This window comes from Lates calcarifer, linkage group LG13, assembly GCF_001640805.2.
Source record: "Lates calcarifer isolate ASB-BC8 linkage group LG13, TLL_Latcal_v3, whole genome shotgun sequence".
Classification (NCBI taxonomy): Eukaryota; Metazoa; Chordata; class Actinopteri; family Centropomidae; genus Lates; species Lates calcarifer.
The window spans coordinates 14,754,678-14,825,761 of record NC_066845.1 but is presented as its reverse complement, the minus strand read 5'-3'; the positions used below and the strand labels follow the sequence as shown (position 1 = coordinate 14,825,761).

The window sequence follows — 71,084 nt, the reverse complement described above, 5'->3', positions numbered from 1 at the left end:
GTATTCAGTACAGCCATGAGTAGTGTCATCACTTGAGGTGATGTTTTTTGCATGCTTGTTAAAAGTTGGTGCTGGTCAGATGGTGTGTTGAAAATTAGTTTTCACTTCAGTAACTTTAGTTTTGCATTATTTACTGTATTTTTACAGTATTACACAGTTTGACTCACAGCTAAATTGACTTATACCTACAATCTAACACTATATATGCACTCACCTACATATGTTCACATGCATATATTTACAATACAAAAACTAACACCAGTGTAAATGCCCATGAGAATCAAGATAATTAATTTTCACCCTGTGTCCAAAGCTACTAAGTTGCTATAGGATGAAAGATGATATGCTATTAAATATTTGTAAGCACATACACAAAGAGAAACAAAATGTATCTGTGTACACACATGAAAGCAAGAATGATGATAACCATGGGCTGATCCTGCATGTGTGTATGTGCACATTACAGTATAAAAATACTTCATGGACACAATAAACAGTAACCACATTGCTCACATATATTTATAATTTAAATACATGCATCTCTCCATATTCAACATATGAAGTGATACATGACCGCATTGTTTGATAAAATATTCTTTTAATCTGTGTATAATATGGATGATTCCAGTTAAATTAGATCTACAAGTCTAAAAGTTGACTTAAGCACCAAAAGAAGAAGAATGCATGGAATAGAAAATTATATATCTGGTAGTACTGCATCAACTTTGTTCCTTTTTTTGAACAATTCATTGTGAGTCAGACAATGTTACAAGGGTCCAAAGCTAAACTGTGGAGTTTACCACTGATGACTAAGAATATCCACATTTCAAAAGCTAAATCCAAGCATGAACATGTGACGGCACAAGCTGGCTGACAAGATCTTAATACCTTCAGTATGTCCACTAACTGAAGCAGCATGTACAGAACACATAACCTGCTCTAAAAGAGCATTTATGTTAGACTGAGTCATATTTTGTGAACCATAAACCATAATCTGCCCATCATTTAAGATATATTAAAATATTAGCGGATGAATCTTAGTCCTGAGCATAGTGAACTTAGTGTTGAGAGTTAAAGGTTAAATGTTTTTATAGGTAGTTGTCTGCAGTTTCTTTATAGCAGTTTAATTTCTGTTAGGACTGTACAGTATGGGGGCCATGCTTTTCTTTAGACAGCAGAGCAGAATGGGAGGCTACGGTACAGAGGCCTCACTCTAGGGGTCTAGGGTTTTGGCAGCAGAATGTGTTTACATTGTAATTAGGACTTAATTGTCCTAATTAGAATCCCCAAACCCTGATTACTCAAAGCCTTGCAACCTGCTGAGCCAAACGACTTGACTCCGCTTCAGTCGTCAACCTAGACACCCTGCATAATGCTTGCTCCAAGAGCATGGTGTAATATTCATATAATTTTCCAAAAGACTCTGATGACTATGAAGGGACTACTCAAAACTGCCCAGGGAGCATTGAGAAAAATGGATTTCCTGGAAATGTGTTCCTTGCCTTAGGCTGGGAATATGTTAGCAGAGGAAATTGTATGCACAAGCCTGTATACAGAGGGGAGGCCTTTATCACAAACCGCATCCTAGAGGGCGCTTCTATTGATTTTTATTGAACAGATTTTATGAGATCAATTTTCATACCATCACATCACATTTTCCTTTCTTTCCATCCAACCATGTTCCCACTTTTTTCCTTTGTCTGATTCTCTACTTCTCTACCTTCTCCAAAATCAATGTTATGGGCATCTGTCCTGGCCTCTGTGAGGAGGGGGGTGTGAGGTGGGGGGCAACAAGTGGAACATAAACACACCTGTCTCCCTCACCCTCTCTACTTGCCCTCATGGGGCTGCTAGGCAGAAGGCCCCATCAACGGCCCATCTGAGCCCTGTAACCAGCACTGCCAAGCTCTGGTCCCAGTAGAGCACACTGGGCTGACACTCCAAACGGTGTGTGGGGAGACTGGGCAGGCTGGCCGGCCGTCTGGCTGCTCCTGCCGCTGCTGTGCTGGAGGGAAGCATGGAGCATGTCAAACCACAGCCAGTCTCTCCTGGGGCTCCGCATGGCTGGACGGGCCCGACGTTCTCAGGCACTGAGGGATGAATCGATCCACAGCCATGTCACAAGAAGCCACCACACATCAGTGATAGCATGGGAGGAGCATAGCTGAATGTGCTTAGTGTCTTTAAACTGTGATTTTTGACACATTAACATGTCAGACTTTCCACATTTTCTACATTTTTGTTTTTATCTTAAAATTGTTGTATTGTTGGTATCTAAGGAAGAAGATCTTTGCTTGTCCAGGCTGCAAGTCTAGCAAATGTGTATAGGTATCATTTGGAAATATCTCCAGAGACACTACTTCTAGCTGAATTGAAATTAAAATATGTTTTATCAGCGTTTAAATCAGCATCCTATGCTTGTTTTGACTCATGTGTGTGTTTGGTCAAAACTGTATTGTACTTACTTCAGTGCCAACAGCCATACAGGCACTTAACCAGCTAACCAATGTTAGCTAATGCTTAGTCCTAGCTGTGATTTCAGCAATCTATACTTAACTCATCATGATTCAAATCACAGAGTAACATTAAGTGCAGAGGTTATAGTACTACCCCCATGGGACAAACTCAATGCAGGAGCTGCCAACAGCAGATGTAACATGATGAAAATGTACTGTCTACTGGGAATCATTGCTAGCATTAATGGGTCAGGTTTCCACTTTCAAAGTAGAAGCTAGTTAAGCTAGCTTGCTAGCTTCCAATTTCTGAGTGTAACACAAACTTACCTGTACAATGGGCCCTAAAGACACAGACTGCTAAAATACAACAAGGGTTAATAACCAACACTATGCAGGCTTGTTGAAATAAACAAAGAACTTATCTTGTACTGTAGGCATAGGTACTTGTGCTGTAAGATATTCTACAGTTGCACACCATGGTGATTATAATTATATTTCCACCCACAGGTAGTGAGGAGAACTCAAATTTCATTTCACATGGGTAACACCTAAAGTGACCTTTTTCCCTCCATCTTGAACTCACCTTCCAACAGGAAGTTGGATCAACCAATGGGCTTGTTTGATCTCAAAGGGCCACACAACACATTGTTAAAATGTATCAATAACACCCTTCTCAGAGACATTTACATACATTATACTGTATCTTTGTCTGAGGTGTGTCTGAGGAAGAGAGATTAACGCAGCATCTGTGAGTCCACTCTGAGCAGGTGTGTGAGAATGAAAACACTCTTCATTGTTTAAATCACTTTTCATTTCATCTGCTGCAAAAAACTAAATTATACCAAGTAAAACATGGGGACAGCCTCTCAGTGTGTGATCTGTGCTTAGCCCACACCACTCGCTCACATCATTTAATGAACCAAGTCCTCTCACTAATGAGGCTAGCAAAGGACTCAAGGGTCAAGTTCTCTCTTTCTCTTGCTCTCTCACACACACTTTGTCTCCACTTACTCTCATTTTTGAAGCTGTCTAGTTAAAAAAAAAAAAGAAAAAAAAAGCAGAGGCAAAATTTAGAGGCTCTTAGTTAATTAGTAGGGACAGGTCAGAGTCTCTTCATTAACTTCTTAAGTTTATTAACCTTCGACTACACCGGGTGGAGAAGTGCCTCTTTCATATCACATATCACAGTAGGAAACCAGACCTTTATGACCTCAGGGGATGCCACCTGTCATTCTAGTGTTATCAAGGCTAAAATTGTCTGTTACATGTTATGATAAATAATAGTTCAGAGTGATTAGCTGAGTCATGTTTGAAGCCATTGTAAAGTAAATGACCTGACAGCACAATTCAAATATTATCAGCTTTACCAGATATCATTACTCATATACTATTATGTTGCTTAGCAACCTGTTCAACAGCTATGTTGCTGGGGAGAATATTATGATTATTATTATTATGAATTATAAATTAACTCATGCTTCATGGCTTGCCTAATAACAGATGTAAACCTTGGCCTCTCTTGGCTTTTTGTCTAAATATGTGGTGCTGTGCAGCCTCAGTGAAGCGGAGTGTGGAAGTGGATTTAGACAACCAATCAGCATTAAAGGAATTCTGACAGGAGATGTTGACAGGAGAATATCTTTGTAATTTGCAAGAAGATTATTTTTACATAAGGCAAATAAACATAGCTGTTACTCTATAGAGTGAGGTAGAAATACTGGTGATGATTCTTCTATATGTACATCTGAAGGCATCCTTCACTGAAAGGCTTATCCTACACAATAAAAATAATGGCTACATGCCTGCACACACACACACACACACACACACACACAATCACATTCTCCATCTCTGCAGGTGCTGTCATGGGCCCACTCTTCAGCCTCCCATCTTTTCCCCAGCTCTCCTCTTCTTCCTTTGTTCCCAGACTGCACACCGTCATGTCCAGGTCTCGCCTCTAGGGAGTTCAGCCTGGCAGGAGGCTTGTTTTCAGAGCTTTGCTCTTTTTTCCTTTCCTCTTCTTCTCCTTTCTCCTTCCTGGGTTTTTTCGTCTGTACCGGTGCTGGCTAATTACCGGCGCATTCTCCTCCTGCCAACAGTGTGCTGCTGCTGTCGAGCGCCTACCCGCCTCCCACCCTCATCCACCAACACCTCCTCCTCCTCCTCCCCCACTTCTCTGTTTCTCTCTTCCTCCTCACTAGGAGTGAGCAGAGGAAGGAGGTGGATGCGAGGGCCGGGGTACAGATGTGTATTAATGAAGCAGTGAAGGGCAGGGGGTGACTCATAGAGAGGGAGTGAGAGAGGGAGGGAAAGAGAAGCAAGAGGCTATTTGCATGCAGAGACAACGAGATTCACCACTTCTACAATGCCTGTCTCTCTATCTATCCCTTTTTCTCTCTCTCTGTCTGTTTCTCTCTCCTTCCATATCCTCCTCGTATCATCCTGCATTCTCTCACTTTCGAGCTGTCTCTCTCTCTCGCTCTCTCCCTCTCTCCTCTACCTCCTTGCCTCTCTCCTTTGCTCTCCGGCTTGCTGCCACTGCTGATTTGAATAATTCAGCACAAGCCGGTATTCTCCAGGGCCCCATTGTCTGTGCACGGCAGGAGAATGAGAAGGAGAGAGATAGGGAAAGAGAGGGAAAGAGGAGAGGGGGGGTGTGCAGGGCAGTGTGCGTGTATGAATGTGTGTGTGTGTGTATGTAAACGACAGGGGGAGGTGGGAGGTCCATCCTGCCTGCCTTCACCTAGCTGTGGCGTAAATCAGCACTAATGAGGTAGAGGAGGAATACCTAGGCCTCGTAACAGACTACAGAAGCCTTTGCCATGCAAGCGCGCTAATGCACACAGGTAGACACACATTTAGCAGTCTACATGCATACAACACCTCTATGACCTTCACTACTCTGCTGTGTTTCAGTTATTGACTTGTTGCTAACCCTCACTCCCATGTGTGCTCAACCCGTCGCACGTTCAATGTCATTCTGCAGGAGGGGGAATATTGGCAAAGAGAGCAATGGTCTCAACAAACACAAGAAAAACAATCGGTGTAACTGATCAATAGCACCATTGTTGAGGTCATATGTTTGTAAGTGGTCAGCAAACACTTAAAATTACCGGCTTATTTTCATAAATCACTGTGAATTTATCATGCAAACTGAAATTTAACAATTTGGTACAGACTAATTGCTGGCATAAAAAGGAGATGAATTCTGCCTTTTTGCAACTTGTCTGTCTAAACATTGTTAATTTCATGGAGCAAAATGAATACTGTATCAAATGTATCTGTAATGCTGAAGTAATCTAAAAGATTAATCTAAAAGATCTTTTTTTAAGAAGGTTTTCTCAGAGAATGTGTGTCTCCTCTCTGGAGGTTTTCTGATGTAATACTTTTGTGGTAATGTTGTGACAGTTTGTAGTTCTTACAGCTGCAAGAAGAAGAGTTTAGAATTGCACGTTTAATTTCGCACTAAAGAAGAGATTTGTCTGCGGATCACAGGCCATAATTTGACATTTCCTCCCTTCCCAGAAATAGATCAACAGCTTCAGATTGAACCCTGAAACACTGGAGGCCAAAACCAAACTGCTGAGCACAGAGGACACAACAGATGCTCTCTCATTCTGTCCCTGTGGTTCTCTTTGACTTCTGCACTTTATTTTGCTTTTAAACCTCATTGATCTTCACCTCACATCTTACCTCCCGTCAGTCTAACCCCCACTCACTCAGCCTTCCTTCTTACCATCCACCCAGTGACTCTTTTCAGGGAAGGGTGGGGGAACCGAAAACTGTCCCTTCCATGGGAACTTCCCTAGACGACAGGCACAACACAAAGACTGGACTCAGATCAGTTGAATGTGACAAAGCTCCAGAGACTCTAGTCTACACTGCAGCTTCTTCACGCCCTAGTGGTGATTTGTTCCCATAAGAAAATATGTCAGTAATAGCTACACCTTCATGAATATGGACCAATGTGGAAGCTTTGTACTGTCTGCACAGTAACTTCAGTCAAGTACCTCTCTCTTAGGAGATGACATACTAGCCCGTCAGATGTAGGGTTTTTAGTTTCTCATGAAAAAAGAAAAAAAGAAAAACATATAATGTCTAGACATCAAAGGAATGACGCAAATGTTGTGAAAGGGCTTTCTTTTGTAAGTCTTGTGAACTTGCTGTCAGGCATGGGCAAAATGTGCATTTTAAAACGTTTGGGAGTGTAGATTCAAAACTAAGTATTGCATATTATTTCTATCAGCACAGCTTTAGTTCTATATTTGGCTCCTGTGGGTGAAGAACTCAATAAAAAACAATGAGTATGAGGGAGGCATTATCACGAGTTTTTTTATATAGAGGAACTGATTCCCTCGGTACATTTTATAACTGTAATAATGTAATCTAGGGAACATTTATTGGGTTGTTTATCTGAAATAACAAGCTAACAACGTGTTAGATAGGCTCAATTAACCAGCAAATCACAAAACCAGTGAAATGTCTGTGCCTTCCCTTAATTTTCTCTTTTCTCAATTTCTGCTTGTTTTCTATTCTCCACCCACATCTAGTTAAGAAGTCTAAACCATGAGGTGTTTTTTAGCCATCAGGAAACGGGAGACTCTACTTCACATTAATAAGCTTCACATGATGAATGAACCCACATGAGTATAATGGTCAAATAATCAGCTTCAGGAATTTGCTCAATGAATCAAACCCTGTCCCTGGAATAATTTTACTCAATGAGAGGAAAGACCAGAGACTAACTTTTCACTGTTTGCACTCTGGGCCCTTTCATTTTGTCTGCGCTCCCCCATCACTCGTCTTGCCAAAAGCATTGACTGGAGGAGGGAGGAATTCCTCCAGGCGAACTGCAAATTTGAGAGAAAGAGCGAACAAAATAAAGGGGAAAGAAAGGCCAGAAAAGAGAAAGACAGGACTGTAATGAATGTAAATGATGTTACAGCCTGTATGGCAATCACAGTTTAGCCAGTATCTCATGTGGGCTGAGTGGTCAGAATTAGGAATTCAGTCATCGTCTTGGTCATCAGGGAGTTATATAGATAAAGGAAAGAAAGAAAGAAAGAAAGAAAGAAAGAAAGAAAGAAAGAGATATTCAACATCTGTTATGCAGCTGGGAGTATTTCTAAGGGTCGCCAGGAGAAAAAGGAATTAAACACGAAGAGGAGGAGGGGACGCTCAGAGAAGGCTGGGAGAGAAGAGAAATACAGGATCCAAAATGGCTGGAATGGATTAAAATGGCAGGAGTAAAGGAGCACCTTTCTATTTACACAGTCATATTAGTCTGATTGAACTTTCATGTCACACAGGACTGATCTTTCTGCCATGATTAACTTCTAGTTGTGAACTTGACTTTGCATGCTGACCTTTATAGTAAAATCTCTTCTTTCTTATAAAGGTGAGGTAAATTGCACCCTGAGTTAAGTTTCACCTAATAAGTAGTAGATTTACAGCATATAATGGCATGGGTTCATGTAACAGCAATCTGTAGTTGCTGGATGCAAATTCAAAGTCCTCATCCCCTCCCCAGTAACAGCTTCTCAACAGCTGTAAAGTGGCAGTAAAAAGAAAAAATTGGGCCACACAGACACGCACACACACACACTGAGTGGCAGAGCAGGGACCCAGCCCAGAGCTTGGCCAAGCTATGTCACTCCTACAGGCCCCGACAGTAATCAGGAGGAGAAGTGAGTGCTGAGGAAGTGTCAACAGAAACAAACCCTGTGCTTCGTTTAGGCCAGATTGAACTGATAGCTCATTGCCAGTGACATAATTTAGATGAATGGTGGGTGCAATCCATCAGAAGGGTATCGCTGGTGTGGGTGTGAGTGTGGAGGAGAGGAGGGGTGCGACCCTCTCTGTGCCTGGCTGCCAGTAGGGATCCCATTACCTTACACCTGTTAACAACCCCAATCCCCTTGTATAAACAGTAAAGTGATCCTTTTATCGAAGGCAGAGGGACAGAAAGAGACAGACAGAGAGAACGAGACAGAAAGAGAATGTGGGGAATGTGAGAGGAAAGAGCTGAGAGGACAGATGAAGCAGAGGAATAAAGAAATGTTTTCTTGTTTGGTTTTAGAGAGACTAGCACCTCTGGACATGATGGATGAACCCTAGGTCTGGAGAGACAAGTCATGGACAGATGGCTCAGATACACACTCCAAATCCAATACAGCTGCCTCCAGACTAAAGCAAGAGGGACATCTAGTGGTGGAGAATGTAACTCCACCATAACTACATAGCCCCCCATTCTCAACTGGTGGAAACTTCACCCAAAAATCTTGAGCAACTGTTTTAAATGTCAAACTTTGTAAAAATTTTGAGAGGATCTTATTAATTTAGCTGATTTGCATGCAATGAAAACATTATTCACAAATACACATTAAAGTCCTCAAATAGGAAAATATGTCTGGTGTTTTTAAAGATTTCATACAAAAACATCTGGCATAATTACAAATGTTGAGTAAATTCAGACAAGTCATAATCATTTAAACTCACATAATTAAAACATAGCATTCTGTGAGACAGCTATCTGGAAATTTGAATCTGGACTATATAACTGAGCACTTTGCCAATATCTTAAGCTGACTGAAGAGGTGCAGATGTTATTCAAAGAGTAGTGTGTATGTAATTTCCATTGGCTGAGGCACTTGACTGATCAGTCAAACTAATATGTTAACACTTAATAATTATAGTTAGCCAAATATGATCTAAGTAGGCTTTCATTGTTAAAATCAGTCTTCAATTTTATCCCACAATGAAAGGATGTATATCAAAGACAAAGAGTTGTGCTCAACCTTTGTGAAGACACAGTTAAAATGTTAATTTCAATAAAGGACATGATGTTGAGATAGTTACTATTATGAACAATCGATACTGATTTTAATTCATTAATTTTCAACATCTTCAGTAATTATCTTCCTTTTTTCTTCCGGATTCAAAATCCACGGCAGAAAAGGAGGTTTATTATGTTGTAATGTGGTACAAGCCAATCACAGTCTTCAAGACAGCATATAAGATGTGATGTGATTTTATGCTACAAAGATGACCACTCAGCCATGTAACATATTGTTATTCACCGGGATATAGAGGAGAATTGTTATAGCAAGCAAGTGGCAATTATCTGCCCCTGAAACGCAATTTTGATTTTTTAATTTCTTCTTCCTTTTTGGGGTGGGGGGTTTGGAGGGGCACCATTATCCCTCAATGAATGACTTTTGCAGAAAAATGAAAAGAACAACTATTGGGTAAAAGCAATTGCGTCAAGCAGTAGGCTAATTGCCCTTTTTCAGACAGTGAAAATAATAGGCCAAAAATCAAAAGCTGTCCAAAATTTGACTAAATTACCCTCCTATAGCTGGGGAGAGGGTTTATATTCATCACTGAACAATAATAAGAGACAGAAAAACACAGAGCAGTGACCTGGCATGTTTTAAGGTAACCATTAACTGTTTGATAGCTTTAGGGGCCTCAACTATCTGCATGCTTTTGTCATTATTGTTCAGTTTTCACTGTCAACTTGATTTATTTTGGAGGAAGCAAATAAGGCTGTTTTCGTGGCAGATGGCTGTTTTTCAGCGAGCTCTCTTTCAGCTATAGTTTTACATTGCTCTCTGCTGACTTAACACAGGTGAGGACAGTTGCAACAGCACATCAAAGCTTTGAGATGAAGGTGTGGACAGACTCCCTTCCTCTGTTTTTGAGAAAATGGCAGCATCTATGACTTTCCATCTGTTGAACTCATTCTATTGTGAAAGACCTATTCCTTATTTTGGCTAATTTGTTTATGTTTTGGAATAGATTTTTGAACACAAAGCTTCAGATTGTGTTACACAAGCTTTACACAAGCTTTAGTTTCCAAAAAGGAATCTGTTTGAAACACTTTTTGGCAAGTAGTGATGCCACACTCAACAGTCATCGTTCAACATGAGGCGGCCAGGAGATGGTTAACTTAGCTTAGCAGTAAACCAAAAGTTTAAAAGGAATCCAACTACCACCACCTATAAGCTAACACATATATGACAACATATTACATTTCTTTGATTTAATCGTTGCAAAAATTGAAGTGTAAAAATGGTATATAGTGGTTTTACGCAAGAATACAATGTGTCGGGCTAATATCTTAATGGCCTCTAGCAACGACCAGTTGTGTTAATTAACAGTGAGTTATTCCTATGTTTCCAGGGTCCTGTGTAGTGTAACCTGAAAAAGATGTTCCCCAGCTCTATATTCATGTAATATGACATGGTTTACTATGGAAACTCATCAAGGGAGTTTTCTGTTCCCCAGCACCACTATATGGCTCTCTGTATAATAGGCTTACACTTAGGGGAACTTAACAGTGTAACGCTTAACGCTGTTTTGAAACTTTGTTCCACAAATAAACAAAGTGAACTTGAAACGGGTCAAATTTGACCACACTAGGAGGTTTAACATGTGTTAACAGCACATTAAACTGGAAAACATTGGACCCTGGCAACATAGATACGCACTCAAGTGGCAGTAGTGAACCTCATATATGCTGTTACCTTTAGTTAGATCCAAGGTAGCTGTTTGGCCTTAGCTTTGAGCTAAGCTAGGCTAACCTGCCGCTGGATGTAGTTTGAGAATGGTATCAATCTTCTTGTCTACAACACAACAAAAACCAAATCTGTATATTTCTCAAAATGTCAAACTCCTCCTTCAATATAGCAAAGTATTATTTATATATAAAGGCCTTAATGGAGACATAGAATAACAGCATTTTCCACAGACCTGGGAGAATGAGTAGTTATTAAACTAAACTAAATATCACATTCATTAGTAAAGCCATCAGAAATGTTGAATGTTATTATGTGTATGTGTGTAATAGCCTATTAGTGGGGGGTACAAACCTGTGGGAACTATAAAAGTGTTAAACTGTATGAACCTGTAACCTGTGTGGAAACTAATTCAGGAATGTTTTAGGCTCTAAATGAAATATTTCATATTTCCCCAGTGCTAATGACAGTGCAACTAATTCCCTCCATTTTCATCTCTTCATTCCACAGTATAACTTATCAATGAGTTTGTGTAAATTGCAGTGTGTGGGAGCACAAGTGGTGCAGCCCAGCCAACAGCATTCATCCTCGAAGAGTTTCTCCCGTCCTCCTCCTCCCTCCTGCCTTCCTTCCCTCTCCCTCTCTTTTCACTCTCATATTGTGTCTCTAACGAGTCACGTCCATCTAGCAATTATTATGAAATTAAAGCTATTTTCCATGGCCGATGTTTGCCCCGGTAATAACCATGCCGAGATAGGCTTCATTCATTTAGCATTTTAGTTCAGCTCAATTCCTGTCGCATTAGCAAGAGGAGCAAAATCAGAGTGTCACTCAGATATTCTGCTTAATGGTTTGGTGATGGCCTGGCCTTTTTTTTTCTCCTTTTCCTTTCGCGATCCTCCTAACCCTATCTCCCTGCCAATTACGCTGTTTAATCTATATGTAGATAATGGTGTCCAGGACCTCCCTGTTGAAATGTCAGGTGTGAAGAGGTTATTAGCTAACTTTTAATTACTGTCCATCATTCACCAGCCAGCAGGACAGATTGGCCCTTTCCGACTGTCCGCTTATCTAGTCTCTGAATGTTGGCTGCAGGCAGGGAAAAGAAAGACATTCAGGAAGCACCAGGTCTCTGACTTAATATCACCATTTTCACACTATTAACAGGACTTAGTGTTTGGAAGAATGACACGGGAGGGAGAAAAAAAATGGTGTGACCAAGTAGATCATGTGTCAAATTGTTTAATGGAAGCAGATCACGTGTCAAATATTTTAGTGGAAGATGATTTAGAAGTTTAGAAGCAGAGAAGGAGGACATTGAGCAAGAATCAGTGCACCAAACTCTGCTAGAAGTATGCAAGTAATTTTGCATCAACATAAGGCAGAACAAGAATCTGTGCTGTCAGATTTTCCAAAATACTTGAACCACATTATGTTTTGTGGTTACACAGACACTGAGTCATGTCAGTCCTTGGATCTTTTGTTGGTCTGAAGAACCTGCAGCTTGGTTAAAACAGAGATTGCCCTGTTCATAGGGATTAGCAACACTTTCCCCTTCTTCAAATGTTTTAAAAGTCTGCAAACCATTTTCATGAACTCCCCCTGCCCTTGCGTTAAAGCCCCTATTGTACATTTAAAGACCTGCAACCCCTGACCCAAATTCTGCTGCTCTCCACTTTCATTCCTGCTCTCCAATACTTGTGCTGGGGCCCAGAATAATATGAGCGCCGGCCACAAGCTCTAAACTCTGTCTGTATTTGCTATGTTGTAGATTGCAAGGGCTAACTTTATGATACATGAGGAAACATACAACATATCAAATAAAATTGAAAACCAGTTGCATTTTTAAAATGGAAAAAGACATTTCTAAGAAAGCACAGTCTGTGTTAGCATGGTTTTACTAACAACTTGGACTTAGCATTGTCACATTTCACATTATGCAACAAATTCACACATTTCTTTATAACCTAGCACCTGCTGGTGTCTACTAGAGGTGTTTTACAACTTTTAGTATAATGCATGTTTTGTGAAATGCAACTCTGGCAATGAGACAGACCTGTTTCAGCACTTTTTAGGGGGATTGTTTCAGTGGAGTTTGTGGTGAATGCGTTTGTCTGATTTGTCTTGTGCACTCCATCTCCTCATCACTACATTACACTGGTTTGTATGCATTTGCCAAAATATTTGTATCATATGGACAATATACACTCTTTAAGCTTGTGAAATTATTTTACACTGAACATACAGCAGGCCAAAACAAGACTTTTACCCTAAAAACAGTGAACCTCAACACTATCATAGCCAGTCTCTTGTCTTCTTCTACAAGCAGAGACATGCACACAAACACACATACCTGCAGGGAGAGCAATCTCTATTCAGCCCTTGAACTGTCTTTGAGCGGATTTACTATTTTAAACTCTGCAGGGCAGAGCGCCGCTGATTACAGCGCCGCAGAGAGAAATACTTCCCGAGCTCACTTTTTCTTCTTCTCCCTCGCCATCTTTTACAGCTTACAGACAAATTCCGTTGGAGGCAGTGAGCTGTTATTCCAGCAGACATCCTCCCTGTGATGGAGGCTCTGGTTACAGAGAGCTGCTTCTGGATCACACATATAAACACACACACACACACACACACACACACATATGCACCATGCTCGGACATTCCTTATTTTATTCAAGGGAAGAGTAAAGCGGAAATAGATAACTGGTAAAATCTCCAGAAATTCTGAAACCATGAGATAGTTGTGGAATTATTTCTTGCCAGTCTGCACATTTTTTTCTCTTTTATCTCTACAACTCTCTCTCTCTCTCTGGGCCACAAATGCCTCTGTGGCATCCAAGTCCCTGTAAACCAGAGAATTAGTGTGTTTTCAAAACTAACCATTCACTAGAGAACATCATTAAGCCGATTAATGTTTTTCATCCCAACATACTTGCCTTTGAACTGCAGTTTTGTGTGATATTTAAGACTTTAAGTGGAGCCTCACTGTTCTGTGAGGGGTTTTGTGTGTGTTAAGACTCTGCTCTCTGAGCTCTGTGGTGAATTACAGCTGACCCATGAAGACCCCGGGCCCCGCTGCTCCTACCTTTGGAAACCCCCGTCATCTGGATCACATCGGGCTCAAATGGGGGGCAGTGCAGAGCCCCCTCTGCCTGACACAAGCGAATGAGGAGGACGCTGGAATGAAGGTTCGCTGAGGTGTGTGTGTGTGTGTTTGTGGGTCTCAGTGTGCAACGGAGCCCCTGGGTCTCTTTCCGTTTCTGTCACACACACATAAACCTGCATGACATTTAGTTGGAGTGTAACACAGCCAGAATACTGAGAGTCACTTATTATAATCAAATAAAAATAAATAAATAAATTGGTTAGATTGGTCATGGCTGTCCAAATTGGGAGACACTTTGGTGAATGTAATGTCACTGGACACTGCTGCAGTCTGCACACCTAGTGATCTCTCAAAATATAGAGATGACCTTTGACCCTTGCGTCTGGACCTAAAAGGGATGGCCATTAACAACCAAATGTGTCTCACTTTTACACTGAACGACCACTATTTTAATTCCTGAAAAGCACAATCGTTGCTAAACGTGGTTTAAAGTGAGAGCAGAGTTTTAACCACAACACAGCAAATATATAGAACGTAACATCAAAATAAATAGTGTGAAATCTTTGCACCATCATGATCACAAACAGTTTTCCAGTGGCTGTAAATGTGGGCAGAACATACAATAAACTGATAGAAGAGCTTACACTGCACCAAAAAAACATCCAGTTCTCTAACCTGATGAGTTGCTGCCCCCTGCTGTAAAAATGCATCCATGAAAATCGAAAAATCCTCCCGTTGCTGTGTAGCAACATGTGTTTGAAGGAGCCTCTGACATGGCTAGTGACATAGCCATGTTACAGGGGACCCACTTGAATATGGAAGAATCATTGAAATTAAAGCAAAGATGAACGGGCCAAGAGTTTTCCTCCCCAGGCTGTAGAGGCACTACAGTGTGTGTTAGTATATTGACCATATAAGAAAATATCCCTCAATCTAATCAATTTCAATATTTGACATTATTTGGCACACTGTAGAATGAAAAATGCACCCCAGTTAATATTTGTTTATTTATATTTATGCTGCACAATCTGTCCAAGCATCTTTTCTATGGTGTCTTGGCACAATATGCTGACAGACAGTTATAACTCTTATACTATAACTGACTACCTTTTGACATCCAACTCTCTTATTATTAAATGTAATTAATGCTGAAATATACAGGATAGTTATATTTGATCATACCCCCAAGTAAGTTACTTTTTGTTTAATTGCTAATGAAAACAAATCTAAACAATAGAGATTCACTTTTAAATTCACGTTTAAAAGATGATACTCTCATCTCCCTCATAAAAAGAACATAAATGAAATTGCTATAACTGTAGACACTGTTAGCTCTACTCAGACAGCATGGGAAAACCAGAGAAAACACTGAGTGTGGTGACAAAGCAGGAAAGATGCCTGCTCTTCAGCTCAAGCAGTTGTAGAGCAAACAGTTAACTCCAGCTACAAGAGAATCTAAAGGTATCATTATAAATGATGAAAAGTTAATTAATCACAAGTTCAAACATTTTTACCCCTCACTTTTTGTATTAAATGTAACTCAGAAAGATGAGTTGGAGACTCCCATTATACCTAAAGATCTAGAAGCTGCTATAAAATCACTGTCATCTGGTAACATCTGGTGACATGGTTACATCTGGTTACATTTTATGAACGCTTTCTAGATGTCTTGTCCACAATACTGGTTGAGGTTGTACAGTGACACAAAAGCGTACTGCCACAATATGGCTTCTGTCAAGCATGTTCGATGTTACTGTTAGATAAATTGTTCATTCATAAATAAATAAAAAGTATATTTATGTATTGGAGCAAAGCATGCATTGATGTGAAATCATGTACGTGGACGTACGTTCCTATGGACAGGCTATGTGTTAAATAGTAACACATGCATGAAATAATTTAACGCTGTATTTAACATTTGTAATCCTCCCCCTCCTTCCCTCCTCTGGTGTGTCTTGTCTGTATAGCTCCATCCTTGTAGTGTCACATTGTCTTTCTTTTTGTTTGTCTGTCATGGAAATAGGGGACAAGAAGTGTTAGGCTCCTCTCACTGGTGCAATGAGTAAAACCTGTAAGACATTTATTTCTGTCATTTTGAATGGAAAATCCTGCTGCAATTTACAGAAAAGTGAAATTTACCATTACAGTCTGTGAGTTTGGGTACTTGTGTTTGGGTCGTAGGCAATTATAATGTTTGTAATATGTTTGAAGCCCAGTGGTGTAAAAGACTTACTTTGCCTGAAGCCAACAGAGAGGCTGAGGAAGCCACTGAGAGAGAAACATATTTCAAAAAAAAAAAAAAAAAAAGAACCTCTCACCTGGAAAAATCATCAGGTCTAGACCCAAGTGGTTTTGAGCTCAAATTCAGACACAAAACCTTTTCTCTGTAAGTGTGTGTTGGGGTGTTGGTTGTAGCTGGCCACAGGTGTTGTAAACAGATACTGCAGGACTCTGCGTGTGTTGAACATGCTGTGGCAGTAATCATGCCTCAGTATAATAACAGCAATCAAGAGAGTGAGGATGTTATTTAGGATAATGGCACTCCTGGAGTTGGCACTCCATATCACTATAGAAATAAAATGCCTTGTAATTTCCTGGCTGGGTGCAGGACTTTACCTTTTTGTTGTCATTGCGGATTTGTCGAATGCTTGGCTGCATGGACTCTTTTGTATTACACTCCTTTAGTAGCATTTTTTCACTTAAATAGAGACGATACAATAAAAACATGTTTTATGTATATGTGAAAATTGTTTATTACAAAAGCACATAGTAAAGACAACTGATAAATTAGGAATAAGGTACAAAAATACTGTGTACATTTAATTCATTTTTCTTTACACGCATGAAAATTCCACACAGTTTACTGTTTAAGAGGTTCAAGGTTGATAGCTATGTTTAAAAGGTATCCTTGTGTTCACCTAGGCTGAAAGATTAATCGTGAATACATTTGGCTAAAAATAACCTGACGAATATGAGAGAACAAAATCAGGTGGTTGCTCATCACACGTCACATTCTGGGCAAACACACACTTGCATGCTCTTTCTTTGTGCTCTCTCCCTGTCACACACACACACACACACACACACACACACACACACACACACACACACAGACAGGCACATTCAATCGTGTCGTTAATCCATAAAAACTCTGTTAGTGCATTCAAGAAGTGATGCAACTCCTCAAAATCAGGGTGCTTCACTAATTCCGCCACTCAGCACAAAGTTAGTGGTTTTAGTTTTTGTTAGGTTATTAGTTTATTAGTGGGTTAGTTTGTTAGTTTGCAGAGAGCTATTAAAAGCTCCTCAGGTTAGTAAATGTTAATTTAACTTTAGGAGATGTTAGTAGCTTGTCAAGAGAACAAAACTGTCAAGCTTAATTATAAGGACTTCTGTTGTGTTTCTTTAAAGGACTGCTCTTTGATAAAAAGAAAAGCATATACCCTTGACACTGGAGGATGTTTTGGATAAAAGCTTGGATGTAATGTGATTTAATGAACATCACCAGTACTGCAAGGCATGCTTTGATCAAATTAAAGATTAGCAAAGAAACATCAGGAGTGAAATAGTGTTTCAGTCAGAGAGAACAGAGATGTTAGTAAGAGCAACAGGTGGACCTTTGCAGCCGCACCGCTGTTAGTATCATCACCATAAGAAGTTAGTAGCGGAGCTGGGGTTTGCTTGGCTCGCTGTCTCACTGCGTTACCCGTGGTGACGACAAGCCAGGCACTCACCTGCAAAGGGTTGACCACACAGTGCACGGGTGGAGACCACAAAACTGATCAGTGAATATGTGAATTTAGCCTGTGAAGTGTGGCACACTGTGTGTAATATCATTTGAAATCAGACCTTAATCGGTTTTGTAAGGATTCTTTGAAAGTATGTGGTCAACCCAGTTTAATATCAGCAGCTGTGTCTGCTCCTCTTTTCATCTTGTGGTTAATAACTTTCCCCTTCCCAAGTCCTGAAACCCTTCTTGACATGCTCAATATAGCTTTTTTTTTTCCCATTCTATTTTTTTCTTAAATGATTAATCTAAGGTCATTTCTAGAAGAAGGATTGCAGGATCATGAGAGAAGAGTGTGTGCATCAGACTGCGGGCATAAAGCAGAGGGTTAGTCAATGGGTTAGAGAGAATCAGGCCAGCCATCAGCATTACAGGTTAGTAATCATCCGACTGTTAGCAGACATTAGTACTGTTAGATATTAGTGAGATACTGTTAGTACAATCCAGACCTGGGTAAAAAGCTATTTGCACATAATTATTAGCATTTGCTGTAATTTACTTAAGTATCAGATGATGGGGCTGTAAGCATCGGGACAGTTTAATTAAGGCCAGCAGGCATCATTTAGAAAACTACACACCATTAATTTCCAGCGCCATTCTTGTGATTATCTAAATCACAAGGAATTCCCACCCAACTGGTACTTCAATGAGGTTGTAATGAATGCTAAGAATCATTTGTAAATATTTTTTTATCCCTTGTCTGGTACATCCAGTGGCTAAAAGAAGAGCTTCAGGCATTTTTAAAAGTTTGCAGCTAGGAGAAGATCACTGTAAAGCAGCTTACAGCTTCAGGCCCATTACAAATACGTTTCTATCAGACAGACGGAATACACATGCACATTTACAGGAAGGAACACACACACACACACACACGCACACAAATAGAGCACATGCATACAAACACATGCACTCACGCAGACACACAAACACACCCACGCATAACACCAGAAAGAGAATGTACCGTCTATAGTAGATTAAAATAGTCTGTATCAAATCCAAATTAAGAGACAAACAAAAACATACTGTGTGAATTACACATCGTCAAATGTGCGAAAACTATCCTCACACACTTAAGCGGCGACATGACAGGATTAAAATATTCAAGCTTTCCAGTTCTGGATGTGGCATAGATACATGTTAGCTGCGGTGAGAAGTTAACACACAAGAGTGCAACAGCACTGTTAAAACACAGCTTCTGATGAACTGAAAGTGTCTTCTACAGGGGAGAAGTGACTAAAGTGTTGGACAGGGTAACCAAGGCAACAGAGCGGAGAGGTCACTGCACACAGCAGCTGAAGAAAGCAAGTGTGAGAGGTGTTCGACGGCTGCAGTGTCAGTGTTTTTGATCAGCCATAAAAAAATAAATAAATAAATGAGAGTGGGAGTGGATGAAGCTATATTAAGTGTTACTCACAGCCTGGGAGAAATACACGCATTTGAGACCGAAAAGAACACTGCAGCAAATTATTTTGGATGCAAAACACTGCCTGTGAAAATACCTTCCTGCTAAATCTGATCACGCTGACACTGACTACGGAGGAGTGGTGGCATTTTTAACTCTTCAAAGCTCTTTTTCGCTGATACACAGAGGCAGCAGAAGTCATCTCTTGGTGGAAACGCTTGAACATGGATCCTCTCCCTCTGAAGGTAGGGGACAGCAGTAATGGCACCATGCGTCAGTCACTGCAGGAGAAGTGACATGACAGCTGTTAAAGACACACAAGGAAATAAAAAATGAGGAATTTCATATTCCTCTTGACCTCTTTTACAAGACATACTTTTAAAGACATATTTTTGTCCTGGTCCAACAAATATCCAAACATTTTTTCCATGATAATCCTGCATAATGTTGAATAAATGAATGTGAAAAGTAGATTATGCTAATCTGATTTGGTCATGGTCTCTCACTTTTAGGTTGGTTTATCTCACCTCTTGAACATAATCCTGGAAAGGAGAGTAGCATATAGCGGAAAATATGGCAGCGATTAAACACATAACTAATCTCTCATGTTCTATCCAGCCACCGTTTATATGCACTCTCAGCCAGCACAGAGGCTTAACACACACACACACACACACACACACAAACACAGAGAGAGAGACATACTGTACTGCACATGGGTAAAAGCAAGATAGGATTCCATTAAAATGGGCTCTGCAGTTTAAATTCATCCCAAACGTATATAACAAGTCACGTGGTGGAGAATGTAAAGCAAATATGAGGGAAATAAAAGTCACAGTGGTGTAAATCTGTTGAGAGATCCTTTACCAGTCTTTGAAGGCAGCACGACAGAGGGCGATGATGCGACGCCGACCAGGTGTAGAAAGAGGTCCAGTGCGAGCCCCGATCTGCCTTTTCATCAGTGTAACTGGAGAGGAACACACAACACAAAGCAGCAGAAAAGTGGGACGCAACCCAACTGTCCTTCCAAGATACCCCAGGGAATGACTGTTCTTTCAATTTATTGTTCCTTCTTACTGCTTTTTACTTAGAGACAAATGAAACTGAAATACACCCACTGATAAGTCACTTGAGATAAGCTTCATTGATGTCAGGTATCTAACCAACTGAGTAATGCTGTTAAATTCTCCCTCTGATATTGCATGCCAGTGAAAATGAACCTCCCTCATGATTTTACAAAAGGTAATCCAGCCTGTACACATAACCTGTCCTGCTGTTGGATCCTCCCAGCGTCCTGACTGGTGACATGTCAGCAGCTCTGTAGATGATGTCCATGCAACACCAACCCCAAGGTTACCTACAAAATAAAAGCATACTGCATGCAATCAGAACTTTAGACCATGGCTAAGGCTTGAGTTAAATTTGTTTGACGTTTCTGTTGGCCAAGCAGTGCAAAAACAGGGTATAGTAGCTGCAGCCCATGCTGCACATACTAAGAATGACAGCCCATGTAGACTGCACTGTACTGTAGCACTGCCTACAGCAACATCTTGTCCGAGATTAAACAACTTCGTTCATTGTTTTTCTCCAAATAAACATATTATAATATTCATTAACCCTTTAAGGATGTCAGACTGAGGCAGGGCATTCTCCTCAGACTAGGCCCTATGCTGCAGGAAATCAAATGAATCAATGTTTATCTAACCAAAGAACAGAAAAACCTAATATAAACTAGTTCGATAAGCGTAATAAAAACGCCGAATGTAAAAGAAAAGCAGAAATATTGGAACTATAATGTCATTTCTCCTACCAGTGATCTCCAGGTCTCCATCCCGCACCTGTCCCGCAGCATCAAACGTTGCGAAAAGATCACATCTTCTTCTCCCCCCTCTTCTTTTTCAATGTTGAGGGCAAATACGCCCGTAGTAAAAGGCATGGTCGCTTCCTGGACCTTCCCCGCTACGCATTAAAAGACAAGCCACGGCTGCTGAACGTCGTCTATATGGCTGCCGAGCTGAGACAAGCAGATGTGGGAGTGCCGACAACAGCTGCGCACTGACGGGAGTCCAGTCCGGGGAAAGCAGGGTAAAGTGGAGACGGAAGCCCCGGGACAAAGGAAATGGATGGAGGGGTATTAAAGAGAACAGCGACGTCTTTAACTAAGCGAGACTGCACAGACTTGAATTAATCAGTGGTCTCGGTCTCCAGCTGCTGCCACAGGTTTACGGTCTTTTGTATGCGCCCTTCATCCACCATCTGTGTTTCCTGGGCAACCGAGGACTGCCTGCAGGCACCAACACCACCAGCTAATACACAGCATCCACCTCACACCTAAAAACACTACAGTCCTCTGCTATAATTTTACTTAAAGGGACATACTGTAGCATAACTAATGTTTTAACTTCATTTTTGATTTCTCCACACACACCCACACATATTTGTTCATACTGTGATGTATAGGCCTAATTTCAGGGTTTCATTGTGACTTTTGTTTTTTGGAGCTCCTGTGATCTCTCTATAATTGTGGTTTCATGTCTGTTGTTTAATAGATTGAAAAAAAAAGGAATAATTATGATGATGAATGTTTCACTCATTAACAGAAAAACAATTTGTGATATAAACACTGAATGTGTATCACACTCTATTTAATGAAGGCATAATACAAGACAGTGTTTGATGGGTGAATATTATCTTTCTGATTTTTACCACTGATTGAACAAATAAGTCAGGCCTAAGGCTGGTGCTGGAGAAAAAGCTATGTTCACTCACAGGGAGTTTATTTTCTGATGAGTAGAAACGCTTCTCAGCTTTGTATTGTGCTCTTTTGGGCCTCAGGATGGTGCTAGAGGAAAGGACATTATAACAAGATCTTCACTGAATTTTTGGGATATCTTGTGTATCTTGTATGGATGAGTGAATCATACAATACTATATGCTGAACAAAACAGTCCCCATCAAATCTGTGTGAAGCAAACTGACCTCTGACATGGCAAATGTTTTTAGATACAAGAAATCCATATATACTGAATTGTTATACCAGTCATTATACAACTGAACTGAATGAGTCTGTGATACCTGGTAACACACACAGCACTGTGTACTGTAGGCTGCATAATATCTAACTGTAAATCAGCAATAAACTGTGAAAGGCTGAACTACTTTCTAAATTCACACAGCTTTCATTTGGGACTTGGCCTCTTCAGACATGGAAGTGGCTGCAAGAGTCTTTATCATATTCACTATACTTCATTACAATATGTGTACTGCCATGGGAAAATTATTTTTGATACACTGATGCATTTAGTTTTTCACTGTAAGGCCAACTGACCCTTACACAGAAAACAAGCTGCACCTTGATGAATGTAGAATGAGCAGTGGCAGATCTATGTAATTTTACATTTTATGAGTCCCAAAAGGGTGATAAGAAGTTCTAGCAAGGTGGCATAAGATTGTAATAAGTGGTGTCCTAAAATCTCACTTTCAATATCTCTTTCTCCTAATATCTGCACTGTTACCCTTCCTTGTCATTTCCTTCCTGCAGCTGGATTGTCCTGCAGCTGTAGTAAAACATTAGATTGTAGATAAAATATTCAGTCTGACAGTGAAGGCTGCAGCCTGTTTTGACTAAAATTTTGATAATGAACATGCTCTAATCACTGGGGCCAGTTTAATATCATCCATGAAGGTCTGCTTTAATGTCATATCTATCAGATATATGTCGAGATATTTCAGTCTAGACCAAAGCAGTCGATACCTCTACTCATGTATCATTTGTTAGTCAAAAATCTAAGAACAACAGACACATATTATATTATTATTTAAGTATTTAACTTAATATGTTCCTCCCATATGTAAGGGGCACAATTACAATATCACACAATACTAAGAAGAGTGATTGTCTATTACTGACATGGGAACTGTACATATGTATCTGTGTGTGTTTGTGTATGAATAAAAATATTAAACATGAAAATACTTAAGAATACTCGTACTTAAAACAAATATTAGATAGAAAGTGGTCAACTGCAGAAATCACAAATTAACAAACTGTAAATCAAGTGATAAAAAAGGTTTCATAGAATCTTCCAACAGTCATTAGAACAGAAGTGTTTTTAGAATGGAACAGTCACCATGATGAAACAGTCCTCGGAATAGAACTGATGCTCTCTTATAGTATCAAGAGTCCTTAAATATTGAAAAACTGGTCATTTGGTCATTTTACCTTCAGCCAAAAACATTTCACTACGAACGAGTTAGTTGAAGAAACCACAATGAAGAACCGGAACATTTGGAGAAACATTTTTAATGGCAAAATGCCACCACCTGCATCGACATCAGGTGAAGCTACAAGTCACTTTGCAGGTAAAGAGCTGGAAAAAATGCTTTGACTTTTGAGTTTCAATGCAAGATTTTGACCTGTAAATGAGTATTTTTACACTATGACATTACTTCTTTTTACTTAAGTATGTGGAAACTGAAGACCAATGTGATATTTGATCATATGTTTTCCATATAATTTTTCTTCATGTGGCCGTAGAACAATAATCAGATGTTCGTTTACATGAGTATGATGAATTATTCAGCTACATTTGTGCATGCTGTGTTGACTGAATGACCCCTGCTGACTTCATGTTGTAACCCCCACATGTTCTCCTTTTCTCTTCATGAACTGCTTCTCTGTCCTGGATCACAGATGACAAGACCAAACCTGAGAGCTCTGAGGTGCGAAACAACAACATACTGTGCAGCAGCACAAGTCGCTACCTCATTCAGGAGGTCATTGGAGAGGGCACCTTTGGCAAAGTTACCAAAGCTGTGAATTTAATCACATCAAAGGATGTTGCCCTCAAGATTCTCAAAACTGAGGATACCACCAAAAGAGAGGTAGATCATTGAATTTGTTAATTATGTATTATTTATGTAATTATGTTTTCTTTCATATTGATTTGCTTATTAAGTGAACTGCTGATATCATGCTACGTCACTAACGGTACCTATGTCATTTTTCCTATTTCCTTCACAGATCAAAATGCTCAATGTGGTGAGCATTCTTGACCCAGTCAAGAAAAGTGTGGTGCAGTTCCTTGAAACGTTTGACCACGAAGGACAAACCTGTCTCGTTTTTGAAAAACTGGACAAGAGTCTTTTCGCCCTTCTTTCAGAACGACAGGGGATGCCACTTTCTCTCAGTGAGATCCGTCCAATAACACACCAGGTAAAGACTATGTGGCTTTGATCAATCTATCAACAACTAATGGTAATATACTCAGCCAGCTGAGAGACAAGTTTCATACTGAAGTAACAAAACTATATTTATCTTTCATCTGTTTGACCCTGTACCCTGGTCAGTGGTATCTTTAACCGTCTATGTTGCATCCTTTGTCTCTGCAGTTGTTGACAGCCTTCGACGCCCTGAAGGGGATTGGTGTTATCCATTCAGACCTGAAGCCAGATAACATCATGTTGGCAAATCATCTGTGTGAGCCCTTCAGGGTAAAATTAATCGATTTTGGGGTGTCCTTCCAAACCTCAGAAGACACACGGGGGATAACAATTCAGCCTCTGGGTTACAGGTAAGTCCAAACTGCAAAACATCATCTTCTAACATGTTTGCAGTTGTGTGTTTATGCTGTAAATGATCCAGCAAAGGTTGTTCCAATCTTCAGTATACCTGCTGAACTTAACAATGTACTCAATAGCTCTTGTGATTCTTATACGCTACACACAGAGCACCAGAAGTCATCCTGGGTCTCCCCATCTCCGAGGCCATTGACATGTGGGGTCTTGGCTGTGTGCTTGCGTTTTTGTACCTCGGGAGACACCTTTTTGCAGACTCTGAGTACCAGTCAGTAAGTAAATAAGTATATCTAGATTTAAAGCAAAGACTGTTACATTCTACCCCAGACACATGTCCAAATCCAACAGGGGATTTGATGTAGGATGTGGGATGATATGATTCTTTATTTTCTCTCTCCAGATGAAAGGAATTGTCGACATGCTCGGCCAACCCGCTGACCACCTCCTCAGTGCTGGGTACTACACCCAGAAATTCTTTAAGAAGAATCAGCACTGGGACAAGCCAATATGGTGGATGAAGGTATTTTGACTTTGTTCAGCTGTTCACATTCTTTAATTTGCCAATTAGACAACCCTTTTAAAATGTTCAACACATTGAGGAAGAAGTATCTGACCCCATGTTTTGTTCCTGTAGACTCCAATTGAATACCTGCTTGGCACCGGCATTGAGCCCAAAAGATGGCTGAGCCCTTTGAGATACCTGGATGACTTGATAATGGTAAGTGGTCCATTTCGTGACTAAAGAATAAATTAATACAAATTTGTGTTGCTGAAAAAGAGGAAGCACTTAAGCTGAACTGTCACCTACTTACTTAAACCCAGCACTACCCAGATATGGAGGAAGCTGAACTGGAGGATCAACGAGCTTTCGTCAGCCTCCTGAATTGCCTCCTCCACACAGACTCTGAGGAGAGGATCACTCCAGGGAAGGCTCTCACCCACCCCTTTGTGACTATGGTCCATCTGGGAGATGAAACAGACACCAGCTCATAGTAAGTGACTGTGTTTTGGTTTCAGTAGTGTTGGATAGATACATGTTTACTGACTGATTGATCCATTAATTTATTGTCATGTTTCCTTCAGTATCGAGGAGTCATTTGAGAATATGACCATGTTACCAGTGGACCACCTGGATGAGGAGCTCTGTCCTGACGGCGAGGCTAAGGAACAGCTGAAAGTTGGAGAGCCTTCAGTGAAACCTCCATCAGTGGCTCCATCCTGTGTCAGTCTCGTCTCTGTGAAGATAGTGCTTCACTCGGCTGATGGACAAGAGGCTGCTGCCGTGATAGACACTACTGTCTCAGATGTAGATGCAGCCAGTCCAGCTGAGGAGTCACCAGATGAGGATCCACCTGCCAAAGTTAAGAAGAGCAGGATGAGGAGAATCTTTAATTTCTTTGGCAGGAAAATCAGGACCTTGTTTGGACTCAAGAAAGGAGAATAACGAAATCCCCACCTATTCTCCATCCTACCTCCACCCCCACCCCTTTCTCTTTCTCTCTTACCCCACACCCCCGCATTGTAAACTCCATCCAGCTGGGGGCGACAGCGTTCTCGTTCACACAAGTTTGGCCTTCCTCGGTTGCCTTACTAATGGCAGTAGCAGGCAGTTACGCACTACCTCAGCCGGGATATTTGCGACATTTTGCAGCGGTAGATTTTGAAATTAGTCGCTGTTTATGCATCAGTCGGGTCTCGCAGGTCTCTCCGGCCTGTGCCAAGTCACAGATCATCTTTATCTCAGTAATGGCAGAGCGGCTAATGATGCCGCTCAGGTGACTCGGTGTGAGATCACCTGCATCGTCAACGTTACCGAGACCAGGAGCAGCTGCTCTCCACATCTTCCTCCCGGGGTGGAGTCCTACATCCACATCCCGGTCTCGGACTCCACGGCGTATCCTCTCAGCGATCACTTTGACGAGGTGGCAGATAAAATACAGCACATTGCAGAGCTCGGAGGTCGGACGTTGGTGCACTGCAACGCCGGCGTGAGTCGATCCGCCGCCCTGTGTATCGCCTACCTGATGAAGTACCGCGGTGTGACCCTGCTGGAGGCCCACAGGTGGGTGAAGACCTGCCGACCCATTGTCAGGCCGAATAATGGCTTCTGGAAGCAGCTCGTCCGATATGAGATGGAGCTTCGTGGGTGCAACTCTGTCAAAATGGTCTCGTCTGCCATTGGAGAGATACCAGACATATATGAAGAGGAGGCCAGAAATATGATGCCACTATGACAACCTACTGTGCGCACTGAGGAGTGGGACATTGTTTCACAGTGATGGCATGTAACGTGTCGCCTATGCAGTAGCAATAAGAATAAAGCTACTTTTCATGCGAAGGCACATAAAGACTTCACTCTTGACTTATTATGGACAGTGGTGGAATTTAACTGAGTACGTTTACTCAAGAACTGTAATGTACTTTCTAGGCTACTCAATAAATTTCAGAGGAAAATATATATTTTTAATCCACTACATTTATTTGACAGCTATAGTCACATAATTAGAATTCAAATTAATATGTTATGTTAAAAAACACACACTAAACTTATAAAAGTACAATAAAATAAACCAGTGGTTCCCATCCACTTTGCTTTTAGACCCTTCTCAGAATATGCAGATGGGAACCCTTGTAGTTTCAGTGAGTTTTAGCAGTTACACCAGAGATTTGTCAGATGGTTTCAATTAAACCACTGTTTGAGGCTCAAAGAGCAAATTATAATATGTAAGAGAAAAGAATATGATGGTCCTCGAATCATGAAGTAGCTGTGACAGCGAAGGCAGCTCAGGAATCCAACTCATTTGAGGCTACAAAGTACAAAAAGCATTTATTTTAGAATCAATAGCCAATTTGTTCAGCAATGAAACATCTGATGGACAGCAGGATGTTTGTGTGGACCGCCATTCCTGGCAAAGTGAAACAAATATACTATATACTTATACTAACCCTAACCCTACTGCAAAGTCATTTAACATGCTGATTTTAGCTAGCTTGTATGAAAGAATTATTCTATATTCCAACTAATTCTAGTGTGTTTTCACTCACAAAAGAGCCATGTATTGTTAGAAAAATGAGATTATTTTCTTTGCAGATTTCAAATATATATATTTTTGGGACATAATATGGTCTCTAATTCTGCCAAGAAACAACTGGGTCATACATAGCTCTTTTCCTTTCTACAGAAAGGGCTTTCCACAGATTATGACAACTGCCCCCGTAAAAATATATTAATTTATGAAAGAGGCACAATACAAGAGTCACACATTGAATCACAGTAAAATCATTTACAATTTGGCACAACACACACATCTCCAAGAGGAAAGTTTAAATCTAATATATTAGTGGTCAACCTGTCCCCAGAGACATACCCCCCCACCCCACCAAATAGTGCACTTCCAAAGGTCAAAACAATGCAGCTGTTGGCCAGTTTCTGCTTTACAAAATACTTTTTGGTTAGAATAATCAACATTTCAGACTAGAGATTCAATGCAAAGCAACAAGTGCTACGAGTTAGAGGAATAACCGGTAACAAAGGTGCTGGGCAGCAAAACAGTAAATAGACCAACAAGTTTCCAGATAAGAAACATTTGAACAACACCAGCCACACCACACAGACTGTTTTTCATGACATTCAGGATATAACAAGCAACACTGACATATGTATCCAACACCCTGACAGCAGTTACAACGTCAGTTGGTTACTTCTTTGTACGTTAAAGGACTAACTCAACATTTGTGGAAATATGCTATGCTGACCTTACTGCAGTGTTGATCTTTTCATCCAAATCTCAGCAAAAGAGCTTTTTTTTTTTTTAAATTATAGACAATTTCTTTAAGCAGACTTGATCTGTTTATCTATCAGCATTAAGAAGCTGAAGTGGGTGACCACTGTGTGAGCATCTCTCAGGAAAAAAAGCTACATTCATTTGGCCAACACCATGCATTTCTGAGCAGAAATCCCATTGCAATACTTCTGCACATCTAAGAGGAACCTGGAGACATTTTATACTATACTATAATACACATTTAAAACATCTGCACATAAGAAATTCTACACAGCCAGAATTTTACAAAGATTCAGATGGCTTATTTAGGGTACACAGTGCAATCACTAATGTACTGTACAAACAAGGCTAGAATCCAAACAGCTAATATTTCATCTGCTACCGAAATATCCTGAGTCAGGACCTTAGTCAGGTCAAATTACAAGATTGCCTAAAAAGTGGAATAAGGACAAGTGCAAAAACAACATGCTTATTTTACCTTCACACATTTCACTAAGTCCCTCGATAAGGCAACAATGTCATCTGCATAGTCATGCAATAAGCATCTAAAAGGTACAAAATAGAACACGAGGTGAAATCAATGTGGAGCACATCAAGAAAACATCTACTGCCAATATTCACTCGCCATCTTCTCACACAATCCGCAGTTTATTCAGCTGCTTGAGGCAATGGTTTCATGGGAACGATTTGAGATCACATCTGAAAGAAAACACAGAGAATTAAAAACTCACAAAATAATTATCGACAGTAGATTAAAATGACGGTGAAGTATTTCTTTATAACAGCAGCCTACATGCTGTTCCAGCTTCTGGTATTCTGTGGATTTAGGTCGACGTGTGGATCTGGATCTCTTTCCCTCCAAAACAAAGGCAATTATCTGGGGAGAATAAAGACGAGAGAAAGACATTGGCAAGTTTTCAACTGGCTAGCCTGGTTTCCAAAACAAATGTGGATTTAAGTGACAAACAAGGGGCAGCATGGTGGATTAATCTTTCTATGTGTGCACCATTAGGCAATACACAGTACTTGGCAACGGAGTTCAAATGCTTCAAATAAGCATCTTACAGAAATAGTTGGGACATTTTGGGAAATTTGCATACCAGTATTCACATTCTTCCCAAATCTTAGGTGAAAAGATTTATACCACTCATATCAGTACAGTAAATATGAAATTGCCGCCAGCATACATACAGTGGAGACGTAACGTGAACATAAAATGAAGGTCTGCGATGGAACTAGTGCTGTAATTTTTGGGTTTCTTAAAATTCCTTTTTCATCTTCATGTGTTGCAACAAGAATGCACAGACCACAATGGTTGAAACACACAGTATTTATACAATATTTGCAACTCAAATCTGGGTCAGTAGAAAAAGGAAGTCTGCGTGAGAAAGACGCAGAAAGTTTTAGAGGCAGAGTTACCTTGCGCTTGTTGTGGTAAGTGATGTAAAGCACCGCAACCAGCACAGCTGCACAGACAAGGTAGGCAAAGAAATGGCTGCTTTCTGCCTCGTCCCTTATTCCAGAATTATATATATTTTTCTCTCCGTTTTTGCTGCCTTCTTCTTCTGGCACCCCATTTTCCTTCTTGGTGTCCTTGTCTTCTGATTTGTTCACACTAGCGTCTTCCGTCTTCCCGTCACCACTGTTTTCAGTCTTTTTGTCACTGCCATCTTGTGTCTTGTCGTCGGCCGTGTTTTGTACATTTTGGTCACTGCCATCCTTGTCGTCAACGGCAGTTTGTACGTTTTGGTCGCTGTCACCTTGTGTCTTTCCGTCACCTGCGTTTTGTGGTTTTTGCTCAGTGCCATCTTGTGTCTTTCCGTCACCTGCGTTTTGTGGTTTTTGCTCAGTGCCATCTTGTGTCTTTCCGTCACCTGCGTTTTGTGGTTTTTGCTCAGTGCCATCTTGTGTCTTTCCGTCACCTGCGTTTTGTGGTTTTTGCTCAGTGCCATCTTGTGTCTTTCCGTCACCTGCGTTTTGTGGTTTTTGGTCAGTGCCATCTTGTGTCTTCTTGTCACCTGCGTTTTGTGGTTTTTGCTCAGTGCCATCTTGTGTCTTTCCGTCACCTGCGTTTTGTGGTTTTTGCTCAGTGCCATCTTGTGTCTTTCCGTCACCTGCGTTTTGTGGTTTTTGCTCAGTGCCATCTTGTGTCTTTCCGTCACCTGCGTTTTGTGGTTTTTGCTCAGTGCCATCTTGTGTCTTCGTGTCACCTGCGTTTTGTGGTTTTTGCTCAGTGCCATCTTGTGTCTTTCCGTCACCTGCGTTTTGTGGTTTTTGCTCAGTGCCATCTTGTGTCTTCCCGTCACCTACATTTTGTGGTTTTTTGTCAGTGCCATCTTGTGTTTTCCCGTCACTGCTTTTTTGTGTTTTTTTGTCACTGGCGGTTTGTGCGTTTTGGTCACTGCCATCTTGTGTCTTTCCGTCATCTATGTTTGGTAGGTCTACTTTCTTTTTCTTCTCTGTTATTTTGTTAACTTGCAGCTTCTCCTTGGTAACAGTAGCAGGCTGTTCCTGATTTCCGGATTTCATCGTGGATTCATCAGCTGTTTTGATTTGTGGCTGGTTGTCACTATTACCTGCCTCTCCATCATCACCAGCTACATTGGAGTTTGATGGTAGGCTGTGATCCTGATTTGGCTTATCTGGTTGGCTTTGTCCCACCTTAGAGGCTGAGTTCACTTCATTTTGTGAAGGAGCCCCTGTAAATAAGATACATTTTTAAGCAACAGAACTCAAGACATGGCGTCAAAAATGGAAACAATGGAGACTATAATGCCATCTAATGATAAAAGCAATGATTACTGCCATTGTACATTTTTGAATTCTGCATTGGTGATCCAGACACATCAGCTCACTTGTCTTCATTACTTTTCCTTCTTTGTTTCCACAGCAAACTTTTGAATGTGTGTCCCACCCTGTTAGTAATGTCTTCTGTAGTCTGATTAAATTAGCGGAGATTAGCTGATTAGATTATCTGCAGTAAAAAGCATGACATAAATGCTGTACCATTAAAGCAGAGGAGGCAGCCTCTGCACACTGGCAATCAATTTAGAAATATGGCAGCCAGTTTGGTGTACAGGCTGAACTATATCAAACGATAATAAAATGAATTGTGAATTTATTACTATTCTTTCAGGTAGGTTTTATGCCTTCATTGGACAACAACAGAAAGATGACAATTATAATAATGATAATGATATGATAATTAGAGGAGAAAGATGTTGGGAATGAAATGCAACAAAGGTTCATGACAGGATGCAAACTGATAAAATTTGTTGTTTGTTATGTTTCTAATATTTTGTCAAAGCTTATTTACATGCATGATGAGGCCAGAGCAGGCTTTTTTTGCACAGCAGACATTTTTGACATGCTGCAGGAAAAGAGAAGTGGAACTGATATTTATTGCACTTTAGCTCTGTTACATTTAAGTGTCCCAGTAAGGCAGTGAGTGAGCATGCACAATACCTGTTCCCTGGCTCTCCTTGCTAAACAAACACCATTAATGTTATTAATCACACTTGTGCTCCTCCTGCTATTGTATGTCAAAATGTCTGCTGTGGAAAAAAGTTGTCACAAGTGAACTGACAAAGATATAAAACTGGGGCTAGGAAGATTTCAGAATAAGAGTACTAGTTGTCTGGGCATATAATTAAAGTGCTATATAGTCTGTGGCATAATTAGTAGGAACCTGGTGGTGGCAAGGTTCATAAATACCTTACTTTAAAGATCTCATAGTTCCCTACAATCCCAGTAGGACTCTGTGCTCCCGGAATGCTGGTTTACTGGTGGTTCTCAGAGTTTCCAGGAGTAGAATGGGAGGCAGAGCCTTCAGTTATCAGGCTCCTCTACTGTGGAACCTTCTCCCAATTTCGGTCTGGGAGGCAGACACTCTCTGTATCTTTAAGAGCAGGCTTAAAACTTTCCTTTTGTTAAAGCTTACAGTTAGGGTTGGCTCAGGCTTGAACCATCCCTTAGTTATGCTGCAATAGACCTAGACTGCCGGGAGATTCCCCATGACACATCGAGCCTTTCTCTTTCTTTCTCTCTCTCTCTCTCTCTCTCTCTCTCTAGTAGTTGTGTGCTCTTCCATTTCTCTCTTCTCCTCTGTCACTTTCTGCAGGTACTTCTGCCTCTGGAGCTGTAGAGTCTGACCTGCGATGACAAGCCTCCTGCTGCTCCTACCACTCCACTCAACACCTACCGCTAGAATTAGAAATTACTTATACTGCTTCTAATTTTATTGTTACGTTTGCAATTAATACTTTAATTATTACTATCATTACTACTACTGTATTACTGGTATCACTTTATATTTTTTACATGGAACCCGTGTTATGCTATGTTCTCTCGCTATTCTCTAGGTGTTAGGTGTTATGATGAGTTGAAGATGACAGTAAACGCGGAAACTTCGAGCTCCGAATAACAAAATATATGGATGGCCGCAGTAGTCGGCCTATTGTTGCCTTTACAAGAAACATTAACTGTCATTAACTGTCCCAGGCTCTCTAGCTAACGGATAAATCAAGCTGACTTTTATCGGACAGAACAAGTAGCAGAGTTTGTGTTTTGTTCTGATTTCCGTGTTTTTGGTTTTGTGTACCGTCATATTTAGTTTTGTGTTTTTTTTTTTTTTTTTGTTGTTGTTGTTTTGTTGTTGTTGTTTTTTTTTTTAATCAGAAAATGAAGGTAAACCAATAGTTGATGTTTCCTTGCATGAAAGGTATTCGGTAAAGCCTCGTTGGTTTTTCTAGTGCTGTTTACATAGAAGGTAGCAGTATATTCCCAGTGTCTCCATTTAGGGAAACGTAAAAAAAAATGCCAAATGTGCTGCTGAGATTTTCATTCAACACAATACCGATGATGATCTATGATCAGTTCACTTCCCTCAGTCAAAGAGTAGTGTTGTATTACAACATAACTATCGAGCACAATAGCTGCAGTAGCTGAAATGGATTATGGGGAAATCCAACACTTCAACAACAGCAAATCTGAAGGAAGCATAGATAGTAAAAAAAAAAAAAAAAGAAAGAAAGAAAGAAAGAAAAACGATACAAAACTCTACCCACCCGTGACCAAGTAGCAACACAGATATACTGAGAGTAGCAGGAAAATGGTCCTCATTGTGTCTACACAACAGTGAAAACACAAACCATCAAATCTTCTCAGTCCGTCTCCCCGATGTACTCACGGCCAAATCTGCGTTGACAAATCCAGGTCGACAGGATGAGGGCTTTGACAAGTATCTAATTCCTGCTTCCGTGTACCACGTGCTGTACAAACGAACCAGCTCTTCTTCTAGCCTACAGATGAAAACAGAGATGGGGTTTACTGCCATCTAAAGCTGGACTTCTGACATAACAGGGCTGCTATGTCAAAACACTGGAAAACACAGCCCTGTGTTTTCCAGTGTTTTCCAGCTGGGTTACATTTGCCAATAAAGGAAGCTCTTACCCTACTTCCTCTTCACCTTAACACCTTAACCTTGTTCCAACTGATTTCAACTGAAGGTGACATTTAATATCAAAATGAGCACATCTAAAACTAACAAATTAAAGTTGCATGTTCCAATCAAATTCAAATGACAACATTTGCCGCTATTTATTATAATAGATTTCATCTCAGTTGTTTGGCAGTGCAGCTCTCCCACAACAGTCTGGAAAATACCACTTCCATCCACCTTTCCAGACAATTTTACCTCCAGCCGGTTGTAATAAGACAACTACCTGATCCTGAAACCCTGGATCCACCAGTTTAGCAACAAGAAACCATGATCATTCAGAACCTGTCAGATGACCTTATATCAGACCTCATCTCCTACAACTAGGTGTTTTCTGTGGATGCACTGCCATACACATGTCATCAAAATGCTGTTTATGACAACTGTTAAAACAGAGAAAATATAAATCCCCTCTTACCCTTATCAGTATTTGACAATGCACATTTCCTTGACTAATGCCTGCACACATCTGTGTATACAGTGAAACAATGTTTGTTTGCATATTTGAGCCAGGCGACTTCTTGTACTTCTTTATGTCAGTGAACCTTGGTATAGACTGGACCTGACTCTCATCGCCACATTATTTACTTTTATTTGAGTGGCACATGTTGACACAAAGAGAGAGTAAATATTTAGATTCAGATATAGATGCTTCTGTATGTTAGTCTGACATCCTTCTATTGTACTGAACCCCCCATTGTACTCAACTGACCTGAACTTGTAAAGGTAAAGAGAGCACCGATGGAGAATTCAGTTTTATGTTTGTTTATACAAGGTCTTCTTTGTTTTTCCTAACAACCCATTAGAGGAGGAGTGAAGTTTGCTGCCATCTATAGGTTAGGTGCTGAAATGATGCCCATATGTACTTTAAAATAGGTGGATGTGCCAGTATTTGACCTCACCAGCAGATGGCAGTAGTGATATACATTGTTTATTAAAAAAAAAAAAAAAACCTTTACAAAAGCTCATCGTGAAAACAAATTACTTTACCTGCATGAGATTTTCAAAGACCATCAACCCATTATGTTATCTTATAACATCTTTAAAAATATGAAACAGTACTTATTCCAGAAAGTAAAACACCATTAAGTAAAAAAAAATATATAATAATAATAATAATAATAATAACATAAAGTCACAAAACTTTGCATCTGAGCACCATGGTTACTATGATAATATTATAGGGATTACAATTGAATGTGTGCAATACCTTTAGAGATTAGATAATGATCCAAATGTTAATTGGAGGGTGTTTTACATCTCAGCTGGGTGTGGGGGGACCTGTGGTTGCTTGTAATGAATATGTCTTAATTGTGGCAGGCTCTTTGACATTTGAAAAGTCCGATGATCCCTCTCATTCTTGACACCCATTTGCATTTCCATCTTTAAGGTCAAATGGGTATGAATAATACATTAAGGAGGTTCTTAAGCTCACAGCCAGCCATACCTATCTTCACAAAGGCACCAGCTGAGTCTTGCTAAGCTCAGTGAGTGTTACAGAAACAATCAATTAATATCACTTTGGGAAACCACATGTGAAGCAAATACTGCATCCTGTTATTAGAAGGAATATAAGGTCATGGAGTCTGCAGAAGATATAGGATCAGCCTTTGCTGATTATGCACAATGACAGAAACCTATCAATGTCAAAGTGTGCTATTGTGTGGATTTAGACTTAATAATGCTGATGTGTGGGTGTTTCTTGGTTGCAGTTTTTTTCTCTATAATTTTAGCGACTTCTGAAATGACAGTTCTAGGTGCAATATTACGCATGGGAACTATCAAAGGGTTAACCTGGAATAAATTCAAGATCAAAGGAAGGCCCAAAAAAGAACCTTGGCAAGAGATTGGAAGAATTTAATGAGCAAAAATTAACATGTATTAAATCTGACCTCGTGCTTACATGGCAGATGTTGAGTGGATGCGAACCAGATCTGTTATTAGAGATAAACAGCGGCATGTTACATTTTGAGAGGAGCATGGGAACTTTAAGATAACATACATTTTATTCACGTTCAAATAGATATTTTGTTTAAAACTGAACAAAATGCTTGTGCTTTAATATCCTACTTGTTAATCTGCTATGTATTAAAATTCAGTCTTGCAATAATCATGTCTTAAGAGATTTCACAGGATTCTTTTCAATTAAAAAAAAAAAACAATTGATAATGATAAAAAATAAGCAGGCACAAGTACAGAGATATACTTACCTGAAGAATACCTGCAATAACCATCATATTTGAAGTCATTCACTTGGGGACCGAGTTTCATAATAAGGGTACTGTCTTAGGAGAACAGAACATTGTACTAGATGTATGGCCTTGAGGAGACAGATTTGCTGGCTGTTTTGACAACTCATTACCTGTAATTTCACTGACGGATTGGTGAAGTGGCTCAGAGTAGGCAGCCGTGGCACCAGAGACCGTGTGGTTTTGCTTGAAATGATGTAAGAGAGAACGGCAAACAAGCAAAGACTTATTATGGCTAATGATTGCTTAAAACAGAGCGGGGGAGACTTGACAGTTTGGTGCCTCTATCAGTGGAGGGGTTGGTTGGGAACACATCCTCACACATCCTCATCCTCAGTCCACCTGTCTGCAGATTTAGGAGACTGTCTGAAAGAGAAGTAATTTTTGTCTTATGACACTGACATTTGATTCTGGTGCAGACAATTAACAGTAAATGGATGAAATAATAGCTCAGTAACTGAGCATTAATACATGGCTTTGATTCCTGTAGATCTCCAACAATGTCAAGATCATTTACGTATCATCTGTCTGCCTAAAATCAATTAACACACACCACTCTGTCTGCCTTTAAAATCTAGAAAGTCATCTTTATTGGTAAAGTGTATATATGCGTCAGTGGGCTCGTCCATGCCAGCCCCCCCCCAAACTAATTGGTCCATCCCTGGCACTACTCCTCATCTCCAAAGCCACCAAAAACTGTAACCTACCTTGTGTATTTTTCACTAATTGAAATGCCTAATGAGGTCCCAGGGGCTCCATCCCATTACCTCTGAGTTAATTAAAGCCTAAGCAGTGTGCCAAACGGTGAATAAAGATGCAGCAAAAAGTGCAAAAGGAACAGGGAACCCGAGCAGGGTTCGGTGCGCTGGGATAGGGCTGACCTGCTTTTTTGTCATAGTTGTGGGACACTGTATTCCAAGAAGGAGCAGATGTCTATTATTTTTTTATTTGTATTTATTTTGGGCTTGAATTTTTTTTTTTTTTTGTTACCCTGGTTCAGGCGCTCATTTTCCAGTGTGGTTAGCCTAATTCTGCTTTATTAAACATTAAACTCCTTGCCACCATCAGCAAGTGTTTTTTTTATGAAGGTGTTAAGAACTGAAGCATAACATGAGCCTGAAAAAATGACAGGTGTGTTACAGACGTTTATTCAATTTCACTGTGGCTGTAATAACATTATACTGCTCATTAAATCTACATTCTCAACACCTACAAAAGGCAGTTATCAACTTGTTATGCACCTTGGTTACTATTTTGAGAATATTAATCCAAACCACATTACCTTGTTAAAGAAACTTCTCCTTATTAAATGACAAAAACACACTTTGAATGCATGTGAAAAGACAGACGGACGCATTTTGGTTAAGAAACAATTTCAAATGTTTATTTAACATGTCAAAGAAGGGGCACACACTCGTGAATTGAAAAGGGGGCTGCAATTATTGGCCAGTACTATGACTTAAACTTAATACTAACATTAATCAGGTTTTGGCTAAAAAGAAAACATGTTTTTGTTCCTTTTTGTTTTTATAAAGAAACTTGTATGTACATTGGTTCATTTATACAAGAGGTTCATTGGATAAATGCATCAAAAAGAAACCAGTTCTGCAGTAAACTTTACAAAAAATACAGTTTGTTTCATTGAGAGATGTAGAAAAGGAGACAGTCAAATATTGACCAATAATATTTCATCCTTTTCATCATTTAGAAAAAAAGTTGTTGTTCTAATACCTATTTCAAAGAGAAGCAATATACAGCACAATAAATGGGAGAAAATTTGCCTTTGCCGATTCATTCAGTCGGTTTGGTAACCAAGGACAGGGGCTGCGACTGGAACAGGGCATGATGGGAGTGAAGGGCTGCCTGATGGAAAGGGGAGGGAGGGGAGAGCATGGGGGGGTGCAGAGAGGTGAAGGGGATTGGCCGGGTGAGGATGGGTGTGGTTGAATGGCTACCTGAAGTACCAATTGGGATTGAGATGGTAGGTTGGGATGAGGAGGAAGAAGAAGAAGAGGAGGAGGAAGAGGAGGATGTGGATCCGGAAGCCTTCCCAGGTAGGGAGAAGTGGTGGTGCATGCGTCCCTCCGGTTTGGTGGTGAGTGATAGCGGCTGGGCCTGCTCGGAGTGAGTGGCGGCAGGGGCGGCCGGGGAGGCCAGGGCTGCGGAGGGAGTGGCGGGCGAGTCCAACATGCTGCCGTGGGACGACGCGGGGCTGTCGCACATCTTCTCCGAGGGCAGGTACTGCACGCACTGCTTCTTGCTTCTTATCGAGAAGTCTGGGGAGAACAAAGGAGAAGTGAGGAAGCTGAATTATGGATCTCCCGCTGGCTTCAAATCTGGTTCAAGTCCCTCAGTGCTGCCGGTGACAGAAGTGAAGGAGTGATGGTTGTGAACAGTGAAGATAATAGAAGTGAAAGTTCTGAAACATGACTTGTTCAAATGAACTTGAAAACACATTACATCAGGGACAGTGAAACAGGATGTTAAACACATTCAGATGAGATGTATTCATGATGCAAAAAAAGACCATGACACACTACATCAAAATGTGCACTGAAGTGTGAAAAGCTCTCTTATTTTAGGCGAATTACAGTGGTCATTTGATTGCACAACAGCAGACATACCTGCCACTATTAGCACTGAACCTCATAAGCTGCTTGTCAAAAGTACAGAAGCAAGGAAAGAGGTTAGTATGTGTTAGTGAAGGAAAGGAATCCATGCAAAAAGAAGGGTAGACATAAATAATAGAATAAAGGTGCAGTGTCCCAGGTTGTACTTGAGATTTGAAAGAAAAATAAAGCTCACGCTGTTAGTTTCTACAGTTTTTTTTTCATTCCCCAGTATGTGAAGAAAAAAAAACAAATAAAGACTGTCAGGAAAGAAAAGGCCCCTTACCTTCTGGTTTTGAGTCTGGTTTATTCTCTCTCTTCCTCTTTTTCCTCTTTCCCTGCACAGATGAAACAAATGTCGTTTTTCATAGTGAAACTAAACCACCTCAGTGACTTCAGTTTATGAGAAGAAAAGTGAAGTGTGGTTACTATAATTAACTGACACAGTCATATTTGACTAAAACTAGTGGGGAAAGAAAGTCTTTCTCTAACACCCTCTACTGAGCTGATGATGGAAATGTCCTACTCACGTAGTTATCTCGTGCTGACCATCCTGGATAGAGCTGGGAGTGAAGTTGCCTCTCTTTTCTGGCCAGCTCATAGTATTTGGCTTGTTCCTCTCTTGACAGGGAATGCCACTGCGGACAAGGACAGAATATATCAAAGGACTGCGAAGCACACACACGCACACACACATATGTGGTAATAAACTCACATGCACATCTTTGTCTGTACCACTTACCCGTCTTCCAAGGATCTGGTTGATGGCTGCGCTCTCTTTCAGAGTGCACTCTGCCACTACTTTGGCTCTCATCTCCTTCATATACAGCATGAAAGCATTCAGCGGCTTCTTGATATGAGGCTTCTTGTCCTCTTCTTTCTTGGGAGGAACAGGGGATTTCCTGCTAATCCAAAACATTAAAAAGATGCTGTTAATAAGGAGTAAGTGGTGGAGAGGTATTGGTAAAAACAGCAAACAAGGGTGAATGCTGTGCGGCAAGTAAAGCAGATGATTATTTGAGTTGTCCTTACGCATGCATTGAGGGGCTGATGTTGTCACCGCTGGGCTCCTGCTTGATGGCTGGGGAGACGATGGCGGGGTGGGGAATGCCAGTCTGGTGGAGGCTGTGCGGAGGTGGAGTCACCATGTGAGGAGAGAAACGGCTGGACACCAAGCTGAGAAGGGCAAAAAGAGGCAACATTTTAACAGTCAGGTTTAACAGCAAATGTCTGTTAATCTGTCAAAAGAGGCCCCAGCTAACTTGGCACTTAACTCCCCTGCCTTACCCTGCAGGTGAAATTCACTGTGCCTACCGCATCTGTCTAGACTAAATTTATACACACAATGAGTTACATGCTTGCTTTTTGTTCAAATAAAGACTTTTTCAAAAGCCCCTTTATTCAGCGATGGCTGGAGAAAAGTGGAGTGTGTTGTTACCATGGTGACAGCATGGCCATGACACCTGAAACCACTTTCCTTACCACGTTCCAGACCATGGAGAGTGTTCTGACAGCCGTCCACACAGAACACCTTTTTACAAAGTGGCTCTCTCAATTTCCAATTGTTAATACAATGAAGCATTGTAATGGACAAAGGGGAAAATTAAGTTCCATACCCCTCTATCACACACTCAAGTTAGTGTTATATAAGAAAATTCCTCTATCAAAGTCTTTTAATACGTTATTCAGAGTGTCATGGGAGACAATGCACAATTTAGCCTTGCACTGCATTAGAGTTAGCTTTACCTTACGATTCACTCAGTGTGGGCCAACCCAGTGTTAACTTATATAATGTGGGGATTTTCTAACTGTTTCTCTGTTTCTAACCATCAAACACAACTGAACAGGAGTCCAGGTTACAAATGAAAGACAGTTAAAAGCTTGTTTTGACTCCTCAGTCAATGTTCACTATCTAAAAGAATTAAAAGAAATCTTACCTACAAAAGATAAATACATTAAGTCTTATAAAACATCCGCAATTAAGAGATGATATTTGCATTTTTTCTGTGATCTATTTAATAATTTATACTGTATAAACAAGGACGTGTGCCATATCATTCCCTTTGGTAATACACCTATACCATATCTGTAAACATCCTGCTTAGTCCCCAGTGAACCACTCTGCTGCTGCTCCAAATGATGGCATGAAAACAAGTTGCACATCTTTTTAAATAATGCAATTATATGTAAACGCCTATGTTGTTGCCATAAGTCTTACTTGCTTAATTGTCACTTCTTAATCAGAATTAACAAATAATGTCAAAAATATTTCATTATAAGCTTTGAAACTTTTTTTTTGCACAAGACAACTGGTGCACACAAATCTGATCCAATGCATTGTATAGCACAAAAACACGCATGAGGTATGTTCAGATTGTTGCAAGTTCACCTCAGGATGGGGGCTGCACATGCTATTGATCACAGAGACCCTTCTGAATATTTCATCTCATACTAACACCGGAAGGCCTGCTACAAATCTTTCCAATTTTGACAGAGGGTCAGAGAGTTTAGTCTGATGGGACGTGTAGGTTCAGATGAGCTTTGATTTGTCCTAATCGATTCGCAGCCCTTTCATCTCAGCGCTACGCGTGTGTGTGTTGTGGAGTGGCTCAGAACACTGGCCTGACCACAGAAGTTTAGCTCTGAGAGAAAAGACAGGAGAGGAGCGCTGAATGCCAATAATGCGTTCACTCTATTTAAGAAGCTGAACTTGTCTGTGATAGACTTAGACCTCACATCCCTGTGCAGTCCTGACACCGCTGCCTGTCCGTGATCTGGCCATGTTTTGTCAAAAGTGAAAGTAACTTATTAAATTCTGCTTTATACCCCAAATTCATGTGGTTGAGAGATTCATAAATCTTGTTTTCTTGTTCACATTCAAAACAAGATTTATGCTATGTCCCAAAATGTTGCCTTAACAGCTTAACAAAGCTTACAATGGAACATGAACTGCACACCAGCCAATTATTTTACCCACAGTCTAAAAAAAGCTGGCAAAGAAAGCAAGAGAAATGTGATTACAGCGTGTCATAGAAGCAGCAGATATTAAATGTCTCCCTTTGGGAAGGTGGGGGTGTTGCTGAACATGATCTGCTCACCTGGACATAGATGCATTCATTGCTAGCGCTGGATAGGGGTGACGGAATCCCCCTGGAGGGATGGAGTACATGTGCTGGCCCTGCCTAAGAGACAGAGGGAGACAGAGGGAGACAGAGTGAGCGAACGCTCCAGTGTGAGGTGGATCAAACACAGCTGACAGCTAACCCACCAGCACTAATCCTCTACTCATCAACTCAATTCCCCTGCTTGTGGAACAGCACCGTTGCAATTGATTAAGAGACCCGTTGCAAAACCCATAAATGTACATATATTCCTCCTAGTAAACTTAAAAATGTTTTAATTTATCATTGTTCTGATATGGTGCACCTGCGCTTAAGACTGTGGAGCATAAAACCCAGACATTATTTTAAACAAACATTTCGAAAATGTTTTTCCTCTTATGCTTTTCTTCATATTTGACTTGACTTGAACTTTATTAAAAAATTAGTTGGGCTTTCTTAATTTTCTTAATCTCACTGTAAAAAGTTGTTTTAAGTTCATTTATTTTGCTAACATTGCTGACTGTGTATGTATGTTCACAGCAAGTAAACATATCCCCAAAACATTATGGAAGACATCTGTCCAACATATTTGGTATCAATATTTTTAGATAAAAGCACGTTAATATATTATGTTTACACACTTTTTAGAACAAAACACATCTGCCTGTGTGGACAGCTGTCAGTGAAAGGAACTTACTGTGGCATGAGCCAGCCCAGAGGGTGTGCAATGGAACCGACAGCACCAGGAGACAGGGGGTAATATGGGGAGAGCTCTGATGGGTGAGGTGTCCGGGGAATACCTGCAGGTGCCACAGACAGAAGAAACCAGTATTTAGAATGCAGTACATACTTGAAAAATACTTTGAACAAAAAAAATGGTATAGTAGAAGTAGAATCTTTTGAGTGTAGGCTTGAAATGTTGCTGCATAGTTTCATCCTTCACAGAGGACAGAGTCTGTGATGAATTCACTTTAGTGATTACAGTAGTTTTCAAGGTGAAAAACAAGTAACAGAATATCCATATGAAATTGCTCAGTATGTTCAAAACAGAAACAGCTTTGCCAAAATGTGTGTAAACACACTTTTCATACTTCATGACCCTGCCAAGCTCCTTAACATACATTCATTTGTGCGCATTAGAACGCCTGCCTCCTAGTTTCTGTGGATGTTCCAATACTGTTTCAAAACTACTGGTCACAAACTGAATTCATAGTAACTGACATGAGCTCCATAAAAAAACAAAAGTATATTTTTTACAGTGACATGTCAAAACTACTGACAGATTTTATGTGGAATGTCACTTCAAGATCTGCAGTGTACAGTGAAGTGAGTCAGTGTCCGTCCAACGAGACTTCACCTGTCTTTGGGTCGAGGATCTCCGGGGAGAGGTGTGACGGTGGCGTGCCGGGGGAGAAGTGTTCATTGCTGTAGGTGATGAGGGGCGTCAGTGGGTGGACGTGGTGGGCGTGCTGCACCACTGGGACTTTATTGGACTGTGAACAAAAGAACAGGCACAAGAGTTTATGAGCCGGAAGTCTCTGACACAACATTCAAAACAAGAGTGAATGCAAAGTAACCCATCAAAGTTACTACACTTACAGCTGAAACAAGCATTTTACTATCCCATACATGTACGCTGCACATGATCTCTGTTGGCCATTGTTGGCAGAGAAATGCATGGAGTAAATAGGCCATCACGTGTGAGTGCCCTCCATGGTAAACATCACAGTCTGTGCGTGTGACCGGCCCTGTGATGCAATCTGGACCAGCACCAAGGAACACTAAAAAGCCTTGCAGACACATGCCAAGACCATTACGGCCATTTAGCTGAGGAGAGAACTGTTTGTTCAGTCCAACAAGAAAAACAACGGTGCCACAGAGTCCAAAAGTCACACCAGCAAGCCACAAACAAACACAATCAGGCTAAGGTAAACTGAATACCCATAAACAAGTGGAGACATCATCTCCCACTCTGTCTGACAGCAGTGACTTGATGGGAATAAGCAGACACCCTTGGGTGGATTACACTGCCACGTTATACTACAGATGACCTAAATGTTAGAAAAACACTTAAAATTCTGTATAACTTCAGATAAGTGGTGAAGAACAGAGAGCGCAGAGATGAAACTTCCTTCTACACACAGCAGATCTTTTAGCTATCTCAACAACACTTTGGAAAAAAGAGCAGATCCTCGCCAAGATCTGACCGGCACCACGACTATGACGAGGACGACGAAGACAATAATAATAACCAGCGTCTCTACTTTCATTAGGCAGCGCTCAGCCTCGCAGTCATTTCCTCTGGCTGCCTGGCTGAATAGAGCACTTGTTGGCTCAACTTGTCACATGGGAGGGTCAAGGGGTGGGGGGTGAGAAAGGAGTCTTGTTCCTCCAGGCTAACCTTTCTTCAATATCCCTCCCCACCCCCTTCTCAACCTCTCGTCTCTCTCCAACGTGGTCTGCTAGGGAACAAGGTTTGCATTGAGACTTCTGTACACTCTCCTGCTTCACGCTGCTGAGAATTGTTCCAAATCGTAGCTTATTTTTTTCAGCCACTTTTTTTTTTTTTTTTTTTTTTTTTTTAAGGAAGGTCCAACCTTTTCCTCCTTTTAAATCTTTAGCAAATTGGTTTCTCCCATGTCTAAGGCACGCTTTGATTCTGGCAATGCCAGATGGAGTGAGGAAAATATTTACTGGTGTTAAACATGGCTATATTAAGATCACTTTGCCCAGGACTTTTTTTTTTGTTGTTTCTCCAGACTTAAGAGCATATAAGGTCAATGCATATGATGATGTGCAGAGAACACGATTTCACTCGACACACAAAAAGCTTTGATAAGGCTTCATGGCAGGAATAGTGTTGACTTGCTGGGCTGAAAATCCCAGGTCCCACATGTCATGTATATTTGAGTTGTGCTTTGTTGTTCTACTTCATGTACAATATGCCTGCATTTTCCCTATATTGTGAGGGCTGTTTGAGACCTCTAGACCTGGGTGCCAACACATTTTGGGAAGCAGTTCAGTGAGAATTTGAAATGATGCCTATTAATTATTCATATCCTGGAATACACCAATCGTGTGCTCTAAACATATTTCTAAGTTTGAAGGCACTAGTTTCAACTCCAGGGCTGCCTTCCACTTCAGCAGCCTAACAAAATGTGGAGGTATAAATGGAGTACGCAGGCTGCACATATGCGAAAGTACTCGGACCTGTATGCTACCTGCCAGAGTTTCTCCATCAGGAATAAAAACCGCTACTTCATCAAGTCTTATCTTTAAATCACAACATTTTTAAATTAAATCAATCAAAATCAGCATCATTTTCTAAAATGATGTAAATGAATTAAGCTCGCCAGAGCTCAGAGAACATAAAATGTGGTTTTGTGAAATTGAAAAACTAGACTAATGGCTCAATCATGACTTAAAACTAAACACTAATGCATCAATGCCTTCTTTCATTTGCTTTAAGTGTAGAGGTAACATTCCTCCAGCCCATGACAGTTTCATATGTCTGGTTTCATGATCCACAAGCAAAGTGTAATAAGGAAACCACAAGGAACATGAGCCATGTTTTAAATATAAACAACGCCTACGTGATAGGATGGATAAAGGGCAACCTGGAACCAGATGGTATCTGCATCCACACACAGAAATCATGCTCTTTACATAGGCGTGCTTGTTGCAAACAGGTCTGCAGTGGTGCATACCTCTCAGTTGGCAAGTAAAAACACCTACAGCAGGTCTTAGAGTGATTGGACATAGTAACAGGAAGGTTCGGAGGAGAAAAAAAAACACAGCAAAAAGTTGCTGAGCTGATGCAGAGAAAAGATGTCTGTCTCTTAAGAGGGTTTGAAGCTAAAAAGGCCGAGGTGGCAGTACCTCGCCTGGCTGTCCAACTTGGAACGGCGCTAAGAAAAGCACAGTCCTTGGTCAATGTGGGTGGAGGGGTGGATTTCATTCAAGCAAACATGTTTTTGGATCCTGCACATCTGAATTGAATTACTAGGCAAACAGCCGATGGGGAAGAGAGCTTAGAACAAACTGAATAACCCCGCAGCTTTGTGTGTCTTTATGCTCGGCGATTCTGGGTGGGAGGCTCAGAGGCCTTTCAAAACTCCAGGAAAGACAGGGTGAAAAGAATGCCTGGCATGCTGAGAAATCCAAGCCTTGTTTGTCAACGCCAACAGGAAGCGGACGTGAGAGGGGACTGACCGTGTCGTATGTCTTTAAAATCAACCGTTCCAAAACTATGCCATTCATCACAGACAACGTGTGCTTTGCGTCTGGTCATCGCCTCTGAAAAGGTCAATGGCAGCAATATTCTAGGTTAGAAAAATACAGCGCAGAGTGGCGTCATATTACTGGCACGAATGTCCCCTGCGGTCATTAAATAAATCGAGATGGCTTGCAAAATCAGCACAGCGTATATGGACACAAACATGAACATCTCCTTGGGATGTAGGGTGGTAATAAATATTTTAAAACATCATTTTCTGGTGTATCTGTTGCTAATAAACAGTGTCTTGTGTAATTTCAGTCACTCTGCAATCTCAGATTTGTTCGTTTCGGAGTTTGATAGGAATCAAAGCACTGGCTCCTTATTCTATTTTTTTCTGAAGAGGATCTCATCTCTGCAGTGGCCCAGCAGGACTGCAGACCTTAGATCAGTATTCAGTTCAGTCCTTCCAAAGCCTTTGATTTCATGATGGATCCCGGTTGTTCACTGCCTAATGCAAAACGAGAAAATCTCACCGGACTCCCAGTCAAAGGTCTGTTGACGAATGTGGGTCGAAAGCAAGTATATGTATTGCTTTGAGAGGTTTAAAAAAAAAAAAAAAAAAAAAAACAGGAATCGTTTTCAGTTAATATCTCTACTTAAACTGTTGCACAGAGTCGACGATTGCACCAGGCACATGTGGGGAGACAAAAGGCATCTCTGGAATGCTGCTCTAGACCTTGCCACTTCAATTCACTTAAACAATTCAGTGACTAAGTGACTTATGACACGCTGACAGGACCAGGTCCCTCGTTGCCTTTATTACGCTAGACACTAATACAATATTGAAACAAAGAGGGGGATTCTCGTGTCCCTGTCAAGTGAAGATCAGCCCATATTTGAGCACTGAGTGCGCAGTGATCTGATAAAGTAACTGAGAGACAGACACTCCGGTCAGTTCTGCCTCATTAAAAAGTCACAGCTCCTTCTAATCCAGCAAAACAGTACTAGTCAGTATAGTCGGTAATGACACAGAGAATAGGCCTTATGGACAAATTACTGCAAGTGACTGAATGACCTCAGTGAGGGAAGTACGCAGACTTGACATCATTATCAGCAGACTGCTAATGACTGAATCGGTGCGTTGTGAAAGACGAGTACGAGATGCACATAATTCAGACAGCCGCGCCACCTCCACTTCCTTCCTCCTCTTCTCTCCTCTCCTCTGCTCCCTGGTCCAGCGCGGCCACTACTGATGGGCTGACAAGTTCCTCATGCTGCATCACCAAGCCCTGCAGCACCTTTGATGTATTATTCATAAGAAGGCAGCCCTCTGAACACAGGAGCTGATATGGGGGTTTTGGGGTGCTGGACGTGTGTGTGTGTGTGTGTGTGTGTGTGTGTGTGTGTGTGTGTGTGCATAGTGGGGTGTGGTTCACAGAAAAGCTTGTTCTCCTCTTCCCAGTCCTCCCCACCCCACACCACTACCACCACCATTACTACCAAAAGCAATACCAAGTGAATGCTAAACAAACCTGTCTGTTGAATAATTGAGAATTTCAGGCCAGAGCAGGCTATGATTAGCATACAGGCCTTATGGACCCAATCTGCACAGTGACAGGATGGTCTTTCCCTGGACTTTTCATACCCGTCGAACACTCTGATTTCTATTTTATATTGTCTTCTCCTGTTCCACGTTGCCAGAATTAGCAGAAATGCCAAAGAAATTTCAGTCCACCAACAATAATCTCATTGATCTCTGCAGGCAAATGTATGAATGTGAGATGATATCATTCACAAAAAAAAAAAAAATAAATAAAACAATATCAGAATTGTCTTCATGTGGTGACTCGCTGGTGGAAGGCCAACAGACTGCAAAAACCTTATCGGTAAACTAACATTATGCATAGTTAACATGCATATAAAATATAATGCCTACAAGCAGGTCTCTACAGATATTCCAAACCACACCAGTCCATCATTAAAGCAAAACAACAGTGTCAGATTTAACACATGCTTGCAGAATGACTGCAGGAGCACAGGTCTGCTTCAGGAGTCCCTGCTGGTGTCTCCTCGCTGCCTCTCTCTCTCTCTCTCTCTCTCTCTCTCTCTCTCTCCTCTTGGCCCTGGGCAGTAATCCTTGGCCCCCCATGTGTGCCCATCCGCTCCCCTTGCTCTCATTAGTGCAGTGTTGGGGCCTGGGGAGCCTGCAGGCCTGGGGAGCCAGCCTGCTGCTCCCCTCCCTCTCTCCCTCTCCCTCTCTCTCTTTCTCTCTCTCTCCGTCCTCGGCTGGAGTAATGAGCACATAATCAGCCTGGCTCCCTGTCAGCAGCAGCACACCAGAGGGGCATGTGGGCTCCTGGCCCAGAGTGGGGGGTAAGGGCAGAGCGGGGTGTTTCACTTTCTATCCTCTGTGCGTCGTACCCTGTATTAAGAGTTTCCCACCGCACATCAAATGACCCTCTGGTAACAGGTCAGCGGATCAGGCATGGCAACTTCCTCTTTTAGTTCACATAATGGAAGCTATTACACTTTCAGTGAACTTCCCCACCTTTTATAGTGCTTTTAAATGAAAGTGTTACAAGAGTTTTAAGACAATAATATTATCTCATATTCTTTGTAAGGCTAAAACTGTGTCAGCCAATTGAAATAAAGTAGTAAAATTATCATGATAAATAGCTTGTCTTATGTTACTTAAAAAGTCAGAATACTAACTTACTAAAAGTATCAAATTTAAAAACAGCATACGAAGAAACCTGCTGATAAGTAATGTAGAACATGTACAGGAATCTATAAGTTCCCATGTACAGACAGTATTTCAGTAACATTTATACAGCAAATGTTCCAAACATAAGTAAAGTACCTATATTTGCGAACAAGAAGTGAAGGATACTTGTTATTCAGACAATGCAAGTAACATTTTTGCCAGAAAACAGATTGAATCGTACACAGTCTGAGTCCTCTACAATGTAATTCTGGTTTAATGACGTTCAAAGAGATGAAGGCCAAACAAAGAAAAAGAAAAGCGCCAACACTGAGCCACATGAAAAGTAACAGCAGCCACCGAAGGACAGAACGGAAACAATCCAAGCAGAGAACACAACCTCACTCAATGTGCTTTCATTTCCTTTAAATTCAGTTCCTATTACCATACTCATTGTTTTGACTTTTTCTCTTAATTCTATCTCCCTGCAGTAGAGACTCATATTTTTTTTAATGTCACACGAGGACTAAATAAATCAAAATAACCTCACAGCAACAAAACTTCATACAGCAGCCGCTGTGTCTCAGAGAAAAATCAACAAGGTCGCTAAAAGGTCAGCATTTATTCTAATAAAATATCTTTAATTGGTTTCCATTGAGTCTTAAGTCGGACCTGGATTCCCATGAGCAAACTCTGTCTCCTTCACTACAATTTCCCATTGACTGTGCTCAATGAGGACTTTGTCATGTGCATCACCACGATTATGGGATCCAGAGAATCAACCACAAACTCAGCGAGCACGTCAAGCCAGGATATGTAAGGTCAAGGGGCTGAGCCACAACGTGTCTTATTATTGAAGTGTAGTGACTGTTACTTTCTGCTCCTGCATGCGCTGCTTAACATGACCTCCTGAGACAGGAGACACCCTGATACGATGTTAAGATAGAAGCTCCGTGTTATCTAATGTTTTCGATCCCAAACACACATCCCTCAGCCAAGCCACTAACCAAACAGGTCTGCTGAGGCCCCGCATTGTCTGACCAGAGTGAGACACCACGATGACTGGTTCACACCTGTGTGAGAAAGTTCAGGAAAGGCAAGGAGGTTCGAACTTGAGAGATTTATGGTGGAGACTAAGTTATTGCGGGCTAAGACAGACAGCAGTTGGCTGTGGGTGCTGTAGGGATTGTGGGGGTAGCCGGACGCGGATGGGAACCAGCGCATTTAAACGCACACTATAACTTCATTATTGTGAATAACTACATTATGGTGATAGTTTGATTATAGCATTTATATGGTTTGCAGTAAACTGATTCCCCCAATAAGTTTACATGATTTATTTGATAATTGAGTTAATTTACCGTAGGATGTGGCCTGAAGGAAATATCTTATTAGTGCCACAAAATAAGAGAGGTAAAAGGGTGAGACTTTGCTGGTGTTCACAGTCATAAATCTACTGACCACTATGGTTCAGTTATTTGGTGTGCGAAAGTTCATTGTAGAAATGATGTGATGTTTTTTTTTTTTGAACTCCTCTAACCACCCATGTTACTCTTTTGTCAAACACACTTCTCTTCATAGATGAAATCAGGCAACAGCGTGCACACGCAACAGTGCTGCTGAATGATCAATGCTACTGATAATCCTGGCTCCAAATTTGATCTTAACTCCGACATAAAATCCTGCTTAATCAGCTTTTTTTTTGGCTCAACCTTGTCATAATCAATTTTTGTTGTGCTTTTTTGAGTGCTAGTGTCATACTTACTAAATGCCCTGGTGTTGGAGAGCGGGAGTCTTTTAGTCCTGCAGATCCAGGAACATCCAAAAGAGGCCATTTCATCTGCAGGTACTGCGGGAGAGAGAAAATGAGCAGATTTAAGCAACATAACCATCAGGGAAAACATGCACGGTAATAAAAAACTGGGAAAAGAATGCATTCAAAAATAGGCAGGATATTGAGACCAAGTGGCAAAAATCGCTCCCTAATATTTACAATTACTGAACCACAGGGAGTACATCTTTTCCTGGAGCGTGCAAAAGTGGTATGAATGGTGTCAAACCCGCAGAGATCTCCAGCAGACACCTGTACGAGACCCACATTGCTGCTGGAGTCAAGACAAGCGAGTTCTGGCACGGGGGAGAGCGGGGAGAGCGATGTGAACACAACAGACTGGTGGAGGACTGTGAAATTGCCGTTTGTCAAGGAAAAACAAGAGGCCAGCTGTGGGCGCCCATCGCTGAGCGGGTGGGAAGAGACAGCTGGAAGGAAGCCCCGTCTCCAGAGCAGCGGAAAAAAAAAAATGGTTGAGCTGCGGAGTGGAAGGTAACTCCTGTCCGTCCGTTTCAATTGTTTTGGCCTTTTGACCCCGACGTGGTCCCTCCTCCTTTCTGTATCACAGTTTTCACACAAAGTTATCATAAAGGGTTGTGTAAGTGTTTGCTCGCCCTCTTTTTTTTCTTGCTTGTCACAAAGATTTCCACCACAGTTTGTCTTATTAATACTGCTGCCTGTCCCTTTGCCACCGTGCCATGGCATACGAGCTCGAGGAGAGGGTTTTTGTGATTTACTGCTTGATACAACAAGCTGAGCTTTTTTTGTTTTTTTGTCCTTGAGCAATGAAGATAGCATGAAGCCAGAGCTCCAAAAGCACAACTCAACCATCTGGTTTATGAATCAGTTTAAATACCGGATACAGCAGCTTGTCATGCATGTGGATTTTCTCCCTGGTACAATTTCAAATTAATTAGAAGGGTTTTATATTATAGATTATGCTTTGCTCATCCAGGCCCATGCAGTCCAAACACATAAAGGAACTATAGCTCATTATCTAAGTTGCCTTTTGGGCATGAATGTGTGTTATGGGTTGTAAATTCTGTCTGTATGAAGGGGTTGCACAATCTCACCATGCATCTACTGTTCATGCATCCATCCATCCTTCTTCAATATATATTGTCGTTGTCATTTACACAGCATTGAGCTTATGAATTCCTATGCAGAAACAGTTTGACAGTCCACCCATGGCAAACAACTGATGAATGGACAAGACAAGAAATAATATCTGACACTTAAAAAATGACTTGACAAAACCTGTTAAAGAATATATGCAAAGCTTTGTCCGCTTTTCAAAAGCCAGTGCAGGACAAATGACGACAAACAAGTAAACTGGAGGAGTCATGCATTCAGGTTTTGATTTTTAAAACTTCATTCATCACTCAGGGTTTGTAAGGAGGAAGGAAGTTTGGATGGCTGTGGGTTAAAAATGGAAAAGACATTATAGCAGGAGGGGGGAAAGGGGAGAGGAGGGGAAAAAAAAAAAAACATTTTCAGGAATGAGTTTGTCGGAGCAGGCAGAGGGTATTGTTTCCTGACAGCTGGGGTCCAACAGAGCACAGAGGCAGGGGGAAGGGGACCTTTTTTCCCTTCGAAAAGGGGGGAAATTCTTGGAGTTGACATCAGCCCTCTTCATTTTCACTATACTGCTCAAGGCTGAATCGTAGGTTCCAACTAATGGGCCCAAGTCCATACAACTGTCAGGAGGCAGTTGCTTTTAGAGGCTGCTAGCTCCCTATTGAAACTTTACTCTGCTGTGTGCATGGTGCCTAATGAATGCTACTCTCTAGAGAGAAAATCCAAAACAATGCAGTTTTCTCTGTCTAATCTATGTCAATCATGAGCCCTTCCACAAATGAAACAAGCGCTATTGTGAGCGTTTGGTCTAGCCCGGCCGTGCCCACCCCAGCTCTCCCACCCAATCCATCCCTTATTTGACAGCTTCTGCCAGGACTGAGGAACATGCCCCTAGGCATTTTTTTTTTTGAGCGCCTACGTTTCTTTTAATTGCCAGTGTGCCCTATGGAGCAACTATTCACACTGAAACATCCAGCCAGGTAATGCCATCCGCACACTGTCACATTAGCTCCGGTCCAGACTAGAGCAGCACACTGCATCGCTAACACATGGGGGGGTGGGGTGTTTGGGCCTGTGAGTTGTTTCAGGAAACAAAAGGCGAAGAATTGCGGGCCATGCTGCTCAGCAAAAACTTTCTCACTGTTACAGTTAAAAAAAACACACACACACAAGAGGAGTGTAAGAGTAAAACTTAAGGCAGAGCCAGCATTTAAAATGCATGATTCAAACAGTTATGACATGGCTTAAGTGATGTTAAATGTTTATAAGAGATTGAAACAGAAGATAAACCAATATCAATTTAACTACAAGACATGTTGTAATGCTTTACACATGCCCTTATTTTATTAGAAACAAACAGACATATGGTCAGGGCCCATAGCAATGTCTGTTTCAGCATGGGAGCTGGAAGCTCTGGTAAATAGACTCGGACAGAGAACTGAAAGAAATGTGTAACTAAAGTGAGGTTTAGCTGATCCATTTTTGTAGCTCTCTAATTGTCTTCCAGCCTTCCCTGTTGCCTCCAACACTCAGAATAGACATCAGTAGAATGTGCTACTTTTACAGGGCCCAGATGCGACAAAGGTGGCAGTGATGCCACTGAAATTTTCCAAAAAGCTGCACTGGAGCCCTTTGGTTTTTTGAACAGAGAGAATACAACATATGCTCTGGGGCATGTGGCCTGCCAGAGCTGGGTTCTAATTGTTACATTGCTCTCACAGAGCGGAGGAAAACACAGCCAAGAGTCTTTGTCATCTCTGAAGTGTGTGGTGCCATACTGCAGGCCAACATCAGAGCACGGAGAAGAGACAGATGTCTGGACATTTGCTGTCAAACTAAGTCAGACACTCTGCCAAAAGGACAGAAAAAATCCCAAACTTTGCTGGCAACTATCTGCAGACTTCAGAGCTGCAGTGAGAAGTCACAATGATGGTTGAAATAATAGAAATATAGAGTGATACTTATAATTCTGTAAAATGTGCAATAATGCTACACTACAAAAATCACTCTGGGAAAAGGAAAATAAGCCTAATAACTAAGATAATAAGATATATATGTCTGGACTGAATTGGATTAACTGAAACAATCAAGAACAAACAATCAGACAAACAACAAATTAAAGGGTGAATATGTATAAAGTGGCAGTTTAGACGAGGCCTGATGCTTGTGAAATGGCTTCGCCCAACTTAGCCTGGTGAATAGCAGAGCAGCAGGAATGCCTCCGTGGATTGCTCCAGCAGATAATGTCAATCACCTACTGTGTGGAGAACCCCTCCCCATTGTTTTCTTTTACCCCCCAACAGAAAACAAATGGGCCACACAGCTTGCTGTTTGGCTGAGGTGTTAATTACCGTCCCCTGCCCATATGAACAGCAGCTTCAGACAATAGCCCTGTCAGGCCCCCGACACAACAGTCCCTCCCTGGTTTTCTCTGCTGATATTGCCTGCTCATGCAGGGCCATTGACACCTCAACCTGATCTATGCACGAAACACAATTAAAAGATTTCAGGGACAAAGACAAGTGTGATAAGTAGCCCCCGCCTTGACTCAGAGTTTGCATTAAGGTCTCATTGTTTGCCAACATTAGAGGCAATTACATTGACAATTCTTAAGCAAACCTCTGCACTCATTGTGCTAATTAGTGTGTAATTGATGGGGAAACGACAAGCAGCTCAGCTGGTCAAACCTGCAATGCACTCCTGGGCCACTGCAAATTTTTCTGAATGGGGACCGTGTCCTATTATCCTGTCCACTATGAAGTAAGCAGATTAGTCAGGGAGGAAGTTATTAATTAAAGCTATCTTAAAGGACAGTACAAAGAGAAAGAAACAACAAAAATATTTTGGGGACAGCGTAACTGCTGAAAATAATTTGTCTTTTTCATCCAAACTGACTGCACACAACATTTTTGGATATCTGTGCTTATTAGTGGGAATGTGTTACATCTACCTGCATTTGGATGCTGAATACAAATCAGTCACATCAGACACTAATGAAAAAAACTATAAGACCTACTGTTTTTCAGCTCATCACCTAGCCTTGGTTTACATTATATTACCCTGACGAGACCGTGGTGCTGCGGCAGAGATAGCATACTGCTAATGGCTACCACATTTGAAGTGTCCATTAGCCCATAGAGGAATGAAGTTAAGTGAGTATGACAGGGGTACTCCCTCAGTTTGCCGGGCCTCTATTGTGACCTGGTTGGTCGCCCTGCACTCTTATTCACAGCCAGTAAAAAAAACTGGGTCAAAGGTCAGACATCCAGAGTGCTGTGGTTTCCATGACAACGTGGCCTATTAAGGCCAGGCTCATTGGCCTCTTAACATGCTCTTGTACACAAAAGAACTATTAGTGCAAAGAGGGAGAGAGGAGAGTGGAGAGGGGAGGCAGCGCGAGGGAGGTCCTGACAACACAGCGTCAAGGTTTTTCCAAGATTTCCAAGATGGTTCCACACTCTCAGTCTGTACACAGCACACATAGAGTATCAGTAGACCTAGGGGTTTAGAAGACACCAGGTAAAATCTTATTTATTATTCCAAAATCAGATACAAAAATATTAATGCTGTAACAACATGTGCTGTATATAAAGTGAAGTCCACATTTTCAACAAAAGATTTCCAAGCTTCAGCTCTGACATACTCAGTGAGCGATTGAGTGTCATATGACTGCCTCATGCATATTCGGTGCAAGGCCAAACTGGGTTTATTTGCAAAGTCCTGGGAGTGAATTTACTGCTGTTTCAGTAATAAAACAGCATTAACAGAGAACAAGGCCAAGATAAACCCACCCCCCTCTAAAAGCTTCTTTAACATTCTATCCCAGCGAGTGAGCTTCAACTTCAGCAGGAGTTTGCATTTTTTGCAACTCAAGCAATTATTTATTTGAGGCTTTATTATTTTTTTCTTCTTTTAGCATGACAAGATCCTGAGTTACTGCTTCCTGCATCTACAGTGTTGTTGTAGAGCTCATATGAGCGTATAAATGAAGCCGCCATTTGTCTTTTGTCCGTCTCAATGACTTTCAGGTACTTTTAATCAGATATAGTTAAAGGAAAAGTTCTTTAACTGAGGGTAAAGTTAGGAATAAGTGAGTAATTCTGTTACACAGCACAACAGCAGGTCACATAAAACTCACTGTATAATTAGACACACAAGAAAATAATTATGCATCTGGTAAGAGCAGGGCCATCTCATAAAGACAGAGAGGAGGGTGCGAAGCTATTCAAGTCAATTATGTGAAGTCAGTTATGTGGTTTCCCGTACCTGGGAGATCTGCTTCCAATGGTCACAGACTGCTCCGTTTAATGTCAATGTGATCTGATGTCAAGACAGACTATACCTCGCATGTCAAAGATGTCGTCCTTTTCCATGTCCTGTGGCATTGTTTGTCCAGTCGCACAGGAACACAACTTTTTTATTGTTTGGGGAGTAGCCTCGTTTCATTGAAATTCACAGCCGTAAACGTCTGTATAATTAACTCCAGAGCACGAGGTGGTTACCAGCGGCTGGCTGGATGTTTACAGTAAAGCTCGACTTAGAAATCAAATGTGTGTGTAAATGTTAGGTGTGCGTGTGTGTCCAAGTCTACGCCAATGACACACAAGTGAGACCTGAATTTTTCATTTATGACCAAACACAAATTGACTGGAGACAGCATGGGTTACCAATATAATATAGAGTTTCCTGCCAAGGCATTTAGGAGGCAATAATAAGTCCAGCATGCACCCCTCACATTGAACAGGGCAAATACCACAGCACAGTAATCACTCCAAAGTCTCGGCAAAGACATAAAAATAATCTTTTTTTCTTCTTTTTCCAGAAGTTGCAGATAAATATTTACCCCCACCCTCCAAGAGTAAATTTGAGTACGTCTGCTAAAAGTGTGTCTTTTTTTTCTGACAGGGCACAGTGGGTGATTGTCTCCAAACCCCCACCCCCCCCACACCCTCCTTTTTTTTTAGCTTCTCTTGGCTCTTTTTTGAAAACTTCCTAAGAGCAGCTGACAGAGGCAGGAGAGGCAAACGAAGCATCTTGAAGGGAAAAAGTCAGTTTTGAGAAACTGAGGTGGGCATAAGTGGGTGTAGCGGAGAAGGCAAGAGGGAGAAAAAAGGGCCTAAATTAAACACATTTGTTTCTGCTCTCACATACCACAAGTCTTATGAAAACAGAGGGCTGATTGTGTTCACTCTGCAAGTCCACCCCCACCCCCTTCCCCTCCCCACCCCTCCTCTCTCTCCCTCTCTCTTCACCACCACCCAACACCACCACCCAGCACCCCCACCCCCCTGTCCTGAGCAGCAGAGGCGGCGGCAGCAGCAGCCCCCCCCACACACACACACACAGCTGCCTGCAGATGCCTCCTGTGTTTGCTCTCAGAGTGCAGGCGCAAATCCCCAGACTTCTGGGCCCTGCCTCATCTCAGTTTTTTACTACCTGACATCCCTATCACCCCACCGCTAACCCCACTCGCTTCGCTCTCTCCCGTCTAACTTCTCCGCCCCACCCGCCAGCCCAGCTCCAGCCGCCCGCTCAGCTCCTCCAGCTCCGTCCCCACTCAAACACACAGACACATTCACACGCCACAGGTATGCTCGGTCCTGTCGCACAGGGACACAGAGGACTGACTGTTAGCAATGAAACCCACATCATTTATGAACACTTTTAGAAACATTTAAGGAGTGATGACCAAAAGAAGTTATAAAACGTGTAAATGTTCTAATTTTGGTTTTAAAAAATCTGTTAAATCAAATGGGCCAGAAGCTAAATAATTCACTTGTCTGCCATTTTTTCCATTCTAGCAGACAAACAAAAGCAAAACATAATAATTTTGGGACTGAAAATAATCTCAGTTGGCATATAATGCTTGGCATGTTAGGCAGGATCTAACTAAATGGGAAAATATTTTCAAAAGTGGTTTCAAACTTCTACAACGTGCGACACACACAGTGCACAACTTACTACCATGACATTCCCCAGGATTAGTTATGCGTATTGTCAGCAGACTGCAGGGAGGTCTGGAACGTGGCCAACGCGTTCATTTTTATACCTGAAACATTTGTAAAAGTCATTCCCCTGCAATCTACAGGCTTCATTTTCATCATGCTGCGCACTGTGATATTGAGTGCTAAATCATGATCTAGTGATAGGGTTTGGCTATAAATCCAACTCACGCTCACATGGTTTCAGACATGTAAGACGGAGGTTCGCTTTACACGTCTGAAACTTCGTAGGTGAATACGTTTTGCCAGAAAGAACGTATGGGTTTTCGAGGAGTTGGGAGAAAAAGCCTTTATAGGATGAGGCCGGGTCATGAGGTCCCCTACCTCTTCAGGGTTCATCAGGTCTCTTGAAAGCAGAGCAGTGGAGTAGAAACATGAGCAAGGGACCGTCAATCACTTGAGGATGTCAGCTTTTTTTTAAATCTGTTGATATTAAATGAATTACTTTTTACTCCTTTTGAGAAAGTTACACAGTTAAATATAGGCTGTTCCAGTTTTCAGAGACAAAAATGTCTCCACGACATTAACCAGACCACGGAGCACTCAAGGCTGGACATGCTATTTAAAACAATATATACAGCTGCTGCTATCTTTCAGTTTCAATTCAATCTAATGAGAACGGCAAAGGTGATTACGATCGGGGGCTGCTGTAAATATCAGATTCCCAGGGACAGAGTTTAGGAGAGGCCCCTTAAAATTACACAGTATTCAGGAATGCAGAGCACGAACCACAGTAACATGGAGCTGAAGACAAATGTTCACATCCCGTTTTGTACGTTTGGCTCACACCACGCGACCAAGAAGGTTTAGGAGCAGCATTAAAAAAAAAAAAGTAGGAAAGTTTATCTTTCATGAAGAGCTGTTTCTGTGAGCCCCAAATCTGCGCCACAATGCAACAAACTTCTGCTCAAACTAAACTGCACACACTTCTGCAAACAATTAAGTGTTAACCCAAGAACTGTAAGCCGTTCAGAGAGAGAGCGAGAGAGAGAGAGAGACACGGAGTGAGAGAAGGAGAGAGAGAACGAAGGGGGAGTGGCTGGAGAAAGAGAGGAGTGCTTGTGCACAATTACAGCAGGGATTTATGGCCTGAGAAACAATTTATAAATCACAGCGCCTGAGCTAATGTGCTCCAGATTGTTCTCCATGCAGCTGCAATTTTGGTCTGCGTGAAACGGCATAATAAACCTGGCTGGAGGACATGTTTGGGTGGTGGTGGTGTTTGGGGGGTGGGGGGGAAGGAGAAAAGTTGAGATTGTGGGTGGGGGCTCGCAAAGTTTCGGAGGTGTTTTGAACAAAGAAACTGAGAAGTGTGGGGGGGGTTTTCCAGCTGCTGGTGTGATATTTTGCTGAGGTGCAATTTTTGATTGTTGATGTCAACAGAGGAAGAGAGGATAACATGGTCTTTGCAGACACTTTATTTTAAAATAAATTCTCTGATTATGCAAGTAACACTAATTAAAGAATGTTTTCCAAGGTAATAATGGATCAGCACAGTAGCTGGGCAGCAAAAGCAAAAGAAACTCCTCCAAAACAAGAACTGCAACTGAATAATTACACAAGTTTCCACTGAGAAACAATTACAGTTTCAAGCCCAAACTCTAAGCCACTTTTATGAGCACATTGTGAAACGGTGAACTATACCCTCACAATTACACCCTTGACATAAGTGAAAATTAATTTTAGGTTATAATGAGAAAAGACAAATGTTGCAAACTGATCCCTTCACTGTGGCTGTGGGGCTGGTGTGGAAGAAGAGATCGGATGTGCTGAGGGGAAGCCTGGGCTTTTGTGGCCACTCAGCCAACTGGCCCTGAACCTTGACCTCTAACCCTTCACCCTGGGGGGCAAACAAAGCTCTGAGTGACATCTGAAACTAGACACTCTGTGGGGAGAGAGTGTCTGGACAGGACTCAAATAACCCCATTAACTCTGCAGAAAAGATTTATGGCTTTTTATTCTGCCCCTTCCAAATCGCGACACTGAAGATTCGCACAGATCTGTCAGAAATATTCAAGCAATTAGAGGTGTGCACCAAGTTGCGTCTTGTTTACTTGCCAATATCTCCATCTTGCACAGAGATAAGCAAAAATGTTCCATAATTAACGACTTGGAGTAGAGCTGTGATTAGCAGTGAGACACACATATGCCAGCAGTTAAATGTGTAGCAAAATAAATTCTGCTTAATACGAGCAACATGAAGCTAATCTTCGGGTGGTTTTATGAGAGTCACTGATGCATATTCACCAGCCCCACTGATGGATTCTATACAATGGATTACGTAAACAGCTCCGGCATTAGTACACTGTAAACAAAAACAGAGAGAAAAGTTGATGGCAAATGTGCTGCGGTGAATGCGAGCCTCCGTCGCCAGAATGCTGAAAGCCACTGTAGTATTTAAATCAGGCAAGGAGGGAGGAAGACTGGGCCAAGCATTCTGTAGCTCAGCTGTGAGGCTCTAAGCCGTTGCCCTAGGGCCTTTGTCCTGCCTTTCAGGGCAAGTCTGAGGTAGTCAAAGACCCTATTCATGACCGGCGCTCCCCCTGCCAACACACCCATACAGCCCCAGTCAAGTCAGCCGAGAGCTATAGAGCCTTCCCATTTCACACGAGAATCAGACCTGCCCCTAAAGCCTGCTTCAGGGATTTCCAATAGCCAGCCCCTCCAACCCATGTACAAATCAAACAAAAGGGCTCCTTGGCCTACTCCATGTCATATAGGGCTGATTAGACCTTTTTTTCTAATGTAGCTACTCTAAATTTGAAGCAAATAAGTCAGTCACATTTGTAGGGATTTGGTATCTAGCCATGTAAATGGATGAGGGATTATGTCAGCAGAGGCGTGGAGCCGCCATCTCAACCCCGCTGCATCCATCATTATCATCTGCCATGAGATTCACTTCATGCTAACACATGTTTTTCTCAAAAAGAGAGGAACCAGAGGACCAACCTGAGTACATCAAATGATAAAAACCCCAGAAGAAAGAAACCCAATCATGCTGATCATCTGAGGCAGACACAAGGGGAATCCCGCTATCACTAAAGTGTGTCTTGTGTCTGAGGAGCACAAGGCTCTCAACCACAGCCATTAATCATAACTAATCAAGAACATTACCTCATAATTTTCAATTGGGCAGATAAGGTCAGGAAAGAGTGATGCATCCTGTGGCCAAGGCCAATGTAAAAATATCAGCCCATCTGAGGTTTCTGCTGCTCCTGCTGCTTATTCTAACAGGATCCACAAGTCTGGATTGAGATAAGGAGGCTACACATTTTAGATGACTTGTGCCTTTGCTGGGCTTTAATCGAATTTGATGCTCCGCAGAACATTGTGACTTCTTAACAAGTACAATTGGTTTATGAGGGTAACTGGGGGGAAGCAAGGGGCACACAGAGGTTAAGTTATTATCAATATTAAGCCAAGTAGCCTGATCTCATGGGAAAATTGCGCTTATATGTATGATATTGAACAAACAATTACACATTATACAGAGTTATAAAGGCTGTTTTTTAACATTAATCATTTATCAAAAACTACTCAAACCAGCACCAGGACCGCATCCTATTCCTATCCTAACCTTGATGAAAATAGCTTTTCTAAACCTTAACTTAGAGATGTGACAAATAAACAAATTTTAACAAAGTTTTGTGACAAAGAAATATGGTAATTTCCCAGAAAATAAAATGAAAATATATGCTAATGCCAGGAGACTACATTGACAGTTACAATAACAGCTAAAATAACTGTAGAAATGAATGCTGTTACTGTTCTTACTCTCAAAACTTTTTGTAAGACTGTACAGTTATGTACTGTATATGATACATGCTATCAAAAATTCTGCTTCAACACACTTTTTTAGACTTAACTCATCTGTTCTTATTGTATTTATGGCAAACTTAGTAAAAGTAGCCACACACGGAAAATTCCTTCCTACTCTTTAAGAATTATGTAGCCAAACATATGATCCATTACAGACACTACTTGTGTTTTTAGAGCATGAGCTAAATTCAGATTACAGATGGCATGTCAGCCTCATCAGTTACAACGGTAAGTATATGTAAGTTTTAGTCTTTATTTTTTGACGTCATGGAGTCAAAGGCAGATCCATGCTCCACATTTAAAGATATAAAAGAGGAAGAGGTGCAATTGTCTTTCATCAGTAAAGTAATCATCTGTGTAAGTTAAAGCTAACTCAATCAATCATAAACCAGTTAAGGCCTGTGTGCAGTGGGTCGCATGTGTATGCAAGTGCAATGTGTTGACGTGACATGTTTCCGTCAGGGGACATGAGCCGCACCAGTGGTCCAAACCTGCTCCACCATCGCAGGGACAAACTCAGCGGGACGCAGCCAAAACTGATTTATAACTTCAACAAGAAGAACAGCTGCTCCACTCGCTGTCAACTAACCTCATCCTGGACGGATATCCATCCACTTCTTAATTTAGTATGACCACTACAACCTCACTGATACTACACACATACTGTATGACATGGCCTTTAACAGGCCCTATGTGAGGAAGAGAGCATTTTTATGCCCTGTATGTGAACTGAAGCGATGCCTGATACAAATCTTAGTAGCGCTGATGCTATGTGCACGATCTGATAGCCTCCTGCTGTTTGCTGATTGGGCTGTGACTGTAAGGGAATGGCAAGGCATTGCGGTCTACAGCGGAGGAGCTGTGCTCTGTGGGAGACAGAATCCCTCAGATAAGTTGTGTGCCTCAAGGTCTGGAAGCCGGCCCACCTCGGGATAACAGGGAAAGGAATAGCAGGACCCGTATCTGCCCCAGTTTATGCTCCCACCACCACATCTCATCAACAATCTCTCCTCCTGCCTGCTCTCTCTCCCTCTCCTGCTGCCTGCAGTGCTTAAACTGAAAACAGCTGCTTGGAATACCAGACTGATGAAACCCTGTTTAGAGCTTTTTCTTTTTCTTCCTGCTGTACAATCACGTTTTATTAGCATGGAGCGAAGCATTTAAGGTACAATTATAGAGGGAAAACATTTCTTTATGTGAGCTAAACAGTAGTGGTTATGGCTATGAAAGGGCCTCATACACTTATATGAGACAGTCCAGCAGCACAGCTCTCTGTCACCCTCCTCCCTGCAGTTGTATCATTTAGATACAAGTACAGCTGCAAGTAAGGGCCATTCCCGCTATCAGCTAAACTGGAGGGTTGAAGTTATGTCTTCAGATCTGAGATGAATAGTCAATTTATTGTTAAGTATATCAACAGAAAAATAACCTGTTTCTGGGGGATTGGTGTATTGTCTTTGTCATATTTAATGGGAAACTAAATATATTTGGGTTCTAGACTGTTACAGTGGACATTTTTCACTCTTTTCTGAAACTTTATAGGCCAAATAATTAATCAACAAAGTAATCAGATCATGGAAATAATCATTAGGTGAGGCCACAATATCTTCAACTCGCTAATTTAGCCTGACATAGAGACCAAAATCAACATATATTAAACTTTTGGCATGGTGACATGAGACACAAAAAAGAAAAGAAGTATTTGAAAGCTGGGATTTAAGAGATGGTTTGAATTGTTTCAGGACTGTGGTCACCTGGGATTGAGACAGACCACACACACCTCTTGATAAACCCAGGGACTCGCCCCTCCCCCTCCTCTGCACCAAGGCTCCACGTTAATACCACAGAACAGACATGACTAAGCTGGTATTCACATGACACATGATACGTGTCTCCACCTCCCACACCTCTATTGCTTGGTTCGTGACAAAAACTTTTTTTTTTTTTTTTGATAATTAGCAGTTGTATGGAGACAGTGAGCTTTGGATTCCTGTCGTTTCAGCCTCAATACCTCTGCCTTTGAGTGTCATAATAGCTCAACTCTACAGTGGCGACTCGCAGCAAAAGGATTGTGATTGCTCGAAAGTAGAGACAGAACGTGTGTAGACATGACCTGCAGTTTCCTCTATAAATAGTTTTTGTTGACTGACAAGCTTTAATATCTAACTCTGCAATAGGAGTTTTTTGTTGTTAGGATGTTGAACATACGCATCAATAACACATCTTGCAACGGTTTCAAAGCTTTAAAGAAAAGCTGAGATTTTGGAGCGGACTCAGGTGTGTTAGAGATGTTCACCTTTGGCCAAAATGTCTCTCAACTCAAACACAAGTTTCGCCCAATTTTTCACAGGGAAAAGCAATGTACCGAACCACGCAGCAGCTCTGGCCAAACATAGCAAATGAGAAAAACACATAAATTGATAAAAACACATTTGCACACATATTCATCTTGGCACATCAAAGGGATTCATTGATGTCACTGAACATGGGGAGTCTGCGGCTGGAGAGGGGAGATGTTGGTTATCCTTTCCTCAAAGGGTGCTGAGATGCTCCTGATGGGCCCCCGCGCTCAAGAGCCAGAGAGCGCTATAAACAGAATTTCTAATGTCAGGCAGGCGGGCGGGTGGGTGGGTTAGGTAGCGAACTAGCAGGCTATGGGGTAGCGGGAGGAATTGACGCCAGCTCATGCCTTCCGCAGAGACCAGAGAGGGAAGGATACAGACCAGGACTGACACCATTTCACACAGCTCAACACAAGTGATGAAGCGAGCATGAGCACAAAATGCAAACTGCATGTTCCTGTAAAACTCAATAAGAAAGGTTCTGTGTGAAGCTATGAGAGAGTCTAACAAGAGATTTGTTGGTTACACAGAGAGTGATTTATACACGCAAAGGCATGTAAAGTGGCACCTAGGAAACAAGTTATGGCTAATACCACTATAAACTGTGTTGCACTAATTAGACCTGACCTTGATTACCCCTATGCAATAAAAATGTTGAGAAAACTGCTGAGACATATAGTTGTTGAGCTATGTAACAATTTAAGAGTAATCAATTAAAACGCCTCTATTTTAAAATGCAAAATTCTATCCAAACATCTTGCCCCTCATTCTCAAACTGAATCAAGACTCATTTAATATTTCAAAACAAATTTTCTGCCAAATTTAATTTAATTTCCTCAAGCCCAAGCAATGAGTTCATTATCAAAATTAATCACTCCAGGCAAGAGCTCTTAGCCAGCGATGGCATTTCTCTGCGGTCGCTGGCGATCTGCTCCTAATTGAACAGTGCCACTAAATTGATGTAGATGTGTTTGCCTTTGAAGAAAAAATCTTTTAAAAACTATAAACCCAGTCAAAAAATGTTAGCTGTGTTGACACAGTGCTTGGTTGAAAAAATATTTGCGCGCTCACATTCAGGAATACAACACTGAGGGTTGTCAGAATGTGAGCCCTGTACACTGTTCCCTCTGTTGCAAAAGTATCCACACGGCCTCACCTGAACACAGCCCCCACCCCCGCTGCCTTGCACTCGCAGACTTTACACACAGAGACGTGCAGCACGCATGGACGCATGTGTGCACGTTCGCACACATACGTGGCAAGGTGAGCAAAATGCCAAGTGAGCCACCTGATGAAAAGACACCTCAACACAAACAGGCTTTGCTTATGCAGGGAGAGGCCCTTTTATTCAGCGGAACAATGTGTGTGTTGACTTTTCTTTGTCTGCACATTTTTAAGCACCAAAAAGCAGCAGAAAGAATGGGGGGGGGGGAGTCAGAGAGGCATGCAATTGTAGCCACTGACATGTTCAGACTTATACAAGCTCGCCCATTCATATCTCAATCGCAAACAATTTTCTATTCAACAATCATGCACGGGAGTTCGAGTGTCCCACTGCGTATTTGATGAAGATATATTTGAGCGGCCAACCCCGCTCTCGCTTACTCGCCACCTCTCACACACAAGAGGCATTTCACTCTTTAGTGGTGGTGATGATGTACTAACAGAGTTATCTCAAAGTGCTGATGAAGCTGACAAGAGGTGGCGTCAAGCGGAGTGTGGGTTCACCAATTAAATCTGGCACTAGTCCGTCACTATAGGAACAATGCGGCGATAATCACATCAGTGAATTGACAAACAATAAGCTGGATTTGTCAGGCTGAATTCATACGGGGAAAAAAAAAGAAAGGAAAAACTCTTTGGCTCCGCACCCCACAGCAGGCAGAAGTCTGGTGGAACATCTCTGCAAACATAAAACCTCCTCCTCAGCTCTCGGTGGATTACAGCGGAATGTCAGCTCCGAGCAGGCTTTAAATCAGTTATGCTTGGCCCTCGGGGGAACTCTGTGCTGATCCCATGTAGGCCTGTCTCTCATTGCTCATGATAGGGTTGCCACATCCAAATTTAAAAGTTCGGGCCTGAAATCCTTCATCGTGTTGCACATCGCTGAGTCAAATCGCTGCACGACAACTCTTGTGCAACATCTCGTATCTATTATTTAGCAGTGCGTCCTTTCAAATACTGGCATGTGCGTAATATATATGCGTTAAACTGCTTCACATGGCTTTATTACTGTACAAAAGTACTAAGATGTCAGACCAGAAGGGGGAGTTGTAAATAGATACATGCAGGAAATGTAAAAATATACGTAAGCACACACTGTACTATCTGTAATTACAAAAATATTTACACTGCACTCACAGCTACAGTCTGAAACTGCAGCTCTCCACCTGGAAATAAATGCCACGGACTCTGTTGCCTGGTATTAATCACATGATCTGTTCTAGAGCCGTAACTTTAATGTGTCTCATGCAGCACAAGTACAACCACATACCACACCACACTTATAAAACAAATCTGTCAGTCCCAGCAGGGCTTTCCAAGACACGCAATATAATAAAACAGTTTACAGGCACCGGGATTGTTTGTATCTCCAGACCAAGAATCAGAATCTGAATCCTTTATTAATCCCTTGCGGGAAATTGTTGCGGGAAAAAGAGGTGACAACACAAATTAGGTTACCTTGTGGGCAGATTTTTAACTCATGAGCCAATCAACATATTCCACAGAATGATCCTGCATGATGAATCTTGACTGTAGAGTTCATTAGTTAAATTAAGTTGTTGGCCAGACGTGGGTGCAAGCCACTGCTAAGTATCATCCAGTGCATCTGACTGTATTCAACTTAATCCACAGGTGTAAACAAACCAACCCCATCCAGTTCGAGCCTAAATAGGTACTAAGTCGAACCTCTCATCAATCAAATCCACTGCATTCACACTAAGCCACAAGCACAGAGCAATATGGAGACCTTGAGGCATCTGTTAAGTATGCCAGCCATTGTCTGCCTGCTTGTTTTCTGCCACGGTGATGATTGACACAGTCAGCTCTCTCTGTCCCATTGACCTCATTCTTTTTTCCCCTAATATGGAGGATTATACCTCTGAATTTTAAATCCTCTCCAATTATTTGTTACTTTGCCTCAAGAAAGCGAGAACAGCCACTTTAATTTTCAACTTTGTTTTGCTTGACAAAAAAAAAACACAAGGAAGTGAGAGGCTTTCATACCACAGACGCAAGACAAAACAAAGGAGAGACTAGATAATAGACTGCAAAAAAATTCTGTCAAATACAGAACAAATCTAACAACCTAACTATTAGGTCTGTTCCTTAATTACACCCAAAATGTCAACCACAGTTTCCCGCAAGAGTCTCTCGGAAAAAAAGCACAAAAATATAACAATGGCATTATTCCTGCGAAACTCTGGTGGCCAAAAGCAACGAGGTGGACGGCCTACACGGTCACCTAGCGTGAGCAGAGTAGCCATTTAGTTAATGAGCCCCAATGGAGACCTCCAATGAAGCCATCAAGACTGCTCAGAATAACAATGGTCAACTAACGCCTTTCTAATTGAATGGAAGATACAGGGAGGCGAGGGGAGTGGGCCTGGAACAGTGAAAAGGAGACAAGGGGGGTTCAGGGAGGGGGGGGTCTTTTCAGTCAGATGCCTGCCAGGCCTTAACGAAAGTACTTGTTTTTTGGGGGTCGGGGGGTGGGTGTGTGTGTGTGCGACATGCATTGGGGGATGGACAAGCTTCGGAGGAACACAGCTCTCCAGCAGGGATTATTTCAAGGAAGTTTGCATAAAGTCCCATTTAAATTGTGTTTAATGGGCTAACATCCAAACAGCGTTGGTTTAAAATGTATAAAATCTTCCATGTTTGTTTGGAATCAGTATTCGCCGTCACCTCTTGTAGCACTTTCTCCAATTTCAGTTTTCATGAACTTTCTCATGTGACTTCATTAGTCATGTCTGCCTCGCTGCTAACTGGTGTGAAATTGCTGCAAGGACCCAGCGCTTCACTAACCTGCTGTTTGCCATGTTCCAATGAGATATTCATAGCCAGATAGCACTCGCACAGCAGCAGCAAACAAACCAGTGCAACAACTGGTATGAAATATCATAAGCATTGTACGAGTTCATGAACAACTGGTGTGATGCAACCATGCAACAAGTAAATGAATCATTGCACAAACTCTGTATTGACAACACTGGCTTCACACAGTCAACCTTGTGTAGACTTTTAAAGTCTGTGGACAATGGGCTGTCATGGACGCCGCAGTGAAATGCCTCCCATGTGTGTCAAAGCGAGGTATTACATTATTGTTACTGTAGGATATGACTTCAGGTAACAGTGTCTTTTCTATTCTCTGCAGGGAATGTGTGCACAAAGCCTTTTAGGTCTAAAACACACTAAGACGACAGTCTGCAAACTGAAGAAATGTCTCCTTTAAAACACCCAAAGTGCAAAAAGGAAAGCAATCTCGTGGGAGTAGGTCAGCTTAGAAATATCTTGCAATCCTTGAATAAATTTTCAGTAGTACTAGCATCTACACTGCAAAATATAATTCCCTATAGACAACTAACAGTGACAGCACACAAGATAAAATCAGGTTTAGCAAAACAAGGTCACAATAAAGTATAGAATCAAGATCCAGTGTGAGCCCTGCAGTGTATTTTCGGTGAGGAATTGCAATAAATCATCCAAAGCAAAAAAGATGCTAAACGTGTCTGAACTTTGAGCCGAATGAGAGGTTGTCAAATGCAAGCCTTGTCGACGGGTGGGTAGCAGGGAGAAATTTATATCCCCAAAAAGAACAAAGAAGTAGTTAGTACTCCTTGAGAGGCCACTCGGAGGGGAATATGGCGGTCTGGCAGTACACAAGGAACTTTTACGCACGGCCAAAGTTTTTTTTTTTTTTTTGTTCCTTCTTCTTTTGCAGAGTGCGATAGAATAAAGAAAAGAGAGGGAAAAGAGCGGCACATATATCCACAGCGACACTTACTGTTCTCGCACTGGGGGACAGTGAACCGTTGGATAGGTAGGGATTGGTGAGGTCTGGGATCATGAGAAACGGGTAGCCAGGATAGTGAGGGCTCTTAAAAAAGCCACCATCTTGCTGCCTTCTCAGTGCTGCAGGGGTAAAGAAAAGTCAGGGTTAATAAAGGGCACGAAAGCGACACATTTTGCTAGCTATAGCACCAAAAAGTAATGAGGATGTTTTTTTTTACTTATTTTATTTTTTTTTACCTTCACTGAAGTAGTCTCTTGTTTTCTCATAACTTTCTGAGTCGGGTCTGGTTTGGGGGCGCCTCTCTGCTTGCTGACAGGGAGAGAAGACACACACACACACACACACACACACGGAGGGGGAAGAAACTATTGAAACTTTCAACACTATTAAATCATATTTCTGTTCATGCTGAGCAGCGTGGAGGATGTCGGGGTGGGCGGTGGGTTGTGTACGTGCGGTTATCCTTACCTCTGAGTCTGAGGAGCTGCTGTTGTTTTCCGACTCGTTCACTAAGGAGGATTTCACATCATCCAAATCCCTTTCCGCGGACACATTCTCAGATATCTTTTCCTCCTGCTCTCCTTCGTCTTTAAACGATATCATTTCATCATTGGCACCCAAATCGTCCCCACCGCCTCCGTTCAGCTGTGGCATTTTGGCAGAGAAGTTGGATGTATTATTCGAAATGGAGGAGGGAAAAACAGTCGCAACAACAATTGGGGTTTTTTGTTGTTTTTTTAATCAGATCGGTGTAGTCCAAACGAGACACTTGGAGTTGTTAACCAACTACAAGAAACTGTTCATGTTTCAAAACTCCCTTTTCATCCCCTGAACGTGGTCCCGCGGTCCATGACGAGCCTCGCAGCGACAGTAATCCACGGTTAAAGTTGCGACGGGGGGCGCCGATAGAAAATATCGATGAGCGTTTGGCGTCGGCGGCCGGATGTGCAGCAACTTGGCAAAGTTTCGTCTCCTTCGCAGCTTGTGGACAACTTGTGGCCCCTGCGTGTCTCTCTCCTTGTTGTGCTGCTGAGGAATGGGACTCTCTCCTCCTCTTACAGCAGATCCCGGGGACCACATAAACTACAAGTCCAAAGCGACACAAGAGGTTACTCAAAGGGAAAGAAACACGTCCGATTTCATCTCCAAATATCCATGCGTTAACAAAACAATGGCTCGAGTAAAAAAAAAAAAAGGAAAGAAAAATAACACGAGACGAGCAGGCTGCAGTTTTCTCCACTTCTGACTCGCTGGCTTCTCCCCCCCCTTCAAGAAGTTTAAAACAGAATTCTCCTAAACTGTAAAAGAGGAATAAAAACCCGGTGCAAAGTAGGAATTTCTTTGTTTTTCAGCTGGACGTGGTCGCCCTTTCCCTCCACATTGCTGCCGGGGAATGCGCCCTGAAAAACTACTTGGTTGTTCAAGTGGAAGAAAAAGCGCAGCCCGTCCGAAGAGGAGGAGTTTGCGCTGAAAACCGACACTTCATTCACCACCACCATGTAGATCAGCTATTCTTAACCCTCAAGCCACCAATTCACAGCCAGCACGACGCACAATGAAAGAAATGATTGAGGGCATTTTAACAGTATGGAGGAGTTCTGCCTATGAGCACCCATAGAGTACCCATAATGACACAGTTCATTATTATTATTATTATTATTGTTAAAAATCTTATTATTAGTAGTAGTAGTAGTAATCTTATTATTATTGCTGTTGTTGTTTTGTTGTTGTTATTATTATTAAAATGATCAAAAACAGGAACAGTCCCTCTGTGCAGTTCTGTTGAAGTGAACCCATGAGAATATGCACAAATGATGTGTTTCCCTAATGACTGTATGTTTTATTGGAGTTGAAGTAAACTCCAGGAGCAGCCTGTCATGTGGTGCGACCAGCCAATATCTCCACTATTGTCAAGGCAAGGCACCAGAGACCACCCTGCCCTCCATCTGTGTGAAAATGACAGGCCAGACTTTTAGCGAGAAAGT

The 71,084-nt window shown here is 41.6% G+C and overlaps 4 protein-coding genes and 1 long non-coding RNA gene across 38 annotated transcripts; 2 read left to right on the top strand and 3 right to left on the bottom strand.

The window, feature by feature from the left end:
• Positions 1-16,830: 16,830 nt before the first annotated feature.
• LOC108878775 (uncharacterized) lies at positions 16,831-21,682 on the bottom strand. 2 transcript variants are annotated; one of them, XR_001960259.2, is made up of 3 exons: positions 21,084-21,682; positions 20,141-20,630; positions 16,831-19,577 (listed from the first exon to the last, which is right to left on the bottom strand). It is a non-coding gene; the product is annotated as an uncharacterized LOC108878775 (long non-coding RNA). The 2 variants fall into 2 exon arrangements; XR_001960258.2 differs by having other exon boundaries at positions 16,831-19,554; positions 21,084-21,680.
• A 1,766-nt stretch (positions 21,683-23,448) lies between these two features.
• On the top strand, positions 23,449-26,321 carry LOC108878565 (homeodomain-interacting protein kinase 1). The gene is made up of 6 exons (XM_051074978.1): positions 23,449-23,635; positions 23,967-24,157; positions 24,297-25,370; positions 25,485-25,568; positions 25,673-25,842; positions 25,934-26,321. Exons 3-6 carry the CDS (start codon positions 25,251-25,253, stop codon positions 26,292-26,294), a joined length of 735 nt encoding a protein of 244 aa, XP_050930935.1. The 5' UTR covers positions 23,449-23,635; positions 23,967-24,157; positions 24,297-25,250; the 3' UTR covers positions 26,295-26,321.
• Positions 26,322-26,408: 87 nt separating this feature from the next.
• Positions 26,409-27,200, top strand: zgc:153044 (uncharacterized protein LOC751678 homolog). The gene has a single exon (XM_018669408.2). It carries the CDS (start codon positions 26,530-26,532, stop codon positions 27,082-27,084), a length of 555 nt encoding a protein of 184 aa, XP_018524924.1. The 5' UTR covers positions 26,409-26,529; the 3' UTR covers positions 27,085-27,200.
• Positions 27,201-27,650: 450 nt separating this feature from the next.
• Positions 27,651-33,910, bottom strand: tgoln2 (trans-golgi network protein 2). 31 transcript variants are annotated; one of them, XM_051074973.1, is made up of 6 exons: positions 33,702-33,907; positions 30,894-31,334; positions 30,798-30,845; positions 30,055-30,557; positions 29,429-29,512; positions 27,651-29,334 (listed from the first exon to the last, which is right to left on the bottom strand). In XM_051074973.1, the coding sequence occupies exons 1-6, from the start codon at positions 33,754-33,756 to the stop codon at positions 29,329-29,331; spliced, it is 1,137 nt and encodes a 378-aa protein (XP_050930930.1). In that variant the 5' UTR covers positions 33,757-33,907; the 3' UTR covers positions 27,651-29,328. The 31 variants fall into 31 exon arrangements, with proteins under 31 accessions (XP_050930930.1, XP_050930917.1, XP_050930922.1 ...); XM_051074960.1 differs by having other exon boundaries at positions 30,055-30,701; positions 33,702-33,905; XM_051074965.1 differs by having other exon boundaries at positions 30,055-30,653; positions 33,702-33,905.
• A 3,827-nt stretch (positions 33,911-37,737) lies between these two features.
• On the bottom strand, positions 37,738-70,727 carry tcf7l1b (transcription factor 7 like 1b). 3 transcript variants are annotated; one of them, XM_018669611.2, is made up of 12 exons: positions 69,568-70,727; positions 69,336-69,408; positions 69,091-69,218; positions 50,777-50,860; positions 43,449-43,584; positions 42,789-42,891; positions 42,089-42,172; positions 40,023-40,166; positions 39,733-39,895; positions 39,521-39,628; positions 39,277-39,328; positions 37,738-38,657 (listed from the first exon to the last, which is right to left on the bottom strand). In XM_018669611.2, the coding sequence occupies exons 1-12, from the start codon at positions 69,751-69,753 to the stop codon at positions 38,173-38,175; spliced, it is 1,746 nt and encodes a 581-aa protein (XP_018525127.1). In that variant the 5' UTR covers positions 69,754-70,727; the 3' UTR covers positions 37,738-38,172. The 3 variants fall into 3 exon arrangements, with proteins under 3 accessions (XP_018525127.1, XP_018525128.1, XP_050931100.1); XM_018669612.2 differs by having other exon boundaries at positions 39,733-39,892; XM_051075143.1 differs by lacking the exons at positions 50,777-50,860; positions 69,091-69,218; positions 69,336-69,408; positions 69,568-70,727 and adding an exon at positions 43,691-44,206.
• Positions 70,728-71,084: the final 357 nt, after the last annotated feature.

Excerpts from the sequence above, each read along its gene's own strand:
- zgc:153044 (XM_018669408.2), top strand. The coding sequence starts at position 26,530 with ATGCATCAGTCGGGTCTCGCAGGTCTCTCCGGCCTGTGCCAAGTCACA.
- tcf7l1b (XM_018669611.2), bottom strand. The coding sequence starts at position 69,753 with ATGCCACAGCTGAACGGAGGCGGTGGGGACGATTTGGGTGCCAATGAT. Across the intron at positions 69,409-69,567 it reads GCAGCTCCTCAGACTCAGAG|CAAGCAGAGAGGCGCCCCCA; the intron begins GTAAGGATAACC and ends TCTCCCTGTCAG. Across the intron at positions 40,167-42,088 it reads ATGAATGCATCTATGTCCAG|CTTGGTGTCCAGCCGTTTCT; the intron begins GTGAGCAGATCA and ends TGCCCTTCTCAG.
- LOC108878565 (XM_051074978.1), top strand. The coding sequence starts at position 25,251 with ATGAAAGGAATTGTCGACATGCTCGGCCAACCCGCTGACCACCTCCTC. Across the intron at positions 25,371-25,484 it reads AGCCAATATGGTGGATGAAG|ACTCCAATTGAATACCTGCT; the intron begins GTATTTTGACTT and ends TTGTTCCTGTAG. Across the intron at positions 25,843-25,933 it reads GAAACAGACACCAGCTCATA|TATCGAGGAGTCATTTGAGA; the intron begins GTAAGTGACTGT and ends TGTTTCCTTCAG.
- tgoln2 (XM_018669403.2), bottom strand. The coding sequence starts at position 33,756 with ATGAGGACCATTTTCCTGCTACTCTCAGTATATCTGTGTTGCTACTTG. Across the intron at positions 31,335-33,701 it reads GTGTTGCTACTTGGTCACGG|GGGCTCCTTCACAAAATGAA; the intron begins GTGGGTAGAGTT and ends TCTTATTTACAG. Across the intron at positions 29,513-30,054 it reads CTTACCACAACAAGCGCAAG|ATAATTGCCTTTGTTTTGGA; the intron begins GTAACTCTGCCT and ends TATTCTCCCCAG.